Source organism: Uranotaenia lowii, chromosome 1 (assembly GCF_029784155.1).
Source record: "Uranotaenia lowii strain MFRU-FL chromosome 1, ASM2978415v1, whole genome shotgun sequence".
Taxonomy (NCBI): Eukaryota; Metazoa; Arthropoda; class Insecta; order Diptera; family Culicidae; genus Uranotaenia; species Uranotaenia lowii.
The window spans coordinates 112,042,675-112,098,896 of NC_073691.1; the positions used below are offsets into that span (position 1 = coordinate 112,042,675).

At 33.2% G+C, this 56,222-nt stretch overlaps 1 protein-coding gene across 1 annotated transcript; it reads right to left on the reverse strand.

The window, feature by feature from the left end:
• Positions 1-1,610: 1,610 nt before the first annotated feature.
• Positions 1,611-45,365, reverse strand: LOC129738783 (homeobox protein HEX homolog pha-2). The gene is made up of 3 exons (XM_055730078.1): positions 44,696-45,365; positions 15,003-15,202; positions 1,611-2,025 (listed from the first exon to the last, which is right to left on the reverse strand). Exons 1-3 carry the CDS (start codon positions 45,231-45,233, stop codon positions 1,705-1,707), a joined length of 1,059 nt encoding a protein of 352 aa, XP_055586053.1. The 5' UTR covers positions 45,234-45,365; the 3' UTR covers positions 1,611-1,704.
• Between the last annotated feature and the right edge of the window lie 10,857 nt (positions 45,366-56,222).

Genomic DNA, 56,222 nt, shown 5'->3' on the forward strand with positions numbered 1-56,222 from the left:
ACAGACAGACAGACAGACAGACAGACAGACAGACAGACAGACAGACAGACAGACAGACAGACAGACAGACAGACAGACAGACAGACAGACAGACAGACAGACAGACAGACAGACAGACAGACAGACAGACAGACAGACAGACAGACAGACAGACAGACAGACAGACAGACAGACAGACAGACAGACAGACAGACAGACAGACAGACAGACAGACAGACAGACAGACAGACAGACAGACAGACAGACAGACAGACAGACAGACAGACAGACAGACAGACAGACAGACAGACAGACAGACAGACAGACAGACAGACAGACAGACAGACAGACAGACAGACAGACAGACAGACAGACAGACAGACAGACAGACAGACAGACAGACAGACAGACAGACAGACAGACAGACAGACAGACAGACAGACAGACAGACAGACAGACAGACAGACAGACAGACAGACAGACAGACAGACAGACAGACAGACAGACAGACAGACAGACAGACAGACAGACAGACAGACAGACAGACAGACAGACAGACAGACAGACAGACAGACAGACAGACAGACAGACAGACAGACAGACAGACAGACAGACAGACAGACAGACAGACAGACAGACAGACAGACAGACAGACAGACAGACAGACAGACAGACAGACAGACAGACAGACAGACAGACAGACAGACAGACAGACAGACAGACAGACAGACAGACAGAAATTCATTTTTATATATATAGATTTGCAGCAAAAATATAGTCTTTGAACCGTAATTACTTTTTGGTTTGAAGTCCAATCGTGTTGCAGTCTTCGGGTGAAATATTTGGCTTGTCTAAGGCTGTGAGAAAATCATTATTCAAAACAAGCAATCAGTTAATGAAGACAAAGCTTATTAAATAACTTTATGCAGTTCGGGATATTTGTTTCAAAGTACAAATACATTTTTTTTATTTTTCCAAAATGTCATTTTCGAAGCATAAATCAAAAACTGTTTTACTGGGATTTTTTTTTAATATCATTTTCTGATTCAGCGCTCGATTTCACATTAAAAGTGAACTCCTATTTTTTAAAGTTGCAAAATGCTGTTAACTAGTGTAATCAATAAGCATGATTTGCTTTTCAGAATCAGGTGTAATGTTTGGTCATGTCACGGCAAAGCTGTTCCCCCCACCCAAACCTTCGTCGATCAATACATAAATGCAACAAGCCCAACAATCTACGAATTCGCGAGATTCGGAACCGCAATCATAAACACTCCAATGATACGACTTTTTAACGGCGAAATTCGCGTTATCACTGTGACAAAATAATGAATAAACGGTGTTCCAATGAAAAACGAAAGAAAATATGACCAATTGAAGTTGATTAATTGCCGCTAAAATCGATTATCTATGTTCGCTGTTTTTTCCCTACCCCAATCGCACGTTTCGGAAGCAAGGTGCGTTGTATGAGAGCTTATCAATCAGATTGCAATCGTTCTACCAATCCCATCGGGAGGCCGTCATCGTTAATCGACCACTAAAGTAGACTATTAGGAACCTTCGTTTGTTTTCTTTCGTTCGGTGTTTAAGAAATGACAAATCAGTCGATATCTAAGTTGATTGTGTCATAATTATAAATAATTTATTGATGCTAATTGATGTTATCTCGCTCGCTGAACTATACAATTAGAATTCTTTTCAAATGACCAGTTAAAATGCTTTAAACTACATAACATCTATTGGCGATGCTCGTTCATCTTCAAAGCTGCTTTCTTCCCCATCACTGGAGGTTTCGTGTTCGGAAAAAATCTCTGAACTTTTGTAATCGAACGATTTGGCCGATTTCATACTATTATTCGAGGCTGCACGGTATTCATTCGAGTATTTTGTCATGGGATCGTTATGGCTATTGCTGCTGCCACCGGATTTCATAACATTCTTGTTCACATCCGTGGACTCCATATCGACCGCGGATTCGGCAGATGAGTGGCCTCCGTTATTGGCCCTTCGCCATTTGGCACGACGATTTTGAAACCACGTTTTAACCTGGAAAGAAACAATCAGTACATGGGATGTAAGGCACAGTTTAGATTTATTTAGTTAAGAATAAGCTTATTCTTAAGCATGAGCATATTCAAATAAATAGAATACACTGCCGGCCAAAAGTTTGGGATCACCCACTAAAAAACATGCAAATTTTGATCGTTCCTATCTCAGCCGTCTTAGGACATATTGAAAATCTTCTGATCTCATTTGAAAGATAATGAGCAATAGCTATCTCGGAGGTATTTTGCCCAAATATAATGTTTTAGTTTTGAACTTAAAAATTAACCTAAAGTTATAACATTTTCAAACAATCGCACGCAATATTCAAAGCCGATCATCTCGGGATAGGGTGGACCAAATCTCAAAATTTGAGTGGCATTAGAATTCCTGTTCTTTACTTCTCAAAACACAATCAAAAAATTTTTTGAAAAAATTCAAAAACGCATTTTTAATTAATAAAATAGACACTTGAGTTGTCGTCCAAAAGTTTGGGATCACCTCTTTGTATGGTGAGTTTGGGATCATTCTTATAAAAACATGCAAATTTATTTTATTCATATCTTTCTCATCTAACATCGTATTGCAGATCTGAAGGGTTCATTTGAAAGCTTAGGAATTGTTGTTTTTTAATAAATTCATTCAAAAATTATATTTTAAGGTGAGAACTATAAAAAAAATCTGGGAACTTTCAAAAAAACAATAAATTTCAGGTGATTTTTTTATGGATATCACTTTAAAATATAATTATTGAATGAATTTATTAAAAAATAACAATTCCTTAGCTTCCAAATGAACCTTTCAGATCTGCAATACGATGTTAGATGAGAAAGATATGAATAAAATAAATTTGCATGTTTTTATAAGAATGACCCCAAACTCACCATACAAAGAGGTGATCCCAAACTTTTGGACGACAACTCAAGTGTCTATTTTATTAATTAAAAATACGTTTTTGAATTTTTTCAAAAAATTTTTTGATTGTGTTTTGAGAAGTAAAGAACAGGAATTCTAATGCCACTCAAATTTTGAGATTTGGTCCACCCTATCCCGAGATGATCGGCTTTGAATATTGAGTGCGATTTTTTGAAAATGTTATAACTTTAGGTTAAGTTTTAAGTTCAAAACTAAAACATTATATTTGGGCAAAATACCTCCGAGATAGCTATGGCTCATTATCTTTCAAATGAGATAAGAAGATTTTCAATATGTCTTAAGACGGCTGAGATATGAACGATCAAAATTTGCATGTTTTTTAGTGGGTGATCCCAAACTTTTGGCCGGCAGTGTATGTATATTGTGTGCCTCATGGAGTTTCTTTTTGACAATAACAAATTCATAAATAACAAAATAAATCCTATGTTTTCCAAATTTACTGAGTCTCGTACAATACTTCAGTGTTTTCATCTGGTTTATTTGTTTGAATAATTCTGTTGTTCCTGCGATTTACCTCCTTAAATTTTTGCTGGGATAATACTCGACTAAGGAATGTTCTTAGATGTTTACATAAATCAACAACAAATAAAAGGTTTTGATACGTATTCAAAATCAATACAATTCAATATATTCAACAGCTCATTTGATAAGTCAAATGCTGAAAAATCAGCAATCGGTTTTCAAATTGCTGGACTTTCCAGTAATTGATCTAGTTTGCTGGAAAATCAGTAATCGAGTTGTCAAATTGAAGTCTGTATGTTTTCCTATGCTGAAGCAAGGCGAAACTCTATTTTACGAATTTAAGTTAGATTATTTTTATTTTTCTTTTTACTCTAGCAACCAGACATGAAGTCAAGGGTGAGTTTTTATTGGACAGGTAGATATTCCATAAAAGATACTAATCAAAACAATTATCACAGGTGGCGGATGATCAACACTTTAGCACAAAGCTGCCACCCCAAAGTCAGTGTTAGAACGTTGAGAAAAAAAATCGTGTTTCTGGAAATAATAAATCCCTTATTGAAAAATGGGGAAAAAATAATTGTTTTTATTTCTCATTATATGCACAGCCAGTATAAGTAATTAAATTTTGAATTGAAATATAAATTTGATACTAAATACAGCCGGTTGTGTTGAACGAAAAAGCTGGTTTCCAGCTATTTGGATTTCTTTATTCCAGCCATTTGAATTGCTGGCAACCAGCATTAACGTTTCCAAAATCAGCACAACTCTGGTCCAAAGGCAAAAAAAATTGGCCGAAAATCTATTTGTTGAAATAAAGTTCAAATTAAATCAAAATTATTTATTCAATTATTTCATTGAGTTCCGATACTTTCAGACTCAATGAATCCACGTTAGTGTCTTAAAGATATCAAAGAAATGCTTGAAAAAATTGTTGTCCAAAAAATCAAGGCAGAAAAACATACATTAAATGATATAAATAACAAAAAAAAACACGATTTTCTGCAACAGAGTTGGATGAACGAACTGATGCCTGAAACATTCGCCGCAGTTAACTGGATCGTTTTTTTTTTATTTTCACCACGACGTTGGATGAATTGATTCGCAAGTGATTGTCGAAACACAATCGCCAAACGATTGCACGATTGCATTCGCGAATGTTTTTGTAACCTCTTTTTCACGAAGCAAAGGGATTCAGCCTTTGTCTACTGGGACATTATTTTGTAATCAATATTGCCAAATAATCATTTAAATATGTTGAGATTGCAAGGCTACCTTATTATTTGGCTAGTTGAAATATCCTTAATAGGAAAAGGAGATTTTCGATGTTTGCTTCATTCCTAAGTTTAGCACGAAAAATGTTGAGAAATATTAAAATTTGTAATGATGAATTGTGATGATGAAACGTGATTGATGAAATTATGGGATAAGTGCAACATCCCATAATTTCATCAATGTATACATTTCATAATCGGCAACAGATTCTTCATCCTAAGTTTTAGATTCTACATTGTAAGTTTGAAATTCCAGTTCACACATTCACTAATCACTAATCATACTTCCACAGCCAGAACTTATGTCTGATCCCGGAGAATAATTAAAGCTTGTTATTATTCTTCTTGTCTTTGCTCATGTTTTCCATTATGTTAACATAAAAATATTAAAACAATAGAAACCATAAACCGGCTGGGCCCACTGTGGAGCAGAGAACGCAGAGACGTCAGGAACAAAGAGAGAGAAGAAGCGTGGACCACCAGTACCATACGCTCCCAAGGGAATTTTCGTTGGAAGCATGAGCTAAGATATTTTGCTTCTTGATGATACACCTATCGCCATCCTCGAACGGTAGAAAATGACATATTTTGTATACAAAGATCTCAAAATCAAAACAGTTAGTAACATTTGAAAAATTAATTAGAACTTTCAACTTAACGGATACCATTGAATGGTTTAATGGTTGAATATTTATTCTGAGATTCTTGTATACTGCCATTTCAGGTCAACAACCAAGGTTATAGCGCCTTTACTCGCTTTTGAAAAGAACTACAGAAAAAGAAAAAAAACATTAGTAGCTCACAACCCTTTGAATCCTAAATAGGATTCAAAAGGATTGAAAAAAATGGATATACGGTATAAATCTCAATATCATACTTTTCAATGTTAAATTTAATAAATGAAATATCTATGATGAAAGCTTGCCATTATTTGTTGTTCAGATACTCTTGATGGATTTGTCAATTGAAATTTGAACGTAGCGATATTTATCCATTAACATGTTTTGGAACATAATAACCTTCCCATTTGAGTAGGTTTTTTCTGATGATCGCAGTAGACCACGCATCATCACACTTTTCGTCGAAACAACCCGTAAGTCACAATCGGAAAAAATATGCTCTGGAGGAGGGATCTTGACGAACATCTTACTATCCACTTTTAATCTTTCATTAACTATCAGTTCTCATGTTTTCACTAAACAATTAACACTAATTTAATTTTTTTTCTTCCTTCACGTGATATGAACCAATTAATATCACATTTGTTCTTGCATTAGTAGCAATTCAGAAACAAAAATTCGTTGTTGGGATAAACACAACCGAACTCTTGAAAAGATATCTTCGAAAAAGAATGAATGACGAACGGAAACTATGACTTATAGAATCTATTTACTTTTCATCGTTTTGAATTGCACATTTCGAGAAAGTAGGATATTCCTAAGTCATTATAATGGAGTTAAAAATATGCTGAACTTCCTTTCATCAGCATTAGGAACCAAACTTAAGCACTCGCAGTCGCCCCTGATAGGCAACTTTTTTTCCCTTAAAGCACAGAATGGTCCCGATTGTCCCCGGTCCTACGGTGGTCACTACATCTATATAGTTTGTCTTCCCAATCCGGTGGTTAGACTTTTTAATTATTTCATTCTAACTTAAAATGAAAACTCATTGATTATCGAAAATTTTCGGGACGGAGAAAAAAACGCGTGCGGTGCGTAGAAGGCATCGCCTACTTCTCCGTTGTAAGTTTGAAATTCCAGTTTCTAAATTTTAATTTCTAAATTCTTAATTCTAAATTCTAAATTCTAAATTCTAAATTCTAAATTCTAAATTCTAAATTCTAAATTCTAAATTCTAAATTCTAAATTCTAAATTCTAAATTCTAAATTCTAAATTCTAAATTCTAAATTCTAAATTCTAAATTCTAAATTCTAAATTCTAAATTCTAAATTCTAAATTCTAAATTCTAAATTCTAAATTCTAAATTCTAAATTCTAAATTCTAAGTTCTAAATTCTAAATTCTAAATTCTAAATTCTAAATTCTAAATTCTAAATTCTAAATTCTAAATTCTAAATTCTAAATTCTAAATTCTAAATTCTAAATTCTAAATTCTAAATTCTAAATTCTAAATTCTAAATTCTAAATTCTAAATTCTAAATTCTAAATTCTAAATTCTAAATTCTAAATTCCAAATTCTAAATTCTGAATTCTAAATTCTAAATTCTAAATTCTGAATTCTAAATTCTAAATTCTAGCTTCTAGCTTCTAGCTTCTAAATTTTTAATTCATAATTCTAAAATCTCAATTCTAAATTCTTGATTTTAAATTCTTAATTCTAAATTCTTGATTTTAATTTCTAAATTCTAAATTGCAATTCCAAATTCTAAATTCTTAATTCTGATTTCTTAACTCTGAACTCAAAATTCTAAATTCTTAATTCTGATTTCTTAACTCTTAACTCGAAATTCTAAATTCTCAATTTAAATTCTAAATTTTAAATTCAAAATTCTTAATTCTGATTTAGAGTTTTTAGAACTAAGAATTTAGAAATAAGAATTAAGAATTTAGAATTTTGAATTTAGAATTGAGAATTTGGAATTTAGAACAAAGAATTTAGAATTTAGTATAAAGAATTAAGAATTTAGAATTCAGAATTAACAGCTAAGAATTTAGAATTGAGAATTAAGAATTAAGAATTAAGAATTTAGAATTTTGAATTGAGAATTAAGAATTTAAAATTCAGAATTTAGAATTAAGAATTTAGAATTCAGAATTTTGAATTTAGAATTTAGAATTTAGAATTTAGAATTTAGAATTTAGAATTTAGAATTTAGAATTCAGAATTCAGAATTAAGAATTTAGAATATAAAATTCAGAATTTAGAATTTTGAATTTAGAATTAAGAATTTAGAATTTAGAATTTAGAATTTAGAATTGAGAATTTAGAATTTAGAATTTAGAATTTAGAATTTAGAATTTAGAATTTAGAATTTGAAATTTAGAATTTAGAATTTAGAATTTAGAATTTAGAATTTAGAATTCAGAATTTAGAATTTAGAATTTAGAATTTAGAATTTAGAATTTAGAATTTAGAATTTAGAATTTAGAATTTAGAATTTAGAATTTAGAATTTAGAATTTAGAATTTAGAATTTAGAATTTAGAATTTAGAATTTAGAATTTAGAATTTAGAATTTAGAATTTAGAATTTAGAATTTAGAATTTAGAATTTAGAATTTAGAATTTAGAATTTAGAATTTAGAATTTAGAATTTAGAATTTAGAATTTAGAATTTAGAATTTAGAATTTAGAATTTAGAATTTAGAATTTAGAATTTAGAATTTAGAATTTAGAATTAAGAATTTAGAATTAAGAATTTAGAATTTAAAATTTAGAATTTAGAATTTAGAATTCAGAATTTTGAATTTAGAATTTAGAATTTAGAACTTAGAATTTAGAATTTAGAATTTAGAATTTAGAATTTAGAATTTAGAATTTAGAATTTAGAATTTAGAATTTAGAATTTAGAATTTAAAATTTAGAATTTAGAATTTAGAATTTAGAATTTAGAATTTAGAATTTAGAATTTAGAATTTAGAGTTTAGAATTTAGAATTTAGAATTTAGAATTTAGAATTGAGAATTTAGAATTTAGAATTTGGAATTTAGAATTTAGAATTTAGAATTTAGAATTTAGAATTTAGAATTTAGAATTTAGAATTAAGAATTTGGAATTTAGAATTTAGAATTTAGAATTTCGAATATAGAATTTAGAATTTAGAATTTAGAATTTAGAATTTAGAATTTAGAATTTAAAATTCAGAATTCAGAATTTAGAATTTAAAATTTAGAATCTATATTTTAGAATTAAGAATTTAAAATTTAGAATATATAATTTAGTATTAGGAATTGAGAATTTAGAATTGAAATTCAGAATTTAGAGTTAAGAATTTAGAATTGAGAATTTAGAATTTAGAATTTAGAATTTAGAATTTAGAATTTAGAATTTAGAATTTAGAATTTAGAATTTGGAATTTAGAATTTAGAATTTAGAATTTAGAATTTAGAATTTAGAATTTAGAATTTAGAATTTAGAATTCAGAATTCAGAATTAAGAATTTAGAATCTAAAATTCAGAATTTAGAATTTTGAATTGAGAATTGAGAATTAAGAATTTAGAATTTTGAATTGAGAATTAAGAATTTAAAATTCAGAATTAAGAATTTAGAATTTAGAATTTAGAATTTAGAATTTAGAATTTGGAATTTAGAATTCAGAATTTAGAATTTAGAATTTAGAATTTAGAATTGAGAATTGAGAATTTAGAATTTAGAATTTAGAATTTAGAATTTAGAATTGAGAATTTAGAATTTAGAATTTAGAATTTAGAATTTAGAATTTAGAATTTAGAATTTAGAATTTAGAATTTAGAATTTAGAATTTAGAATTTAGAATTTAGAATTTAGAATTTAGAATTTAGAATTTAGAATTTAGAATTCAGAATTCAGAATTTAGAATTTAGAATCTAAAATTCAGAATTTAGAATTTTGAATTGAGTATTGAGAATTTAGAATTTAGAATTTAGAATTTAGAATTTTGAATTTGAAATTTAGAATTTAGAATTTAGAATTTAGAATTTAGAATTGAGAATTTAGAATTTAGAATTTAGAATTTAGAATTTAGAATTTAGAATTTAGAATTTAGAATTTAGAATTTAGAATTAAGAATTTTGAATTTAGAATTTAGAATTTAGAATTTAGAATTTAGAATTTAGAATTTAGAATTTAGAATTTAGAATTTAGAATTTAGAATTTAGAATTTAGAATTTAGAATTTAGAATTAAGAATTTAGAATTTAGAATTTAGAATTTAGAATTTAGAATTTAGAATTTAGAATTTAGAATTTAGAATTTAGAATTTAGAATTTAGAATTTAGAATTTAGAATTTAGAATTTAGAATTTAGAATTTAGAATTTAGAATTTAGAATTTAGAATTTAGAATTTAGAATTTAGAATTTAGAATTTAGAATTTAGAATTTAGAATTTAGAATTTAGAATTTAGAATTTAGAATTTTGAATTTTGAATTTAGAATTTAGAGTTTAGAGTTTAGAATGGAGAATTTAGAATTTAGAATTTAGAATTAAGAATTAAGAATTAAGAATTAAGAATTAAGAATTAAGAATTAAGAATTAAGAATTAAGAATTAAGAATTAAGAATTAAGAATTAAGAATTAAGAATTTAGAATTTAGAATTTGGAATTTGGAATTTAGAATTGAGAATTTAGAATTTAGAATTTAGAATTCAGAATTTAGAATTTAGAATTTAGAATTGTGAGTTTGAAATTGAGAATTTCGAATTTTGAATTTAGAATTTAAAATTTAGAATATATAATTTAGTATTAAGAATTGAGAATTTAGAATTGAAATTCAGAATTTAGAGTTAAGAATTTAGAATTTAGAAATTAGTAGGGTAAGTGAGCCTAATTTCGCTATATTTTGTCAGAGGTTTTTAGATTTTTTTATTATTACGCCGAATCTTCAATACTTAGATATATAATTTTTTGGTAACTAAGTTCCAATTTTTTTTCTGAACTCTGTTATGGTTTGAAATAATCATTTCAAACCTTAATTCACGAAAAATATCATGTTTTATAAAGTGTGTTGATGTTCCTAATATGGCACCAATTGTTCCTAATGTTAACATATGGGTGTTCCTAATGCTAACATATGAGGAAACATGTATCAGCGTACCCAATATTACACTTTTTTTTCCTGATTTTGCATATGGGTCTGTTTTTTTAATACTTTAATGAGAAAAATCTCCAAACTCTCCTTTTTATAAATTTGGACGTTTTTGGAATATGCATAGAGAAATAAGGACTATTTAAATCCTACACAATATTCATTTACGCTAGTTTGAAGAAAGTAGTGGATGTTGAGCTTATTAAAATTCCAACTTTTACTTTTCCAATGAATACATTTATTACATTTCAAAAAGTAGAAAATTCATTATAATGGATACAAATAAATACAGTCAAACAGAGCATCATGCAACAGCATGGTTCGATTCAAAATTTGTGTACCACAACACTTATTTAACTTTTATTTTAATATAATGTAATAAAACTATCATTTAATGATAAGAAAACGATGATGCCATAGTTTTGAAGTTTTTGATACTCAAAGAAAATTTGATGAATCGAAATTTTTACATTTTTTGATGCCGTAAAAAACTTTACACAATGTGACGGATTAGCTTAGTGATATTACCTAAAAATTTTATATTGATTTTATTATCCTATATTAACACTGTTGGTGTATGAATATTTTTCGGACAATCATTATTTTTTTAAAATAAATACTTTTAAAATTCCCTTTCCAGTCTGGGCTGAAATGCATCGAAATGCAAATCAATGATTCACAGTTAAAATGTTGGTTTCCATATACTAGAATATGATGAAAATTTTTTTGTAGTATTTTTTATCCCTAAATGTATACAGCCAATACAGCACCCTTATGCTTTCTTTTTATAAAAAATCTTTCACAGAAAAAATATAATCTTTAATTCTAACAAAATCAAAAAAAAACTGAAAATCGTGCTTTATGCGTATTGACAAATAAAAAAAAATCCCAAATATGTCAAAAACTATAACTATTCAAACTTATTTTTGATTTTTCATTAAAAACAAAGGTTTTTGCAACTTACCCCTTTTTCTTATTAGGGTGAAAATCGCATGTTTTGTTAATTTAAATATAACTGGTGGAACCAATTTCTTTTCTGACTACGTTAATTTGATCTCCCATTAACCTTAAAACTTTTGATGTACAAATGGTAGGATTGTCTGTGGACATTAGGTTTTTAGAAGCCATTAAAGTTGAAAAGTGTTGCATGATGCCCCATATGACGGTATACAACGTATTTTATCGAGATTTTTTTTTAATTTTCCCTTTCGATTCTGTTTTCGTTGAGAAGCTCTCTGTAACTTGATGGTTTCCTTCTCTGTCGCGTAGGGTGCGTTCTTTACAACTTGGCGAAAATATTTTTTCAACATTTTTAGCTTTGAGATACACTGAAATAAAAAAAAAATCGTGTTTTATTAGCTCAAAACAGTTTATTTCAACAGTTCGTTGAAAATGAAGTTAAAACCAATTCAATCAATCAAATTTATTTCAAATTCATTCTATGACTTTGATATAGTTTGTAAAACTTTGACTATGTCCATAATTAGGAACACATTGAAAATAGTGTTCCTAATTGTGGACATAGGCTTTTTTAAGTTTTTTCACGAAAAAAACATGGTTCTAACATACTTATTACTAAAATCATGATAAAAAACAATCCGACAAAAAATTTCAAAAAAATTGGTTTACAAATTCAGCTTTTATCTTCCATTTCTAAAAAGGTGTTTTTTAAGAAATATGCTTACAATTCCTTTAATTTGAACAAACTTTGAAACAATCCGGATTTTACGAAAAATGCGGTGAGTTAGAAAACTAATTTGTTTGTAAAATGAAAGTTCACATGATCCGTTACATTTTTTTTTTTATAATTGTGATAAGTGAAAAATATCGTCAAAAACAGTCAAAATCGAACGGTATGTTAACATTAGGTACACATGCCAAATTAGGAACACCTACCCTATTTAGAAATTGGAATTTCAAACTCACAATTTAGAATCTAAAATTTAGAATGAAGAATCTGTTGCTGATTTTTTTTTTTTTTTTGTTTCGATTATAGTCGTTTTACCATCTTTATGGCATTCGCGACTTTATCAACGTTGCAGTTGGCGGATCGTTATTGAAAAACTTATCCGGTACAACTGTGTTCGATGTTTACTCTTGGGCTCGAACTCGCGGACATCGGCTCAGGAAACAACAGACTTGCCAACTGAGCTATATCACAAGCCCAAGAGTTGCTGATTATGAAATTTATACATTTATGAAATTATGGGATAAGTACAACTTCATTACAAATTTTAATATTTCTCAACATTTTTCGTGCTAAACTTAGGAATGAAGCAAACATCGAAAATCTCCTTTTCCTATTCAGGATATTTCAACTAGCCAAATTGTTAAGTAGCTTTGCAATCTCAACATATTTAAATGACTATTTGGCAATATTGATTACAAAATAATGTCCGAGTAGACAAAGGCTGAATCCCTTTGCTTCGTGAAAAAGAGTGGACATTTTCAAACCCTCTTTTGTCTATTTAGTTATCCACGCAATGTGCAAAAGTCCATTTTTGTACTAACTATATGCTGAATGTTCTTATTCGAACATAAATTTAAATAACATCACGAGAAAACAAATCGTCAGCGAGCGCGGGGGCTATAACACGCTCAAAATTAGCCGAAAAACAAGCGGCAATCCTTTGCCGGTTACAAAAACATTCGCGAATGCAATCGTGCAATCGTTTGGCGATTGTGTTTCGACAATTTTTTTTTTTCCGGGATTTTAAGCCCAATGGGTTTATTCATCCCAAGTGTTTCGACAATCACTTGCGAATCAATTCATCCAACGAACGTCGTGGTGAAAATAAAAAAAACGATCCAGTTAACTGCGGCGAATGTTTCAGGCATCGGTTCGTTCACCCAAACCTATTTAAACTGCAAACTGCTCATTCGGATTGCCAATTCGACCAATCGGCGATCGTCTGTTCACCCTCGCATCGCCGATGAGCATCGTGAACGGAGCGGTGATTGAGAATCATTAGCGTTCATGCTGGTGAACGAATTATTCCATCCTTGCCTCTGAGATTGTGAAACAACGAGTCTGTGGCGCTGAATCAGCACAGGTAACATTTAAATCACTTTGAGCATTACCAATACGGGATTCTAATGAAGGCCAGCTAAGGCTGACCGCGAACAGGCAGATTGTTTGCCGGTCTGACATGTGGAGGATAGGAAGGAGGAGAAGAAACTTTTCTGACAACTTTGGGATTTTTCCTAGAAGCAATAATTTTTGCCCTAACGGGACAGTTTATGAAATTCGAGAATGATAGCAGAGAAAAGCTCAGAAGCAAAAAAACACTACTGGGATTATTCGTGTTGGTTCTTTTCCTCATTTGAATTACTTGAATCGGGGAAAAACCTAACAAAGAATTTAATTCAGTACAACTTTGGAAGGACGATAACTTTTAGTGTCGTACGTAAAAATTAGGTATTTTTGATTATTCAAATAATTAAAAAAAATTTGAAAATCATTAAAGGATTCCGCCAATATACGGCGCCAATCTTCACATCCTTGACGGAAGTGACGATTTCTTTCCGAAAGGCATTGAAGTCCGGAATCGTAACCGTAATTGGTGGAACCTTTTCATTTTTAAGAGTATAAGAAGATGGTTTCTTAGTACTCTTATCAGAATTAAATATGAATATTTCCTTATCACCGATTTTATGAAGGACATCGAACGAATTGGAAATTTCAACTTTTTTGGGCGATGGACCTGAATTAGGTTCGGCAATCCGTTTTCTTTCGGCTCTTGAGCCGACCGATGACTTCCCCATGCTGGGAAGAAAATAGAAAAATATGAATAACATAAAATTAAAATAATTTTTGCACTGAAAAGTGCTGATTGAAAAACAGGCAAGGATAGAATAAATAATGTAAAATGTTCCTGCAGGTACACAGCAACGATACGATGCTCCGGCGTACGTGTTGACGGCTCAACGGTACAGAGGGAAGTGAACGAATATGTTAAATGAACATAGATATGTACTTCTTTATTTCTCAGAAGATTTTCAATTCTGTAAAAAGCACTCAAAGTGGATTTCCCTCAAGATTTCGTTGCGTTACGTCTTGAAATATTGATACCCCTTTTTCCACCCTCTATAAATCCAAAACTATTAAAAGAATAATCTCATATAACATAACGCTATTAGGCAGGATAAAATATATATTATTTTTCATCCCTCCTCTATAAGTGCAACAAAACTAGAAGAGAAAAATAAATAAAATTTCAAGAATATTATGATTTTCACTCCGTAAAAATGCTTCTAATTCATCTACGGGATCAGATGTCGTTTAATTTATGGAGCCTATAGACTGGGAATTTTATGCTGTTGGAAAATGCAAAATATGGTGAGTTGCTGAATTTTTTTAAAAAGATACATATGATGAAAACAAGAAAATGGGATCAAGTCTTCACATTCTCCCCAATACTGCTAATAGATTCGTGTTTTAGTAGCGTATTGTTCAATTACTGGTGTTTTGATCATTTAAAAAAAGATTTTTTTCGCGGTTGACCATGCCAACAACGAAAAAAAGGATGGAAGGACTTTAAAATTTATAGATAGGTACTTAATTACCTGTCGGTCGCTTAGCTTTAGCTGCATGGCCAAATGGCGCCGGTCCTCGGGCGAGAGATACTTGTGGTTGGAGAATCTTCGTTCCAGACTTTGCGTTTGCTGAGGCGTAAATCGCACCTGGCCGCCCTTCCGCTTGGAGCCGCACGGTGGCAACAGGTAGCTGTAGTGTGGCGGGTAGAACGGGAACAATCGGGGGGATGCTAAAAATGAATAATGCAGATTTCCGTTTTAATATAAATAAACAAAAGATATGCCCTGTAGAAAACAGAAAGTTCACTGCAGGTGACTGAAGGTTTCAGAAGTGTTAATTTGAACACAAACAGAAACAATAGTACATAAATATAATAGAGGATACGAAATTCATTCCGTTGCCCAACGATGGTAAAATAACATCAACGGTAATTGAAATTGAGTGAAAGGCAAGAAAGATTTTCCGTATCGAATATAAATGAGCAACGATTTCCGAAAAAGAAACGTACGATGTTTGAGTTTGATATCAAGTGGTTTTTCCGTTCCGAGTTTTCCGGCAAAGAACGGTGGGACACAGTGGTCTCGACGGATATTTTCGAAACCAGAATTTTTGAGTCTGTTCACCGAAAACTCGTGAACTGATAAAGCCACATCCATAAATCTGTGAGCACTATTCAGACGGACTGTTTGCGGATCTAATCTGTGCCAATTATCTGCCCGAACTCTCTGCAATGTTTTTGTGATTTATCTTTTATTTGCATGCCTTCGGGCGTAATGGTTCGTCTTTTTTCTTACTGCTTACCGGAAGATGCTCATTTTTTTTGTTTCGTTCTTTCGCATGTTTGCCATCCATTCACTATTCCTGCCACATTTCGGAGGCAAATCTGAATGTTTACTCAGAAATTCTGGCTTTACGCCCAACAGATCTTGCTATGTAGCACATGTAGGAAGTACCTTTGTGTATTTGGGCAATAGAAAGGTTCAATTCAGATATAACATTTATTCTAGATTAGTCAAACACATACGAAATAAATGTTCATTGAATCATGACCTATGAATTCTTTTATTCAAGATGTTGACCAACAATAACGTTATCCGATTTTTTCCATTTTGTGTGGATTTACAGCACACAATGCTGTATTCATTTATTAAATAACATTATTTTTTAAGGTTTTATTAATGACACTTTACCATCCTTGTGGCATTCGTATCTTGTTTATTATTGACATTTTAAGGTCGGGAACTGAACGCCTTCAACTTGATTTCGAGAAAATTTAGTTCAAAGTTCACAGCCTCACCAATTAGTACCGTCAAACGGGGCATCATGCATCAGCGGGGTTCGATGCAACATTTATATAACACTACATTAAATCAATTTTTAATTTAATGTATTGTAATAAAGTTATCTTTTAATAATAACAAAATGATGATGACATAATTTCTCACATTTTAAGCTAGTTTTCTTAATTTTTTTAATTTTTATGTAAAATTTGAAAAATCGAGCAATAAATGTACAAATTTTAACATTTTTTTATGCCGAAAAAAACTTTACCGAGTATGACGGATCGGCTTGATAAAATTATCTACAAACTTGTTACTGGTTTCCTCATGTTTTATCAACATTGTTGGTGTAAAAATATTTTTCGAACAATCACCCAATTTTTTTAAATAAATATTTTTAAAATTCAGTTAGGTGTCTGGGGTTAAATGCAACAAAATGCAAATCAAAGAAATACCTTGTAAATCTCGTTTCCATGTGTTGGAATATGAATGTTTTGCATCACGCGTTTGTGAACATTGAAATTTCATTCATCCAAACATATATTTTTATTATTTCAGCTTTTAGAATTTTTCGTAGTATTATTTAACCCCTTAATGTATGCAGCATCCATATTTTCAGAAAAAATGTGAAAATTAGTTTTAACAGACCCAAAAACTACTGCAGTTGGTATTGTCATGCGTAATGGTCTTTAAGGCATCGCCAATATATTAAAAACTATAAATTTTTGTACGTGTTCATAAGATTTTTCATTAAAAACAAAGTTTGTTGCAAGTTACCCCATTTTCTAAGGAGGGTGAAAATCGCATGTTTTTAGAAAATTAAAAATAACTGAAGAAACCTATAATTTTTCTAACTACGCCAATTTGATATCCCAGCATCCTTAAAACTTTTGATGCAAAAGAGGTAGGACTAACTGTGAACATAAGTTTTTTAGAAGCCATTGAAGTTGAAAATTGTTGCATGTTGCCCCAGTTGACGGTACCATTTCATAAGATGCCTTATTTTTTCCATTTATCCAACAAATTTAGACTCTTATCAAGACATTGAGGCTATGCTGGTTGATTTCTGATATCACATTTAGTAGAAAATCGGATTTTAATAACTATATGTTTGCACACACTTCCCTCTGGTCGAACTAAAATGTTGAAAAACCGCCGTGCATATCATTTGACTGGGCAATTTGTTCTAAACGTAGGAGCCTACTAATAGGCGCTTTACGAGCAGCCCCTAACGAGTATGGCTGGTGCTTGAAAAATTATTGTTTTTCGTTGAGCCAGAGTGAACCGAGCCATACAAATTTCTCACATTCTGGTTGAGAAATATATAAGATTTTAACTTACCGGTTGTGTTCTAAACGATAGTACAGAATGAAAATAAACTTCTTTCTTCATAAAAAATCAAAAATCCTTCTTTTCTAATAGATAGTTTGAAAAATTAGATTTGAAATATGCCCTGATTTTCATAGGGTAGGTAGTTCATCATGATTCGCATCCGTTACAATTTTGATAACTCAATTTTTTTCAACTTCGGTCTGGTCGAATCCAGGCCATTGGATTTTCCTTTGCAAAATCTTTAACCAGTTTTTCAAACTTGCAGCACACAGGAGCATTGCCAAATCTTTAAAGTGATGGAAATAGATCTCCAAATCACATTTTGTTGAATTTTTCAATCAAAATTCAATATCTAAAAAAATTAACTCGTTTAAATGTTGTGAGTTGACAGCAAAGTTGTATTGTTCTTTGTGGAGCAATTTCTGGAGACATTTTTCAAATATATGTTGTTTCGTTAGGCTAAATAAGAATTAAATCAAATCAAATTTATTGTTGTTATATAAGTTGGACATAAAATACGCCTGTAGAGTCCAGTTGTAAAAATGTTTCCAAAATATGCTTTTTAAATTGATTAAACTAGTATAAAAACCAGTATATTAAAATTATAAAACAAACAGTTGCTTGGTCTTGTGTTTTTTTTTTAAATTTTGGTTAATTTTTGTCATATCATTGTTAATGCACCACAATACCGTTGTTAATTCCCTAAATAACTATGTGTGAACTAAGGTGAATTCAATGTCAAGAATGTCCACAAAGTTCAAACCAAGTGTTAGTCATAAAATAAATTACCGAATTGATTACAGTACTTCGCATGTTGAAAATACGAACAAAAACTACCGGTTCTGTTAAAATATAACGTATGTAGGTATGCAATTTTCGTTTTTTTTTTTTTTTTTTAAATGTGTCTTTATTAGTCTTTTTATCATTACATTAAAGTTACATTATTAAAGTTAAATTAAAGTGTTCAGATCAATTATGATCAGTTCAACTCTTTGATACAGTTAATTTTAAACATTATTTATTTGATTTTAATTTGCTTTAGCAATAAATAATTTGATTTATAGGAGAATATCCTGTTGAGCAAAAAAAAAAATTTATAAACTTAATCCTAAATCCTAAAAACTAACTTAATTGTAAAGAGAACGAATCTCTGCGATGGAAGACTGCATCGATTTGCCTCTGAAGTTGGAGATGATTTTGTTGGCCATCTCTCCGATCGATTCTATGCCTGCAATCCGATGAAGATCTTCGGTGCTGTGCCAAGGTGGAAGCCGCAAAATCATTTTCAGAACCTTGTTCTGAATCCTCTGGATGTCTTTCTTCCTCGTCGCGCAGCAGCTAGACCAAATCGGGACTGCATACATTATCGCTGGTCGAAAGACCTGTTTGTAGATTAACATCTTGTTTCGCAGACACAACCTGGATTTCCTGTTGATGAGAGAATAAAGAGATTTAGTGTATTTATTACATTTAGATTGAATATCTTCAATGTGATTTTTAAAAGTAAGATTCCGATCAAGTGTAAGTCCCAAGTACTTCACGTGATCAGACCATTCTAAAGAAACCCAATTAAAAGTTATGGAATGATTTTCATTAGGTTTTAAAAAATTTGCTCTTGGCTTATGGGGAAATAAAATAAGTTGAGTTTTGGAAGCGTTAGGAGAAATTTTCCACATTTTCAAGTAATTCAAAAAGGAATTTAAATTTTGTTGCAATCTACTGCGTACCACCCGTAAATTTCGACCTTTGGCTGAAAGCAAAGTATCGTCAGCAAATAATCTTCTACCTTTTCCTTCTGGGACATCAGGAAGATCAGAAGTAAAAATATTGTATAAAATAGGCCCAAGTATACTACCCTGAGGGACACCAGCTCTAATGGGTATCCTTTCAGAGCATGAATTTTGATAGCTTACTTGCAAAGTTCGGCTAGTCAAATAATTTTGAATAATTTTGGTGAGATATACAGGAAAATCAAATCGAGCTAATTTAGCTACTAAACCTTTGTGCCAAACACTGTCAAAAGCTTTTTCAATATCAAGAAGAGCAACACCAGTTGAATAACCCTTAGATTTGCTAGCGCTAATCATATTAGTTACACTCAAAAGTTGATGTGTAGTAGAATGTCCATGACGAAAACCAAATTGTTCATCAGGGAAAATAGAATTCTGATTAATGTGAATCATCATTCTATTCAAAATAACTCTCTCAAATAGTTTACTTAAAGAAGGAAGCAAACTAATTGGTCGATAACTTGAAGGCTCTGAAGCACTTTTTCCAGGTTTCAAAATTGGAGTTACTTTGGCATTTTTCCATTTATTGGGGAAATAAGCCAAGTGAAAACATTTATTGAAGATTTTAACTAAAAACTTTAAAGTGCTTTCAGGCAACTTTTTAATAAGAATATAGAAAATCCCATCTTCCCCCGGGGCTTTCATATTTTTAAATTTTTTGAAAATCAATTTAAGTTCATCAATATTTGTCTCACAGGAACTTTCAAATACATTTTGTTTAGAAAGGATATCATCAAATTCTAGGGAAATTTGAGCATCAATTGGACTTACAACGTTTAAATTAAAATCATGAGCAGACTCAAATTGTTGGGCTAATTTTTGAGCTTTTTCTGAATTAGTTAAAAGAAGTTTATCCCCATCTTTCAAAGTAGGAATTGGCTTCTGGGGCTTTTTTAGAATTTTAGTTAATTTCCAAAATGGCTTTGAGTAGGGTTTTATGTCCTCTACTGCTTTAGCAAAATTTTCATTACGAATGAAATTTAAACGACGTTTGATCTCTTTTTGAAGGTCGCAATAAATTAATTTCAAATAAGGATCCCTAGTACGTTGATATTGGCGTCGACGAATGTTTTTCAGTCGTATCAAAAACTGAAGATCATCATCAATTAAAGGTTGATTAAATTTATGTTTAACTTTAGGTATTGAAGCGGCTTTAGCATTGACTATTGAAGTTGTCAAATTTTCTACAGCCAAATCAATATCTTCTATTGAATTCAATGGAACGTTTACATCTAAATTACGTTCAATAAAATTCATATATCGCTCCCAGTTAGCCTTTTGAAAATTAAAAGTTGATTTTAAAGGGTTTTCAATGGGACTTTGGGATAAAGAAAATGTTACTGGAAGGTGGTCTGAATCGAGGTCCGCATGAGTAACTAATTGACTACAATGCTCGCCTAAATCCGTTAGAACCAAATCAATTGTAGAGGGATTTCTAATTGAAGAAAAACAAGTATGCCCATTAGGATATTCAACAGTATAATAACCTGCAGAGCAGTCATTAAACAAAATATTCCCATTTGAATTTGATGAAATATTATTCCAAGATCGGTGTTTTGCATTAAAGTCACCAATAATAAAAAATTTAGATTTATTTCTGGTGAGTTTTTGTAAATCTCCCTTCAAAAAATTTTTCTGTTCACCGCTACATTGAAAAGCCAAATATGCGGCAACAATTATAATTTTCCCCATAGAAGTTTCTAATTCAATTCCAATTGTTTCTAAGACTTTTGTATTGAAAGAAGGAAGAAGTCTAAATTTGAGACGACTATTGATGACAATAGCTACACCCCCACCTTGTCGATCAAGTCGATCATTTCGTAAAATTTTAAAGAAAGCATTGCTTTTCAAGTTATTGTCTGGCTTTAAAAAAGTTTCAGTGATGGCAGCAATATGTATGTTTTGAGTTTTCAAAAATAAAAAGAACTCGTCTTGGTTAGCCAGCAAAGATCTAGCGTTCCAATTCATAATATTTAAACATCTATTTGGATCCATGAGGGAATCGTAAAGTCATAATAATTTTGTTAGCATAATTAAAAGAAGTTTGGAAAGCTTCAAACATTGAATTTGCTTTCAACATAAGTTGCATCATTTCCATTAAATTTTGATGCAAAAATTTAAATTTTTCCTCAGTAATCTCACCCAAATCAACAAAATTGTTAGAATCAGAAGAGGAAGGAGAAGAAAAAGTATTTGAATTTCGGGGATTTTCCCAAGCCTTCGCATGAACGTTGAGACTTGGTTTTTTCCCATTTTTATTAGTTAAACCTGAAGAGGGCAACCCATTTTCAACCACCTCTGAGAACGATAAACAACGAGTCTGTGGCGCAGAATCAGCCCAGGTAACATTAAAATCACTTCGGGTATTACCCAGCCGTGATTCCAATGTAGACCGAGGCTGACCGCGAACAGGCAGGTTGTTTGCCGGTCTGACGTGTGTAGACGAAAAAGAGGAAGGAGGAGAAGAAACTTTTCTGGAAACTTTGGGGTTTTTCCTAGAAGCAACAATTTTTGCCCTAACGGGACAATCTAGAGAATTCGAGGAATGATTACCTGCGCAATTCGCACACTTAAAAAATTCTGTTTTTGGCTTATCACCACCAAAAAGGCATTTAGATTTTTCATGATCGAATGAGCCGCAAAACATGCATCTGGCATTCATTCTACAATTTTTAGTGCCATGACAAAAAGCTTGACAACGACGACATTGCGTAATATTTTGTAAAAAATTGGTATGGGATTTACGAAAAGGTTCAAATTTTACTCGACAATGAAACATAAGACGAGCCTTTTCCAAAATTTTCAAATTATTAACCTGATCCTTTTTAAAATGGATCAAATAAAGTTCAGGAGCAAAACCAACACTACTGGTATTATTCGTGTTGGTTCTTTTCCTCATTTGAATTACTTGAATTGGAGAAAAACCTAACAAAGAATTTAATTCATTTGTGATCTCATCCGGTGTCTGATCGCCGGTGAGACCACGAAGTACAACTTTAAAAGGACGATCACCTCTAGTGTCGTACGTAAAAAATTGGTGTTTTTTATTATTCAAATAATTTAAAATTTTTTGAAAATCATTAAAAGATTCCGCCAATATACGAGCAGTTCCCCTTCGACCGATCTGAAAAGAAATCTTCACATCCTTGACGGAAGTGACGATTTCTTTTCGAAAGGCATTGAAGTCAGGAATCGTGACCGTTATTGGTGGAATCTTTTCGTTTTTAAGAGTATAAGAAGAAGAAGAAGGTTTCTTAGTACTCTTATCAGAATTAAATATGAATATTTCCTCATCACCGATGTTATGAAGGACATCGAATGAATTGGAAATTTCAACTTTTTTGGCAGATGGCCCTGGATTAGGTTCAGCAATCCGTTTTCTTCCGGCCCTTGAGCCGGCCGAAGACTTCCCCATGCTGGAAAGAAAAGTGAAAATATGAATAAAAGAAAATGAAAATAATTTTAGCACTGAAAAGTGCTGATTGAAAAACAGGTAAGGAAAAAATAAATAATGTAAAAATGTTCCTGCAGGTACACAGCAACGATACGATGCTCCGGCGTACGTGTTGACGGCTCAACGGTACAGATGGAAGTGTCGATGCAATTTTCGTTAATTTTTTACTCCCCTCTCTCCTACTTTACAAATGTTTATCAAATTTTCTACCCTCATACAACACAATATAAGTAATATGATGTTATTCCTTCCTCATCCTTCTAAACGCGTAACGCAGTATTTAAATGGTTCCTGAAAAATTAAATCATGTTTCAAAAACACTAAAATTCTTTACCCGTGGTTTGGAGTGAGTTGTGATTTATTTCTGATATCAATTCTCAAACATTCCTAAACAAAATACTTAAACAACAAACAAACACCGGTGCTCCGAAGTTTCTTGTCTAAACATGTGTTTTCCAAAGAAGATCAAATCTCGTTTTTATTCCTATTTCAAGTACATAATTTGGCATACACAATTATATATGATCCGGGTCCGGACAGCTGTGTTCGATTCTTGAACTTGAACTCACAGCCATCCAAGCTATGATGTGGGCAAACTTCGATATAAGTTTTTCTGAAGCGTTTTGACCTTTTCGTTAGCAAACGGATTCAGATAGTTAAAATCACCTTCTTTGAAGTGTCCGGACTTCTGATTGACTTGGTGGAAATGTTTCAGTATACGCATAAGGCGCTTCCACCCTGTCGGTTTTGAATTGAAATTATCAATCAGAGAGTAGTGTGACACATCAAAAATTATTCGCGCCATAAGCAAACAAAAAATAATTTCGGCTTAATCCATTTATGAATTTCACCACCCAAATTTCTGTTTCGTTTGTATCTGTACCGAAAAAAAATGAATCGATCTATGCGCCGAAATCACTGCTATTTCATCAACAAGCTGCTATAGGTATATACCTACATACGGAATTGCGATATGCACCCCAGGCTGATATCTATTGACAAAGAAATAAAAACATTCGGATGATAGGATCGGAACTTGGCCAAAGTGATATATGCGGCTAATCGTTATCACTGTTTGGAACCTAGATTGAACATTGATTTAGATATTGGACAAATCCAGCGGTGGTAGCCGATTTATCGCCTTTTGTCATCTTCTCCGATTCGTAGCGCACGGCATTTGATTTGAGCGAGCAGGAGCCGTGGTTTATATTTAATTGAATCTATCTTTTCCTTGCCTTCGTTGTCCTGCGGATATTTGTCCAAATGATAAACGATTTGATTCGACTTTTCTAGCAAATGGTATCTATCGTCGCCGATTTGAGTGCGAAAAGATTATATTCCGAATGGACTAATCCTCAGCGCACTAAGTGATGGTTTTTGTTACGTTTCAAATTTGTCATAAAGGTATGATTATCGCATTTAAGGCCACTACTGGCGAGCTCAATTCCACATTCGGTGACTGACGTAAATCACTTTTATCTTTTTTATCATTCAGCCGTCGCTATGATATTAAGCTGTAAAGTACACTTTATGTCGCAATTTCGGAGCTATGATTGTTAGACGAGCTTTTCCAAATTTACGATCTCATATAGCGAAAATGATCGTGGCGCACATTTTTTTTTTTTTTTATTAGTCTTAAAATAAATGGCTGTTTGCTTTACGCCTTGCTAGCCAAGCGTTCATACTGAATTCAATTTACATGTCAATACTCGACTCTAAGAAAAAATTAGCTATTAACTTTAGTACAGGAATTTGTTGATTTTTAAGAATCGATGTAATATCTGCTACTTGTCCTCGTTCCGTTAGTTTGGCCATTAATCTCCTTCTCTCGTGCTCGAACATTCGGCATTCGAATAGCAGGTGTTGCGGATCTGCTGAAGCTGTTCCGCATCCGCAGCGGGCATCTTGGATAATCCTATTCCTGTACAAGTGTGCAGGCAGGCGTGAATGATTGCTAATCAGTTTGTTGACAATAGTTAGTTCTCTCCGATGAAAACTTTCTCCCGACCACCAAGGTCTTGTTCGAACTTTAGGTAAAATGCTGAAACAATATCTTCCTTTCGATCCACTATTCCAACTTTGTTGCCATACTCCAAGCTGTCGTCTTTCCGACGGGAATGAAATATCATAGTGACTGAATGTGTAAGCTGTGGAGTTGCCGTCTTCTGTGGCTTCCTTAGCCAGTTGATCTGCCTTTTCATTCATTGTAATTCCTTGATGGGATGGAACCCACATGAGAGTTACTTCATATCCTGATCGTTCTAGCTGTGACAGGTGTTCTCGGATCAAAAACCATACTTCTGGCAAATAAGCTCTGCTTCTTCTGTTTGCGAGAAATAGTAGAGCACTCATACTATCAGATAGTAAGAGATACTTCCCTGGCGGTAGGTTACTAATACATGATATACCCTCTCTAATGGCTAAAATCTCGGCGTTGAATACAGTGCAATAGTCAGGCAGTTTTATTTTTATCGAAAGCTGCTCGTAGTAGAAGGCAACAGCATATCCGGTACCATGTTCAGTTTGAGATCCATCGGTGGCCAAAATATTGTGGTCCGAGTACTTATCTTCCAGATACTTTTCCACAATCGCACATACATTTTCTTGGGGTGGCATAGGATTTTGAATTAACTCCTTTGCGACGCAGTCTATTCGAATTTCATATTTGCGCACTGAATCAGCAAACATGTATATCCCGAGATAATCTGATAATTTAGCAGTTGGACATAGATCATGAACACGCAGTATGGCTTTATGTATCATGGTTTGAGGGTTACGATTTTCCAGAACGTCTACGGCATACAACTCATACCAGGATCTGATTGGTAATTTACGAGCTACAAACTGTTCGGCGGTAATTCTTCTTCGCAGCTTGAGAGGCATAATTCCAGCTATAACCTCTAAGGATCCTGTGTGACACGTTCTTGTGGCGCCTAGGCAGATTCGTAAGCATTTCCATTGAACTCGATCTAAAGGAAGTAGAATACTCTCTTTTGCCTCGCAATAGAATAGTGAACCATATTCTAAACAAGCTCTAACACACGACCGATAAACTGTTAGCATGGCAGCTGGATCAGCGCCCCATCTTTGTCCAGCGATGCTTCTGAGGAAATTGACGTAAGGAGTAGTTTTCCGCACAAGATGTCTGATGTGAGCTGCCCATGATAATCTTGGAGTTAAGAAAACTCCAAGAAGCTTGATAACGTTTTCGTACTTGATAACAGTTCGTTGAATTTCTAGGTTCAGTACACTCCGAGGTTTTCTTCTGCAGCATATCATAGCACTGCATTTAGAGGGGGACAGTGTTAGCCCTAAGTCGTGTAGGCCATCATGCATGACATTCAATCCAGATTGCAATTTTTCAACCGCACGTGTTGGGTTCTTATCTCGGTAGTATAGTGTCACGTCATCCGCAAAGCAAACTAAAGGTACGACTTGTTTGACTTTATCCAGCAGTCCAACCATGTAAATGTTGAAACATATTGGAGATAGAGGCGATCCTTGAGGCAGACCTTGCCATGTGGTTCGACATAGGTTTCTTTGTGGATCCACCGATGCTACCAGAAACCGTTCACTCATTAGTGAATGAACAGTTCGTATTAACCAGCTGTTAATACCTAATTTATTCATTTCATCCACCAAACTGGACATGTTGACTTTGTCGTAGGCGCTCTGAATATCTAAGCAGGCTATGAAGGTGTATTCGTTGAGGGAAATTGCTGTTCTCGCTTGTTCCACCACTGCATGGATGGCATCCATTGTACTGCAACCTTTTCGAAAACCACATATTTCTTTATGAAACAGTCCAGCCGACTCTATGTACCATTCCAACTTCTCTTTGATGATAATTTCGAAAAGTTTTCTGAAACAACATGCTAGTGCAATTGGTCGGTACGATTTTGCATCATTCGGGTCCTTTTCTGGTTTAAGTATCGGAATGATTTTAAAGAATTTCCAAGCCTGGGGAATTACGCCCTCGATTATAATACGATTATAAATTGTTGCTAAACAATCTTTAGCTATGGGTGGCAACTGTTTGATGATCTCATAAGAGATTTGGTCGACTCCTGGGGAAGAATTTTGACATCCTAGAAGAGAGACCTGAATGTCAGCTGATGTGATAACATCTCGAGCTTCATATTGCAAATCTCGAAGTGGTGGTTCGGGGGTTGATGGAGGGGCCAAATTCTCGAGGACTTTATATAGAAGATCTTCGTTACGTAATTGCGATGATTTTCTATAGTTGCCTTTAAATATCTTTGCCATGTTCCACATTTTACTAAGCGCAGTTTGACTGTCCCAGGATTCGCAGAGATTTCGCCACGATTCCTGCTTTTTTCTTTTGAGCATTGTTTTAAACTTTTTCTCTGCTGCTAAATATGCGTTATGAGAATCTCGATGGTATGAACTGCGTCTCCATTCTTTAAATTTTTCCTTCATATCGTTCACCGCTGCTGTTAGCTCGGGATCCCAAAATGGTTGGCTTGGCCGTTTTCGGTGGAAGGTCTGTCTCTCACTGGAAGCGGAAACTAGACATTCGTTGATGGAAGACATAAGCTCGTCATAAGTCATGTTTTGGTTGGTTTCGACACGTTCAACCATGCCACTACTAAATACAGACCAGTTCATTTTGTTAAGGTTAAGGTTAAGGTATCATATTTGATCTAGGCGTTCGAGGGGAATGCTCGTGGCGCACATTGAAAGGCTATATTTAATCTTTACAATAGTCTCCAGCATGTATCAATTTGTTTACAAAGTTTTGTGAACTAACTGTAATGCGTACACCGTATGCTACCTGAGCAAAGCGAAATATTTGGACATCAGGTAGAACCCGCCATTTTGCTCTCGCCGATAAAGCCCATTACCCAATAAACCAGTTAGCCCTGTTATAAGCCACACTAGAGACGAACAACAGCACTTCAGTGCTTGTTAGCCCTAAATACTATTTTGAAATGCCTTTAGGGTTCGTGGGATGAAAAAGGGAAATAAGCCGTATATTGGTTCTTTAAGCAGTGCTTTAGAGCTTTCAAGCCCTCCAGAAGTCTGGGTGACATAAAAGTCAATGAAAATTTGCAGCATCTGGGACCTAAAGAAAAAAAAATGAAACGAAAAGAAGAAATGTTCAATAAAGTTTTCGCGATCGAAATGGGAATTCTTGAAGTCGTTCTTGATGAAAAAATTCATCGCAAAACAGAAATTTAAGGAAAATCGGATTGAGTCAACAACACGGAGCTCCCGATTTGGCCAGCAATGCTGCTCGTAAAAGACGGTCAACCCAACAACGAGGATTGGATCCAGGTGGTAGCAGCAGCAAATAAGCCAAATACAACCCTATTTGGTTAAATGATAAAAGTAGTGGGCGAAAACCAAGTTTGGAAGGTGGAGTCCGAATAAAACATTTTCCAAACCAATTGCATAAAGTTGTATGTTCTTTGTTCATTTACTAATTAAAAACCCTATCAAATCGCCTTCGTTAATCGAATGCCAGTGTGATTACAATAAAGGCTACAAATGAAGTACAAACAGAGACAAGAAGATTTATATCAGCCTTGTCGAACATCAATTGATAGTCAGTCTAACAATGGACTAAAAACGCATAAGACGTTGAGACATACAGGTAAACTACCTACTAATGCATAGCATTGAGCCCGAACTAATTCCCCGGCGCCGTTGCGCTGTAGCTACATATTTGCCCCAGTCAATCCGAATCGATCGGGTTCGTATCTTAGATTAATACGCGGCGATGTGGCGTGTGTGGTGTCGCTGAGCATTGTGAGTGCATGATTACGCCACAATAAAATAAATTACTGTGTGTTCAAATAAACCCTAATCACACTCTGGAGCCAGTCAGTCAGTAGCAACTTTAGGGACAAATGTCAGCCGACTATTATATGTATAGTTGGCGCCGTTATGATCCTATCAGTCGTTTATGGCTTAATCCCTGCGCCCAAAATCAGTCTGTGGATATGATATGTTTTCCCCCTGGAGGTGGGCAAACGTTCTGGTATAGAATACCATTTTCTACTGCATGACGTATCAGCTCTGTTCTCCAATAATGTATTCTGGAACTCACTTGCTTCAATACCTTCATTTGAAAACCTTAGTTTGTTTGATGGAATGTACTGTAGCCCTAATTGCAGCGAAGAGTATTGCACCGAACGAACATTTCATTTCGAGCTTATCAGAAAATGATCTATAAAGCATACCGGCCCAGATGAGCTTGACAAGCAAACGTCGACGGGGCTTTTGGCGTGTCTGGCCAGGAGGAATCCAATCATAATCGATCAATCGTTTGTGTATATGAAGATGCCATGATTGTCGGCTGGTCGTCAGACAGGCGTCACCAACTTTCAGATGGGATCAGTTATGGGGAATTTATCTTCTCAAATCATTTATTCTTCTTTCAAAATGTTCATCTAGGTTTGACAGTGCTGATAAGTATAACTAGGACTCTCGAGACTGATTGATCTGTTCAACGAAACATCATTGGGTTGAAATTTTACCGTTGGTCTTAAAATAGTTATTTATGCAACAAGTTACAAAAAGTAGATTTTTTTTAGCACGAGTCGTACATTTATGCAACGAAGCTAGCCTCGTTAAATATTTACGACGAGTGATGGAAAAATCGAATTTTGCGACAAAGTAACGAAAAATACTCCTACTTTTTGACACTGTTTTTTCGGTAAGAAATAAGTTTAAATGCTTTTATGCAACCAAAGTTGGTTTTGATATATGTAGTTATATACCGTCAACTGGGGCAACATGCAACACTTTTCACCTGCAATGGATTCTAAAAACTTAATATCCACAGATAATCATACCTCTTGTACATCAAAAGTTTTAAGGTTGATGGGACACCAGATTGACGTAGTCAGAAAAATGACTGGTTTCACCAGTTATTTTTAAAATTTCGAAAACATGCGATTTTCACCCTACTACGGAAAAGGAATAAGTTGTAACATACTATGTAAATCATGATGAATCAAATGAAAACATTTGAAAATTTATAGTTTTTGATATATTTGTGATGTCATAATGCATAAAGCACTAATTGCAGTAATTTTTAGTTTTATTCGAATTACACGAATTAATTTAACATTTTTTCTGCCAAAAATGTTTTTTTAGAAAAACGCGTAAATTTGCTGCATACATTTAGGGGTAAAAAATACTACAAAATATTCTATCGACTGAAATCTTCAAAATAAATCGCAGGATGAATTAAATTTTGTTGTTTAACATCGCGAATTGCATAACAATTGTATTCCAGCATATAGGACAAGATTTATGAGGTTTAGTTCATATTGGCATATTGTTGCATTTTGCACCAGACAGGTAACTGAATTATAAAAATATTTATTTAAAAAAAATTTCGCTGATTGTCTGAAATTTTTTTTATCACCAACAGTGCTGTTATAGGTTTGTAGGTGTTTGTAGGTGATATCATTGAGCCGATCCGTCATACTGGGTAAAGTTTTTTACGGCATCAAATTATGTAAAGAATTGTATATCTATTGCTCGAATTTTTTAAATTTTTATGAGAATCAAAAACTTTAAAAAACCCTTCCACGGTGTTAAAAGGTTTGTCATCAACAATTTGTTATCACTCAATAATAACTTTTTTACAGCATATTGGAATCAAAATTGAATGAGTGTTGTGGAATACAAAAGTAGCATCTAACCCTGCTTTTGCATGATGCTCCGTTTGACGGTATGTAGCAAGTTGCTAAATGTTTTCAGCACGAATCGACATGTCTCGTTGGATGATTACAAACAATGATGAAAAAATCGAGTTAGATGCATAAATACCCTTGAGAAACAATTTATTTCATCTTCAATCAATGGTTATAGTTTTTCGGAGCTTACGAAATAGCTCAGGTGGCATGTCAGTTGCCTCCTGAGCCCATGTCCGTGAGCTCGAGCCCAAGAGTAAACATCGAACACAGTTGAACCGGATAAGTTTTTCAACAACTGTCCGCCAATTGCAATGTTGATATAAAATCGCGAATGCCTTAAAAATGGTAAAACAAATATAATCGAAACAACAAAATAAAAGTTATAGCTTTTCCTTCGAGCACCTGCAACGGTACAGGCGAAATTATTGGTTTTAGGTATACCAGTTTGAGCACAATTTTATATTTTGGAATCGGCTAAAACACGCGTTGCATACACTCAACAATTGAGAAGAAAAACCCATTTTATTAGAAAAATCACATAAGTTTGAGTTTCACACAATCTAACATCATAAAATTCATTCGACGAATATTATTTTTGACAGATCCGTCATATCAATTATTCTACCAGGGGAAAAACCAAATTGACTACACAGTGAGAAAAAAAGGCTAATTGAAACAAAAAAAAAACATTTTTATTTAAAAATGAAACAAATTTTTGCACTTATTTGGCAAAACATTATCAATATTTTGAAAATAAAAGTTTTTACTCAATGATCAACTTTCCCCAAGACTGCGAGTAATTTTGACTTCTAAGAAAAAAGTTATTGGAGTTTTCTTTTTGTTTATTTTTCAAAATCTACGAAAATACGAATATAATCGACTTTTAACGTTTTCTTTTATTTTCTACTGGCACGGAGCCAGTAGCAAACTTCATAAACAAATAAAATCGTCGCCCGGGACGATGCATTTACATTATCTGCGTCGTCACGGGTGACGGTTTTGTTTGTTTATGAGGTAAAAGTGTGCCCTCGTTCCAGTGGAAAATAAACGAAAACGCTTTATGAGATGAATAAAATTTAAATCAAATGCTACCCACGATTTCCTCCCAATTTGAACGAAATCGATAACAATTTTTCAAAATCTACGAGAATACGAATATAATCGATCAATTTTGAGTACTCGAACGGACTAAATATGTTGGCAAACATGCTACTTCTATGTATTTTCTAGTCAAATTTTCATAATTATCAGTTGTTTGTGATGTCGACAACTTTTTTATCCAGAAATTTGAAGAGTTTTTTTTTTCAAAGAATCATGTCATGTCAGTGTATAGTCAATATTTCAATGTGAAAACCGTGAAATTTCGTTGTGATATTTATTGTTCGTGTAGATTAAATTGTGATCAACTTTTGACATAAATCGGCCCTTTCACTGTTTTTTTATCTATTTGTTTTTAAAGTTTATTGATTTTTTGCGCTTATTTCAGTAGGATGCTTCTGTTATTTTCTGGCTGGGCTGACTAATTCGATGAGGCCAAAAGCTATTTATTTATTAATACTAAGTCAAGAATAGTGTGACTTGCATTATTTATACTTGACGCAATTGATGTTACGTATAGGCTGGATGAAGCGGGAAAAACATTTAAATAATATTTATTTCTCTCAAAAAGATGCAGCTATCACACCCAATTTTACCCAAAAATATGTGAAAATAATCTTAATAGTCCTATTTGCCGCTAGTAGTATTCGTGTCATAGTTAGGAGCTTTGCACTGACACTTTTTCATTTTGGGAACATTAACCTAAAAAACGAACATGTTCGTCGACCGACTGCTCGATTTTTGCACTGAAATTTTTGGAGTATAATTGTCCCGGTCTCGTCCGTACACGCCAGTGAGATGCCAGTTAATGTGCGTGAGAAATGTCAAAAACAACTCTATAGGCTAAAATTTTCTGACCGTGAACCCTAAACGTCAAAATAGGTCCGTCGTATTTTTATGAATCCTGTTTCAAATTTGCATGAATTTGGAACGAAGGCGTATAACGGTTGTGAATTTTTAAATCGATAACTGTGCTAAAACAGTAATTTACGCTACCGGTTCTAGACGGACCGGTTAGCGTGGTCCAAACCCGTGTTTTCCATACACCGTTGGGACCGGCCTTAGAAATCAAAACATTGTCGAAAAGTGTTACTTGCTACTAGTTTTATTTTTTTTTGTGATTTTTTTATTTATTTATTTATTTACTTGTCTTCGAATTACACTTATTCGCACAGACTGCTTATGACCTACTTATTCAGAGTCTAAATGCATTTTTCGAAATGTTAAAATCAAAGCGATCACTGATTTCATTGAAGCGTCTACAACATGAAACTAAGGGACTATTAAAAGAATAAACAGTACGAGATAACGGTAACCGGAACATCGGTAGGTGGCGCAGAGTCCGTGAAGGAGCGTTGAATGGTAGACGGTTCAGCAGTGCGTTGTAGTCGATGTTGTTTGCTAGCAGGTCGAATACGAACATACGTTGCAGCAGTGTTCTTCGCTGGTCGAGAGTTGGCAGGTTAATCAATTGACAGCGGTGCTCGTAACGAGGTAGTAAAAACGCATCATTCCACGGTAGGCGTCGGAGAGCATATCGGAGGAACCGTTTTTGAACTTTTTCGATGCGATTGATGTGAACTGAGTAGAACGGTGCCCAAATGTGTATTCCGTACTCCAGTATGCTTCTAACGTGTGTACAGAACAGAGTTCGCAGACAGTAGATGTCTCTGAAGTTCTGCGTGTTCCTTCGTATGAAACCGAGAGTCATGTAGGCTTTGCTGATCGATGCGGAGATGTGTTCGTCGAATGTCAACTTGGTGTCCAAGATGATGCCCAAGTCCTTCACAGAAGAAACTCTTGCTATAGTCTCCTCGCTCATGGTGTATTCAAAATATAAACAGGTTTTCTTGCGTGTGAATGTTATTGAGTAACTTTTCTTCGTGTTGACTTCCATTCCATTTGTCTGACACCAAGATGCAATAGCATCTAAGTCGCAGAGAAGCGCTAAGGAGTCGGCTCGATCTTCAACAGTCCTAAAAATTTTCAAGTCGTCTGCGTAAAATAATTTGTTCGATTGGATTACGACTTCGAGATCATTTATAAATAATACGAACAACAGAGGCCCAAGAATACTACCTTGAGGGACACCTGACGTGATCTGAAATGTTTCTGATTTAGTTGCTCCAATTTTTACATACGCATTGCGACCGGTTAGATAAGAATTTTGCTTGTTGTATGAGAATGGATAAGCTATATATGTAAAAAAAAATTGTGATTTGCGAGGTTAAAGAAGACTTGATCCATTTTTAAAGGATATTTGATCCTTCATTCGGCGACTTTCAACCTTTGTTGAAAATCAAGCAAAGCCAAAAAAATTGTAAATAACCATAATATAAATGACCATAATATATTTTATTTCTTAGTTTTGAAATTTTAGATAAAGAGAATTCTAAAAGTCTGTCTTCCTACTTCCTACCCTATAATCATAGCATACTTACAGGCGATTTTTTTTTAAATTTTTAGACAAAATCAATCTTTTAGGTTTTTTAAACCATAAAATCATTGGATCAACATTAGTTTACGGATAAATGAAAGTTATATCGTGCTAAATTGTGATCAAGGTTCATTTAGTTGAAGGATGTTTTTTTTAGCTCAAAGATCAATTGAACGTGTAAGTAACAGGTTAGAAACCTTTTTTCTAAAAATTTCAAGAGTTAATCATTGCTCTGAAATTAAAGAATAATAAATATCATTCTTCAACGATTGGCATATTGATAAAAAAATATTGATAAAAAAATTCATTTTGAAAACATATGATAATGATAATAAAAGATCTTTAAGTCACTTTTTGTTAAATTTTTCATCAAAAGTTAAATTTTTCAAAAAAAATTGTTTTAATTTTTCAAGGTAACAGCTTTGTTGTTTTACTCCATCTGGCACAATTTACTAGAACATTAGATTTTTTTATGATTCTAGTTACGAGATATGTATTTTTGAGGGATCAAAGCGATCCAGGAATAAAGTCTCCTCACTCTCCCCTATACCTTTCAAAAATCAATAATAGGGAACGAAAAACTTAAAAAGTAATTTTGGCTTAGTTGAAAAGCGAAAGTCCCAGTTTTTTACGGTGCATAAATTATAACTTTCATAAAATAAAGTTTGCTTACAAAAACACCGTGTGCAGACTGTTACGCTCATCATCGCGTGTTATATTGAATTCGAGCTAACGATAAAAGAATAGATATTAAATGCCTTTGTATATGCAACGGTTGAATTTTGGATGAGAAAATGAATTTAGAGAAAAGTTTTTGCTATGCGCTGCATCAACATCACTTTAGAGCAAGTTCACTGGTGTTGGGAAAAAGTGGTAGAAATTTTGACATTTTGAAAATTTTACTATGCAAAAATGTTTTCAAGATCTTGGGGCTTTGTATTTTTTTACAACACTGTTTCTATTCCAGCCGTATGTGATAGAAATATTGCTATTTTTGCATCACAGCATGCGAAAATACAACACGTGTTTTAAAAAACTAGAAGGCCACAGATCTTGAAAATGTTTTTACATGGCAAAATTTTCAAAATGTGCCGTAAGTGTCAAAATTTCTACTACTTTTTCCCAACACCAGTGAACTTACATTCTCCAAGATTCCACTCGTGAACGAGTTTCCGTTGTGAAGGATCTAGGTGTACTGTTGAATTCCAAAATAACATTTGAAAATCAACTGAATTACGTCGTAGCCAAAGCGAATAGGACTTTGGGATTTCACAAATCCACAGTGTCTACGAACTCTATATTATGCATTAGTTCGCTCGCACCTGGAATCTGAAGCAGTCGTCTGGTGCCCTAGCCATGACACCTGGGTCAGTAGAATCGATTCCGTACAATCGAAGTTTACCCGCTCAGCACTCCGAACTAGCCCCTGGCCAGTCCCGGAATAATCTCCTACGTATTCACAGCGATGCTCCTGGTTAGATCTGGATACCCTCGCTAACCGACGTGAATACTTGAAGGCAGCGTTTGTTGGAAAGTTGCTGCTCGGTGACATCGATGCGCCAAACATTCTTGCGAGAGTCGACTTCAACGTCGACGACAACTGAGAACGCGAGAATTTCTCCGGCTAGGATTTCATCGAACACTCTACGGTCAGAATGAGCCTATTCGTTCCATGCGTGCAGTGTTCAACATGTAGTGTATGTAGTGAATTCGATTTTAATTTAACGAGTGATATGTTTGTGAACCGCTTACGAGCTACAATGCTAAGTAAATTTTTGTTTTGTATTCTGTTTTGATGTTAGATCTTAGTTTTGCTTTTATTTTGTAAATCACTAGTGTTAGTTTTTACATTCTGTTGATTATTGTACCGTCTATGCTATCTCCACTGATGGGTTTCCGTGCCTTGTGATTTTCCCATCACATCCATTTAGACCTCTGGTCCGATGGATTAAGATATAAACAATAAACAAACGAAATTGTGTACATGTTAAAGACTCTGCATAATGAAATCTTATTCACGTTTTTCAATTATGGTCAAGTTTGAAAACTAAGCATGACAAATCCTATTATGCTTAAATATACATAATCGTTAAATTTTAAAACTCCAGATACGCTTATCTGGCTTCAATGGAATAGAAAATGATTATACATTCAATATTGGCAAACCATTTGAAAGAAATTAATTCATGGTACGAATGTCGAAATCGATAATCACATGACATTACCTGCAATGGAAAAATAAAACGCTATTCGTACGAATGCGGTTCGAATCCTTAAAAAAAACATGGTAGCGTTTCTCTAATCCTCCAGCGCAATATCGAAGCGGCCTAACAAGCCTATTGGCAGGCAATTTCCCTTTGAACGTTCTACCGTTCAAAGGAAATCGCCGCCAGAAATAAGCGATAATCATTCACCGACAAGATTTATTGAGCCACAAAGTAACACCACCAAAAATGACTGACTGACTGTTAGTATTGAGCTGCTACTGCCTGGCGAATTGCACCGAAATGAGGTGCTTCTCATAGCTTCACATATTTATCAAAGCGATTCCCAATGGCACCCCGTTGATTTACGGCCCAACAAACGGCAATCGGATCCAACATATTTTGTTCCCGCGCAGCGACATTCGGTCGGTGAATTGTAAAACCAAATGGGAACCCCTGAAGTGGTTGATATTGATAAGTGCTGCTGATTGAAAGCTGTTGCATTTTCCGAGTTATTTAAAATACGTTATAGTGGAATGTTGGCTACTCTTGTATTATTCAAACAACAGTAAGTACATTGTAATTGGTACATTGATCAACAAACAGTAAAGGAGAAAGGGAAGACTTGATCCCATTTTCTTGTTTTCACCATATTTTTCTGAGTTAGAAGTCATGACCTTAAGGTTTACGTAGAATTAGGACAGCCTGTCCTATGTCAATATATTTTTCGTAACAAATAAGCGTACTCGACGGAAGCTGATCGATTTGACATGAATTATGTTCATACAAATAGTGAAATAGTCTATAGCGGCCAATAAGCACAGAATGTGACCGCAGACCAGTGATTGAAATCCTCACCAATTTTCTCATCAGAGGCATTCAAAATACACACTTTGAGGCCTCGCATAGCTATACAGGAGACGATACATATACATTCATTCAAACCTCCCCCCATGAGGAGGATCTGCTCTGAGAGACACTATCCGTTTGCTGCCCCGAACGAACTCTCTCAACGTTCGGTTGCTACATGATGCATGAAGAAGACGAGGCACACATACTCATTTACGTTGTTGAATTTGAATAACTCGAGCCGACCGCAAAGGTTGAGGCAACAACAAAAACAACCGAACTTATTGCGTTGCACGGCCCGCAGCGTATGGTGAAAGAGGGGGGAAGAAAAAGAAATGAAAAAACTAGCTGCCTGCGTGCGGTTGCTGTGCAATAATAGCAATAGCAGAAAAACCTCACGCATTCGATCCAGGCACAAACGAGGAGACTCGGGTTTGCTCTGCCTTTTGAATTCGGTTCCCTCAAGGTTGGGACAGGAGATGAGTGAGAGCCATTCGTTTGGTTTTTTGGATTCGCTGCCTCGAATGTATATTGCTTCATGAAGGCGGCCATGTTGAGAGCGTATACATCATCGGTTTTGTCGTTTTCGCTGCCTCAAAGCAACCTTTGCTTCCGAGTAAGGCTGATGTCATGCTGAAGCAACTAGCAACGCGACCTACAACGCAACGTTCACACGACTAACCAGCTCTCATTTGATCTCCATGGAAATCGCGCAGACCTGTCATACTGGTTGCTTTGAGTAGCGCGACCAATCTGATGCCAATGTGTTTAGTAGCGCGACTAGTAGGAAATCCAATAGGAACATTGTTTTTTCTCGATTTGAAGCAGTGATTCCGGGTTTTAAGTACAATAGTACGAAGATCTGTCCGAACTTGTGATAATAAACTAAAAACTATCTTAATCGGCGAGAAAATTTTCATGAATTCTTAGTTCCGGCAAAAAAACAAGGAATTTTGTCGGTTCAAATTTCGGCATTCTTGCAATCCGGGTCGTGATTTGATGAGTTTTTGATGGCTCCGGAAAGAAAGGAGACGATTCAAAGCATTATCAGTTGTAGAGAAGTGATGATTTGTAGGGAATTTCAAAGTGACAGGTCGCGCCAGCATGACATACCAATGCAATGCAACGCAATCTTATTGGAACGTTGCGTTGCGTTGCGTTGCTAGTTGTTTCAGCATGACATCAGCCTAAAGCGTTGAGCGAGAGATGGTTGATCAACTCATGCTCAGCAAAATTCAATCACTGCCGCAGACACAAGATATCCACACAGACCACAATTGGCTGATTTTGGCGCTCGTATAGCATCCATGAACTACGGTATCCTCGGATGTCACAAATCGCAACGCTGCGACGCACCTTAACGCTGATAAAAAACCCCGCCCCATTATTATTTTTTTTTTTTTTTTTTGAGTGAAATGTTGGAAGGGTAAAAAAGAGTTGTAACATAAAATGTTTAATGTTCTTCAAATAACGTACAACAACAAAAATTAGATAGTTAGATAATTCAGACAGAGAGAGAGAGAGAAAATTTGCAAGTTGTTGCAATTTGTGAAGCAGTAGGGATATTTTGATCATTACTGTGGAACATTTGCATTGCGCTGTAGTGGCGGAACGGGAGTCCACTCTTGCAAGTTGACCGAAGACCGCTCACGACACGCCTGCTCAGCCGTCGTGTGCAAGGTTGCCAACATGTTTTTTTTTCCAAAAATCAGGTAACTGATTCAATAATATTCAGGCTTTACCAGGCAACGTAACGGAAATTGTCTCCTTTTTTTTGTCGTCGCTCCTCACCATTCTAATATGTGTTGTCAACCTACTTGGTTGACTTGGTACTACTGAATCAAAGCAATCGAAAGATTCCCTTCAATTCCCTTTTTTAAATTAGAATTAAAGCAATCTTTCGATTGATTTGATTCAGCCACAGTTCCACTTTTTAACTTCAGCAATGGTACCTAATCCAGTTCCTTCTTACCCATTTTGCATCACATTTGCAAAAATCAGGTATATTTCCAATATTCAGAGAAATTCAATGGCTTATCAGGTTGTCAGGCAGAGCCTCGAAAAATCAGGCAAATCCTGAAAAATCAGACACATTGGCATCTCTGGTCGTGTGTGTGTGTGCGTTGTAGGGACGATTTAGGGAGATTACCGCCTATCAGCCGAGAGAGTGTTGTGCTCGCAAATATCGGCAACACATCTCCCCCCTACACAAACAATAAAAAAAACAAAATGTTTTTGTAGCAAACTTTCAAACTGAGTATATGCAAACATACGGTTATTTCATTTATATTCATCGAGCTTCAATATCACAGTTTTTGTAAGCGCAGTTTCTCTCTCCTTCTCGGTCGCGTCATAAACCTTTTTAAAAGGCACAAGTTGGAACTTTCCGATGGTCGATGAATCGAGGGCATCTTTAAAAGAATATTGTGGTGACATTCATCATTGACTTTTCAGACTTCGTCATGAGTTGTTAGAGAAAACTTTGTTGCAGTTTTGCAATACGTAGTTAATCTCGGAACAAATAATGTCTGCTGGTTCACTTTACTTTGCAGGTTTTAGGAAAGGTATAAACATAATATCAGCACTCTATTCAAACATATGGGAAAAATTTGCCTAGCCTAAGCTCTGCCGTCCTCACGCTACAATTTGAAACTCGAGTTTGATTAGATATTATCTCAATCATCATCAATTGGACTTCTTGTTTCAATTTTTGTACTGTTCGATTGCTTGTCCGGACAATTCTTCAATTCTTCTGCTGAACCCTCGTCTCAACCTTTTTTTTAACAGTTGGACCTATTGAACTGGTTCATCTCCCGTTAAATCTCCTGTTTAAATATTTTCAGTTCAAACGCTTATTAACTTTTTTAGACCGACCGTCTAACTTTTTTAGACCTCCCGTTACAACGCTAAGTTAAAGACCTACCGTCTCAACTTTTTCTGTTTGACCTTTCATTTCCTCTTTCTATATTGGACTTCCCGCATATCGCTCTATTTAAATCGACCTTCCGCCATAAGACGTTTCTTTGAATAATAAGTCAACACCCGTATTTTTTTATTTTCTTCTAGACCAATTTTCGAACCGGCAAGTTTAATTTGTCTTCATTCATGACTAAATAAAGGAATTTTTTCGTGTCTTTATCTCGAAAGTCTATTGCAATACCTCTGACAAAGGCGTTCAACGAAATTACATGTCTCGATTCAATTCGGAATACTGTAAAAGGAGTGTTCATTTTATAAAAGGGATACTTTGTTTTGACGATATCTTATTCATTTTTTGACCTAATTACATAAAGTTTTCTGTAAAACATTGTAAAACTAATCCAGAACAAGCAGAAAGTGAGAAATTCAACCAAAAGTTTTCAACGATAAAATTGGTACACTTTTCCTCGAACTCTCTTCATAAGCCTCTTTACAGTTTCCGGCTGGCTTCTGTCCACATTTTCTTGAACTCGTCGAAGGACTGTGCTTCTCTACCATCCTCCCGAAGATTGCGCTTGATGATTGCCCAGTAACGCTCTACCGGGCGCATTTCAGAACAATTTGGCGGATTGTCCTCTATCTCAACAAAACATATCTTGAAGGATTGCAGTAGTTTGAAAGTAGCTGAAGCGTAGTGTGCTGGAGCAAGGTCAGGCCAGAACAATGGTGGGCTTGTATGAAGACGATAAAGAGGAACCAGAGGACTGAACCAGCTGTCAAATCGCATACAAACGCACCGTACCAAATTTTTGGTACCAGAACGTCAGTGTGGTTCCCGAAATTAAACACTTCACCCCATAACAGACTCGAAATAGGGTAACATATTGGTTGCCAAACGCATCTGTTGTTGTCATACTGCAGATTTAGAATCAATTTTAACAACGATTATAATGAAAACTCTTCATTTTTTGCCCAACCATAGTTTATTAAAGTTACCAAAGATTCCTTTGATTGACACTCCCGAGCCGCAGATATCATTTTAAGGATTATTAAAAAATTGTCTCGGTTGAAATTTTTGCAATGAGGACGCCATGTTGCTCCTATACGTGTTTCACTCGTTTCATTTTTCTTCTTCCTGCCGGTTTCTTGACTGAAAACTTGGTACGGGAATTTTTGTTTTCTTCAGCCCCTTCAGAAGAACAAAGCGTTTTTCGATGCATTCCTTACGATAATTTTTACCATTGATGGTACATGTTGTGAAATATGGCGAACTTCTTTCTCTGCAAGAGCAGATAGCTTGCCAAACAAGCACTTTTTTGCCAAACTTTTCGATTTCAATGGATCGCTTATCATGAGGTACCTCCTTACCAACAATTGCGTTGAAAAATTGCTGCCCAGGAAGTGCGGCTGTTTCCAGTTTGCAATAAGTTTCATCGTCCATCAAAATGCAACGGTTACTTTGCTTCTTCAAAATCCTATCCAGTCTCCGACATCGCTGCTTCGCTCGTTCGTGCTTTTCCGTGCTCCGTTTAGGATGTCTCTGCTTCCTGTAGGTCTTAATGTGGTGCCTTCGTTTTATGTTTTGAACGGTCCCAACGGAAATTTTTAGTTCCTTGGCGGTTCTTCGAACAGAGTTGTGTCCATGTGACAACAAAAGCTTAACACATTTCTTCTCGATTTGTGGATTCATTGTGCCTCTTCTGGTTTCGGATCTTGGCAAATCTTCAAGAGTATGGTGCTCTCCAAACTTCCTGATAATTTGATAAACCGCAGACTTCGATCGTTTCACAAGCTTTGCAATATTTCTACACGAAAGTCCATCTGAGCAGTACTTTTGAATTATAAAAAACACGGGTTTCTTTATCAATTCGTCCCATTTTACGAAATCCAGCCGCTTTCTCACAAATAAAAATGTCAGTGCTTTGTCAACAAACTTTTCTAAACGATGAAACCAGTTTCATCAAATTTGGGTTAAACGTCAACTTTTCATCGTAACATCTAGGTGTCCGTTTTATAAAATGAACACTCCTTACAAGATACGCTGCTCCAGACATATTGGTTCTGTCGTTCCAATAGGTGGTTTATCTAACCAACCTTTATGTACTGGAAATTCCTCTCCAGACATACTTTCATTTAATCCCGACTCCGATTTTTCAAACTAATGGACTTATTCGAACTAGTGATTCTGAACAGAAATTTTCATGTTATCCATCTCAAGCCAACGTAAATAATGTTGGTTCCCTCTATTCAAAGTAAATTCATGAAGTGGACCATCAGAACACTCATAAAGTTGGTTCTCCCGACCATGTTAATATAACTAACCTTCAATAGAAATTTCCAACTGTTCTATGATATTAAGAATCGTGATTTTCATGACGTAACTTGAAGTTCATTAAGCACACATTCAAAACTACTAAAACTTTTTTAGTTTGTTGTTGTTGGAATGTTTTTTTTTATTTTCAATGATCGAATTCAATTTTTTTTTGTTTTAATTTGGATTCTTCTATAAGACAATGCAATATTAAACTTAATTTAATATTTCAAATTTCCATGTTAACAACAAAACTTAGCTTTAAACGATTACAAACTGGCTTAGATTTAACTTTTTTTTTATTTTATTTTATTTATTTAAAACATCTTAAAAACTAATTACACATTTTGGTTACATTGGATAACACATTATTTTCTTACAACATTTGTCCTAGCATATATTCAAATTACAATCAAAATACTTTTTAACTAATTGCCTGTGATTCCACCTAAATTCCCGAACGCTTTTCTGGAACATGTACAAATTAATATCGGGAAACCTATCTAGACAATATGATACGTAATGAGCTACCAACCAGATGGAAGCTTTTTGTTTAGGATTTGTTGTATCGATTAATAAAATATCAATAATGTTCACATAGATTACTCCAAACCGTTTTCTGAGAATCATGTCAACCCATTTTTTTACTTCTTTAATAGAGCTACAAGTTTCAAGTCGATGTTTATTTGAGTCTACTTCATTGCAAACATCACAAAGTTCATTATCAATATGACCAATGCCGTAGTCATGTAATTTTTTTTTATTCGTTATTATATCATTTAATAGAAAATATATTTTGGATCTATCTAAAACGGACAAAAAAGGATAGTTCATAACTTTCCAAAACAGGTCCCATAGAACTTGTGGGTGTATTTCTTCGATTTTAGGCTTAAAAATGTTCTCATAAATTAAACCTCTATAAAGTTGCTTATACCGTATTTTTTTTCACCTGGAGGCAAACTAGAGGCAACCTAGGTTCGCTCTAACTGCTGTCATCGTGTTCATTTATAGCTCGAGAGGCAACCTAGGTTCGCTCGAAAAAGGGACGGAGTCGCCCTGAGAAAAAAGTCAGTTTTGCGAGAAGTTCACCAATACTCTCAACGTTGTTGTCAAAACATTGAACAGCTGTTTTTGGCTGAAAACAAAACAGTTGAAATAATGAACGGGCAAATGATTATTGCCGCGATTTTGAACCTCTCAGCCAAGCAAAGTCGTACTATCTGCAGTCCAGTGCAATCCGGACACGAAAAACGGCAATCCGGATGTGAAGAACCGAATGAAGGAATCCAGAAGGGAGGACAAAATGACAGCTGCATGTAAACATTGCGCTCGTTCTCACGCACACCTACGTATGGAATAACTCGAAACCCGAAACTTGCTTTTTTATTCTGACGGTTCGAGAGCCAAATCCGGAATCAAAAAAAAATACGCCATTAGTTGTTTCCATCAACGGACTGTCTTTTAATCTCCTGGCTCAATAACCCATTCTTTGCCATTTCTAGTCAACCTCTCTAAGTTTCTGAAACTCAAAATATAACTTTCTTCATTAAAACTCAATTCGCATAACTCATTTTTCTTCAATAGTTAGTTCCGTGTGTACTAACATCTGTGTTTTTTATTTAGAAATCGATTATTATCAAGTAGGACTTTAAAAAAAGGCGACATGAGAAGTTCCAAAATCTGTCGAATCGCAAAATAGAGAACCATCTTAGGAAATATTTTATTGGTGTCAAATTATGGGTTAACTTGTTCAGAATATGACGATGTTATAGTTTGCATAATTAAAATCGAACACGTTTAATTTATTACAAAATCACGTAAAATTAGATTAAAATTCCAAAAGATGTGATGCAACGCTGGAATATGGGCCATCAAAAATTACAACTTATTGAGGGGGTGGAACAAAATGTATCAAAAACTTTGCACTTAACGCTGAACCAAATATTATGAACTTTTCTGGTGATAGATAAATCTATAAATCATTTCTAGTATCAGATTTTGGTTTTAAGTCATAAATTTCGATGTTTTAATAGTAAAAATGTTTTTTTCTATTTTACTCATCATTTGAATTCGTCTTATGGTTAAATAAGAGTAATTTTGAAATGTCTAACAAATGGTTTTTTTATCATATTTAATACAAGCTTATAATAAGCCTGAAAGCAACGTTATTTCAGACTAACATGTTTTTTAAGTTAATGAAATTGATAAAATCCTACTCGATTTGCTATAATAGAAATGGAAACGAACGAGTTACTGGAATCTAACTGAAAGATTAAAATTTCAAAAGTTGTTGGGATCACAAAACATTTGTATAAAGTATTGAAATTCAGTTAAATGTTTAGTTATAATTTGAATAATTTTCAAGCGACACTGACCTTTTTGTAGCACGCTGGCGTAGTGCTCCAGATATGCGGCATTCAGCATGGTCGGATTCATCGCCGGATTAAATCCTGGAACTGCGAACTGTGCTGCGAGATGATGGAAGGGAAAACTTCCGCTGCCGGAAGGACTGGTTTTGGAGAAATCCAACAAACTAGGATACAGTGCTGTGGGTTTCTTCGGTGATTCTGATCCCGATCGCCTGAGGACTGACACTCCCGCTGGCAAAGGATCTGGTGATGCCGGCGGAGATTGTTTACCAGAATTGTTTGCGCCGCCAGAATTGCTGCAATATTCTGTGGGTGTTGACGAAGGAGTCGACGAGCTCGAGGCTGGCGTTGAATGGCCTGAACTCATGTCTGTGAGCTGTTTCAAAACACTGTTCTGAATTATTTGCTGTTGCTGGTGATGATGATGCAGAAGCATTTGCTGTTGTTCAGCCTGTTGTTGTTGGTGAAGAATGTCATCTATGCGAAAGGATGACTTGCGCTTTGAAGAGCCCATTTCCGTATCACCACTTGCACTTTGAAACATTCGTATATAATTTGGAAAAGTTTCTGTAAATTTTTCCCTTAAGTCCAAACCATAAAATCAGACGCACGATATCACTTGTCTCAACTCAACCCGATCAAAACATCCACAAGCGGTAAAAGACTCGTCGTATCGGAAATCACAACCGTTCGAATGCAACTTTATGACTAAATTGGTTTTATCAGTTCTGCTCCGTATATATTAAACCGCTGTATTATGAATCAAAATTCGGTTGATAAGGATAAATATACTCCAGTTGATAATTGTGAGCTTCACCGATAAAGACCACTTAACCAACCGAGGACCTGGAACAAGCTTCTAACGAGACTAGATGTGTTTGTGAGCGTCCTCCCCAAATTGAGGTTCCGTTTAGATTTATTCGGAAGGTGGACTTTGAAATGATTACCTGTTTATTTTTCGCTTTTGAACACTGGAGGTGCCCGATAGTTTGACTCGTGAATTGAACGAAAGAAATGATTTGCGGATAATTCGTTATCGCGTTTCTTTTGGGTGAATATGGACCGATTTTTTATTCTGCTAATAGCATACGACATTATGTATTGACCGACAATGATTGAAAGTGTATGGTTTATCAATAAATCTAAACGTTGAGCAATAGGTGACTAAACAAGTTACGCGTGACAATAGTTTAATTGAACTATAAGACAAATGAATTAATATGAATTCTCGTTGTGGCTGTGAACTGTATGGATAATTCGATAACAGATTATATGATGACGTTTTCTAATGACGCCAGATACATAATGATTGACATTTTTTTAAATTTTAGTAATATTCGCAATTTTGTTATTTCTTTTGTCATTTTTAACATTTATGTTTTTTTTGTCATTATTCTAATTTTTTGTCATTTTTGTCATTTTTGTCATCCTGTTCATCGTGGTCATACTTGTCATATTTGTCATATTTTGTCATTTTTGTCATCTTTGTCATTTTTGTCATCTTTGTCATTTTTTGTCATTTTTGTCATTTTTGTCATTTTTGTCATTTTTGTCATTTTTGTCATTTTTGTCATTTTTGTCATTTTTGTCATTTTTGTCATTTTTGTCATTTTTGTCATTTTTGTCATTTTTGTCATTTTTGTCATTTTTGTCATTTTTGTCATTTTTGTCATTTTTGTCATTTTTGTCATTTTTGTCATTTTTGTCATTTTTGTCATTTTTGTCATTTTTGTCATTTTTGTCATTTTTGTCATTTTTGTCATTTTTGTCATTTTTGTCATTTTTGTCATTTTTGTCATTTTTGTCATTTTTGTCATTTTTGTCATTTTTGTCATTTTTGTCATTTTTGTCATTTTTGTCATTTTTGTCATTTTTGTCATTTTTGTTATTTTTGTCATTTTTGTCATTTTTGTCATTTTTGTCATTTTTGTCATTTTTGTCATTTTTGTCATTTTTGTCATTTTTGTCATTTTTGTCATTTTTGTCATTTTTGTCATATTTGTCATTTTTGTCATTTTTGTCATTTTTGTCATTTTTGTCATTTTTGTCATTTTTGTCATTTTTGTCATTTTTGTCATTTTTGTCATTTTTGTCATTTTTGTCATTTTTGTCATTTTTGTCATTTTTGTCATTTTTGTCATTTTTGTCATTTTTGTCATTTTTGTCATTTTTGTCATTTTTGTCATTTTTGTCATTTTTGTCATTTTTGTCATTTTTGTCATTTTTGTCATTTTTGTCATTTTTGTCATTTTTGTCATTTTTGTCGTTTTTGTCATTTTTGTCGTTTTTGTCATTTTTGTCTTTTTTGTCATTTTTGTCATTTTTGTCATTTTTGTCATTTTTGTCATTTTTTGTCTTTTTTGTCATTTTTGTCATTTTTGTCATTTTTGTCATTTTTGTCATTTTTGTCATTTTTGTCATTTTTGTCATTTTTGTCATTTTTGTCATTTTTGTCATTTTTGTCATTTTTGTCATTTTTGTCATTTTTGTCATTTTTGTCATTTTTGTCATTTTTGTCATTTTTGTCATTTTTGTCATTTTTGTCATTTTTGTCATTTTTGTCATTTTTGTCATTTTTGTCATTTTTGTCATTTTTGTCATTTTTGTCATTTTTGTCATTTTTGTCATTTTTGTCATTTTTGTCATTTTTGTCATTTTTGTCATTTTTGTCATTTTTGTCATTTTTGTCATTTTTGTCATTTTTGTCATTTTTGTCATTTTTGTCATTTTTGTCATTTTTGTCATTTTGTCATTTTTGTCATTTTTGTCATTTTTGTCATTTTTGTCATTTTTGTCATTTTTGTCATTTTTGTCTTTTTTGTCATTTTTGTCTTTTTTGTCTTTTTTGTCTTTTTTGTCATTTTTGTCATTTTTGTCATTTTTGTCATTTTTGTCATTTTTGTCATTTTTGTCATTTTTGTCATTTTTGTCATTTTTGTCATTTTTGTCATTTTTGTCATTTTTGTCATTTTTGTCATTTTTGTCATTTTTGTCATTTTTGTCATTTTTGTCATTTTTGTCATTTTTGTCATTTTTGTCATTTTTGTCATTTTTGTCCTTTTTGTCATTTTTGTCATTTTTGTCATTTTTGTCATTTTTGTCATTTTTGTCATTTTTGTCATTTTGTCATTTTTGTCATTTTTGTCATTTTTGTCATTTTTGTCATTTTTGTCATTTTTGTCATTTTTGTCATTTTTGTCATTTTTGTCATTTTTGTCATTTTTGTCATTTTTGTCATTTTTGTCATTTTTGTCATTTTTGTCATTTTTGTCATTTTTGTCATTTTTGTCATTTTTGTCATTTTTGTCATTTTTGTCATTTTTGTCTTTTTTGTCATTTTTGTCTTTTTTGTCATTTTTGTCATTTTTGTCATTTTTGTCTTTTTTGTCATTTTTGTCATTTTTGTCATTTTTGTCATTTTTGTCATTTTTGTCATTTTTGTCATTTTTGTCATTTTTGTCATTTTTGTCATTTTTGTCATTTTTGTCATTTTTGTCATTTTTGTCATTTTTGTCATTTTTGTCATTTTTGTCATTTTTGTCATTTTTGTCATTTTTGTCATTTTTGTCATTTTTGTCATTTTTGTCATTTTTGTCATTTTTGTCATTTTTGTCATTTTTGTCATTTTTGTCATTTTTGTCATTTTTGTCATTTTTGTCATTTTTGTCATTTTTGTCATTTTTGTCATTTTTGTCATTTTTGTCATTTTTGTCATTTTTGTCATTTTTGTCATTTTTGTCATTTTTGTCATTTTTGTCATTTTTGTCATTTTTGTCATTTTTGTCATTTTTGTCATTTTTGTCATTTTTGTCATTTTTGTCATTTTTGTCATTTTTGTCATTTTTGTCATTTTTGTCATTTTTGTCATTTTTGTCATTTTTGTCATTTTTGTCATTTTTGTCATTTTTGTCATTTTTGTCATTTTTGTCATTTTTGTCATTTTTGTCATTTTTGTCATTTTTGTCATTTTTGTCATTTTGTCATTTTTGTCATTTTTGTCATTTTTGTCATTTTTGTCATTTTTGTCATTTTTGTCATTTTTGTCATTTTTGTCATTTTTGTCATTTTTGTCATTTTTGTCATTTTTGTCATTTTTGTCATTTTTGTCATTTTTGTCATTTTTGTCATTTTTGTCATTTTTGTCATTTTTGTCATTTTTGTCATTTTTGTCATTTTTGTCATTTTTGTCATTTTTGTCATTTTTGTCATTTTTGTCATTTTTGTCATTTTTGTCATTTTTGTCATTTTTGTCATTTTTGCCATTTTTGTCATTTTTGTCATTTTTGTCATTTTTGTCATTTTTGTCAGTTTTGTCATTTTTGTCATTTTTGTCATTTTTGTCATTTTTGTCATTTTTGTCATTTTTGTCATTTTTGTCATTTTTGTCATTTTTGTCATTTTTGTCATTTTTGTCATTTTTGTCATTTTTGTCATTTTTGTCATTTTTGTCATTTTTGTCATTTTTGTCATTTTTGTCATTTTTGTCATTTTTGTCATTTTTGTCATTTTTGTCATTTTTGTCATTTTTGTCATTTTTGTCATTTTTGTCATTTTTGTCATTTTTGTCATTTTTGTCATTTTTGTCATTTTTGTCATTTTTGTCATTTTTGTCATTTTTGTCATTTTTGTCATTTTTGTCATTTTTGTCATTTTTGTCATTTTTGTCATTTTTGTCATTTTTGTCATTTTTGTCATTTTTGTCATTTTTGTCATTTTTGTCATTTTTGTCATTTTTGTCATTTTTGTCATTTTTGTCATTTTTGACATTTTTATCATTTTTGTCATTTTTGTCATTTTTGTCATTTTTGTTATTTTTGTCATTTTTGTCATTTTTGTCATTTTTGTCATTTTTGTCAATTTTGTCATTTTTGTCATTTTTGTCATTTTTGTCATTTTTGTCATTTTTGTCATTTTTGTCATTTTTGTCATTTTTGTCTTTTTTTTGGTCTTTTTTTTTGGTCAGTTTTGTCATTTTTGTCATTTTTGTCATTTTTGTCATTTTTGTCATTTTTGTCATTTTTGTCATTTTTGTCATTTTTGTCATTTTTGTCATTTTTGTCATTTTTGTCATTTTTGTCATTTTTGTCATTTTTGTCATTTTTGTCATTTTTGTCATTTTTGTCATTTTTGTCATTTTGTCATTTTTGTCATTTTTGTCATTTTTGTCATTTTTGTCATTTTTGTCATTTTTGTCATTTTTGTCATTTTTGTCATTTTTGTCATTTTTGTCATTTTTGTCATTTTTGTCATTTTTGTCATTTTTGTCATTTTTGTCATTTTTGTCATTTTTGTCATTTTTGTCATTTTTTGTCATTTTTGTCATTTTGGCATTTTTGTCATTTTTGTCATTTTTGTCATTTTTGTCATTTTTGTCATTTTTGTCATTTTTGTCATTTTTGTCATTTTTGTCATTTTTGTCATTTTTGTCATTTTTGTCATTTTTGTCATTTTTGTCATTTTTGTCATTTTTGTCATTTTTGTTATTTTTGTCATTTTTGTCATTTTTGTCATTTTTGTCATTTTTGTCATTTTTGTCATTTTTGTCATTTTTGTCATTTTTGTCATTTTTGTCATTTTTGTCATTTTTGTCATTTTTGTCATTTTTGTCATTTTTGTCATTTTTGTCATTTTTGTCATTTTTGTCATTTTTGTCATTTTTGTCATTTTTGTCATTTTTGTCATTTTTGTCATTTTTGTCATTTTTGTCATTTTTGTCATTTTTGTCATTTTTGTCATTTTTGTCATTTTTGTCATTTTTGTCATTTTTGTCATTTTTGTCATTTTTGTCATTTTTGTCATTTTTGTCATTTTTGTCATTTTTGTCATTTTTGTCATTTTTGTCATTTTTGTCATTTTTGTCATTTTTGTCATTTTTGTCATTTTTGTCATTTGTTTGGTCTTTTTTTTGGTCAATTTTGTCAATTTTGTCAATTTTGTCATTTTTGTCATTTTTGTCATTTTTGTCATTTTTGTCATTTTTGTCATTTGTGTCATTTTTGTCATTTTTGTCATTTTTGTCATTTTTGTCATTTTTGTCATTTTTGTCATTTTTGTCATTTTTGTAATTTTTGTCATTTTTGTCATTTTTGTCATTTTTGTCATTTTTGTCATTTTTGTCATTTTTGTCATTTTTGTCATTTTTGTCATTTTTGTCATTTTTGTCATTTTTGTCATTTTTGTCATTTTTGTCATTTTTGTCATTTTTGTCATTTTTGTCATTTTTGTCATTTTTGTCATTTTTGTCATTTTTGTCATTTTTGTCATTTGTGTCATTTTTGTCATTTTTGTCATTTTTGTCATTTTTGTCATTTTTGTCATTTTTGTCATTTTTGTCATTTTTGTCATTTTTGTCATTTTTGTCATTTTTGTCATTTTTGTCATTTTTGTCATTTTTGTCATTTTTGTCATTTTTGTCATTTTTGTCATTTTTGTCATTTTTGTCATTTTTGTTATTTTTGTCATTTTTGTCATTTTTGTCATTTTTGTCATTTTTGTCATTTTTGTCATTTTTGTCATTTTTGTCATTTTTGTCATTTTTGTCATTTTTGTCATTTTTGTCATTTTTGTCATTTTTGTCATTTTTGTCATTTTTGTCATTTTTGTCATTTTTGTCATTTTTGTCATTTTTGTCATTTTTTTGGTCTTTTTTTTGGTCAATTTTGTCAATTTTGTCATTTTTGTCATTTTTGTCATTTTTGTCATTTTTGTCATTTTTGTCATTTTTGTCATTTTTGTCATTTTTGTCATTTTTGTCATTTTGTCATTTTTGTCATTTTTGTCATTTTTGTCATTTTTGTCATTTTTGTCATTTTTGTCATTTTTGTCATTTTTGTCATTTTGTCATTTTTGTCATTTTTGTCATTTTTGTCATTTTTGTCATTTTTGTCATTTTTGTCATTTTTGTCATTTTTGTCATTTTTGTCATTTTTGTCATTTTTGTCATTTTTGTCATTTTTGTCATTTTTGTCATTTTTGTCATTTTTGTCATTTTTGTCATTTTGTCATTTTTGTCATTTTTGTCATTTTTGTCATTTTTGTCATTTTTGTCATTTTTGTCATTTTTGTCATTTTTGTCATTTTTGTCATTTTTGTCATTTTTGTCATTTTTGTCATTTTTGTCATTTTTGTCATTTTTGTCATTTTTGTCATTTTGTCATTTTTGTCATTTTTGTCATTTTTGTCATTTTTGTCATTTTTGTCATTTTTGTCATTTTTGTCATTTTTGTCATTTTTGTCATTTTTGTCATTTTTGTCATTTTTGTCATTTTTGTCATTTTTGTCATTTTTGTCATTTTTGTCATTTTTGTCATTTTTGTCATTTTTGTCATTTTTGTCATTTTTGTCATTTTTGTCATTTTTGTCATTTTTGTCATTTTTGTCATTTTTGTCATTTTTGTCATTTTTGTCATTTTTGTCATTTTTGTCATTTTTGTCATTTTTGTCATTTTTGTCATTTTTGTCATTTTTGTCATTTTTGTCATTTTTGTCATTTTTGTCATTTTTGTCATTTTTGTCATTTTTGTCATTTTTGTCATTTTTGTCATTTTTGTCATTTTTGTCATTTTTGTCATTTTTGTCATTTTTGTCATTTTTGTCATTTTGGTCATTTTTGTCATTTTTGTCATTTTTGTCATTTTTGTCATTTTTGTCATTTTTGTCATTTTTGTCATTTTTGTCATTTTTGTCATTTTTGTCATTTTTGTCATTTTGTCATTTTTGTCATTTTTGTCATTTTTGTCATTTTTGTCATTTTTGTCATTTTGGTCATTTTCGTCATTTTGTCATTTTTGTCATTTTTGTCATTTTTGTCATTTTTGTCATTTTTGTCATTTTTGTCATTTTTGTCATTTTTGTCATTTTTGTCATTTTTGTCATTTTTGTCATTTTTGTCATTTTTGTCATTTTTGTCATTTTTGCCATTTTTGTCATTTTTGTCATTTTTGTCATTTTTGTCATTTTTGTCATTTTTGTCATTTTTGTCATTTTTGTCATTTTTGTCATTTTTGTCATTTTTGTCATTTTTGTCATTTTTGTCATTTTTGTCATTTTTGTCATTTTTGTCATTTTTGTCATTTTTGTCATTTTTGTCATTTTTGTCATTTTTGTCATTTTTGTCATTTTTGTCATTTTTGTCATTTTTGTCATTTTTGTCATTTTTGTCATTTTTGTCATTTTTGTCATTTTTGTCATTTTTGTCATTTTTGTCATTTTTGTCATTTTTGTCATTTTTGTCATTTTTGTCATTTTTGTCATTTTTGTCATTTTTATCATTATTATATTATTATTATTATATTGTACACCGTGGATACGCTGTAATTGGTATAAATTATAACACGCGCGTGACGATATGACGTTGTTTCCGATAGAAACTATCGCTACGATGCAAAAGGTCAATAAAACTTATTGTGCAAAAAAAAAAACGTAACCGTTTTCAACGAAAGTACAGTTGCGAAAGGAACACATTATATTAAAATAAAATTGAATAAGTGTTGTGGTATACAATTGTTGCATCTGAACCGTTTTGTTTATACATTTCCTGCCTACTTTTGGACGTTTTACTTTGAAAAATTTCTTAGAGAAAAGTTTGAAATATTTCATAACTTTAACAATAAAAAATGAAAAGTTTAGCAAGTTCAGACGCAGGCCTCTAAAGAGAAAAAATCAATGACAAATATACTTACTTTGTATAAAATCGCAAGAATATGCTACCACCTAATTGTATAGGTTTTTTGTTTTTTTTTTTCGGTAGCACGAAGAACGTTGCGAGCATGAAGCCGGAACGGGTTGATACCGACGCATTACTAAACGTTTCAGAAGACCACCACCAGACCAGATACATTGCGTCACTGTCAAGGAAGTATACCTACATAAGTACACACATATCTAGGCCCATCGCGAAGCCGCTCGGTCTAGGCTCGCTTACTCCCAAAGAATAACATATATTTTGCTTGAAAAAACACAAAGTGACACAAAATCAATTAACCAAGATAAATAATAAAATATTTTCCTACCGATAGGAGGTCTACAGTTTTGATTTCTTTTCAACTTTTGCCTTTTGCTACCTCGAGCTGGTAGATATTTAGTACGGATCGGCACCAGGCCAGGGAAAATCAGACGAGCTTTCCCATCCCATGCATATGTCAACTGTGTGAAGAGTAGGAAGAGAGAAAAAAATGGAACGACACTGATGCTGTTGTATCTTACTGAAGTTGAAGAAGAGGTGTAACCAGTTAAAGATTTTGGGATCAAGAAATTCTAACCGTGGGAGAAAAAAGTTATGGATTGAAGATGTTGTATTATTTCGAAGAAAAGAGTTGCAAAAACGCAAGCTGAACATTTTTGCCAGTCAAATTTGTGTTATAAAATTGATTAAATAATATATTAAAAATTATGATGTTTTAATGACAAATGAATCACAAGAAAAAAAACCCCATGATTTCTAAAAATTTATATAATCAAAGTTGCATTTCAATCATACTTGACTACGCCTCTGTTGTTTGCTCTATTCTCCAGTACACCTCGACTTAACTGTTCACACTACAATTTGAACGGGTTCAGACTGTTATGAGGTGTTATTTTGTTTTGATTGCTCGATCATCTCAGAGGAAGTAAGAAACGGCCAGCCCTCTATGAAAAAATGAACTTTTGGCTGTCCATATGTTTCTTGTGAATGGCGTTGCTCGATGTAGATGCCTGGTCCCAAAATTAATTTAGAAAAACTAAAGGTTGGATATGTTTTAATAATCGAACTTGTGTCACCAAACGAATTATTTATTTATTTATTTACATGGTATTCCATCTCACAACATACCCTAATGAACAATATTTCTCCAATTCACTCGGCCCATGGCAACCGTTCACCGATTCCTCAGGCATCCTACATACACCAGATCACGCTCCAACCACCTCGCTCATTGCGCCCCTGCTCGTCTCCTTCCTACCGGATTTGTAACGAACACCATGTCCTGCCCAGTCGTGGTTCATCCTTCGCCTCTACACTCCGTTCTCCTGAACGCCGCCAAAGATGGTATTTAACACCCGTCGCTCGAATACACCGAGTGTTCGCAGGTCCTCCTCGAGGAATATCCATGTCTCGTGCCCATAGAGGACAATCTTTCTAATGAGCGTTGTGTACAGTGTGGTAGTATGAAGTAGTGATAAAAAAAATATTCATTAAAATTGTTCACCTTCTTGGATGAGAGATGAACCATCCTTATTTGAGTTAATCGGCTATCACGCTGTGTTAGTTTATCTCTTCTGTGCTGTACCTACTTTTAACTGTATTCGTGTTGGGAAAGTTTCGTTAAAAACCGAACGAGTACCTCATACTAGTCCGTTTGAAATATTGGTAACGAGGAGTCTTAGAACGAGCTTTAGTGATGAAGCACGCGTTTCCGAATTGTGTTGAATTTGCGGTGATTCTCGATCATGTGTAAACTGCCTCGATCGAAATCGTAACTACGACATACAGGTTACACTTTGTGCGGGGGATAAGTCTTCTCGACCGCAGTTGCTTGGGGAGTCCGTATTTAGTATTTAGGCACGACTTCCGATGATCATTCGCCTCCGGATCTCACGGCTGGTGTCATAGTCTGCGGTCGCCAGTGAGCCGAGATAGACAAAGTCTTCGACTATTTTCAGCTCGTCGCCGTCGATAGTGACCGTGTTATTACTGGATAAGCGGACTCGGTCGGTCTCGGATTTGCAGGCCAGCATGTACTTCGTTTTGGACGTATAAATCATTAACCCTATCCTTCCTGCTTCGCGTTCCAGTTTTCGGTAGATCTCCTCCACCGCCGCAGCTGATCTGCGACTATATCAATGTCATTTTAATGAGTAGTGCAAAATTTGCTTTTTTGCTTTTGAAGAAACTAGGCAGAGCGCGTAAATCAGGCAGAAAGAAAAAAGGCAGATAACAATCGTCGACACCATAATTAAACCTTTGAATTCTTTTGCGCTAAAAAAATCTCAAAGGTTTAATTTTAATTTTACTAGATAAGACAAGATAAGAGAAAATCGATGTTGAAAAACATGCGAAAAAAATTCGCCTTGTCTCCCGGTAGGACTTGAACCCACATCTTGCGCCTCTTCGGGGCCCATGTATTAACATTCAACTACAGGAGACCAACCTGGCGTATCGGTTGGTTGGTCCAGGTTGGTCTCCTGTAGTAGAATGTTAATACATGGGCCCCGAAGAGGCGCAAGATGTGGGTTCATCAAGTCCTACCGGGAGACAAGGCGAATTTTTTTTTTCGCATGTTTTTCAACATCGATTTTCTCTTATCTAGTCCCTGAAATTTCATCTAAGTTGGATTCATTTCTCTACAAAAAAAAGTTTCGCTGACTGAATGTTTGAGTCAAGACCCATCTCTGGGTCGCAGTTAAAAAAAATAAAAAAGGGGTAAAATTTTATGATTATAACTTTTTTTGTACGAAAATCTCCACCTTCGAGGAAAAATTGTTATCCATATTTTTCATAAATTGCATAAGAACATTTTAACATTTTCAGCACTTTTTGGTTGTAGTTTTTGCA

What these genes read in the sequence shown, in the direction of transcription:
- LOC129738783 (XM_055730078.1), bottom strand. Translation starts at nt 45,233, where the DNA reads ATGTTTCAAAGTGCAAGTGGTGATACGGAAATGGGCTCTTCAAAGCGC. An exon ending in CGCCAGCGTGCTACAAAAAG is followed by an intron (nt 15,203 to 44,695) that starts GTCAGTGTCGCT and finishes ATTCATTTTTAG; the next exon opens with CATCCCCCCGATTGTTCCCG. An exon ending in TAAAGCTAAGCGACCGACAG is followed by an intron (nt 2,026 to 15,002) that starts GTAATTAAGTAC and finishes GTTTCTTTCCAG; the next exon opens with GTTAAAACGTGGTTTCAAAA.